Here is a 72,089-nt window from a genome sequence, read left to right as displayed (position 1 = left end):
ATTTTCGCTAAAGGACTGAAGCGTTATTGTCGCAGCGCGTTGTACTCACAGAGTCAGAGAATAATTCCATCATGACGGGCTCATTGAAATGCTCACCATCCCCATTTCGCATGAAAAAAGAGTGACCCAGACCGGTCCAGGAGCTGACCGGAGCAGAATGCGGTGAGTGGGAAGATAAGAAGCCGGCTGACAGCGAAAGCAAGGAATAGTGGCAACCCTACCAATCCAGCCTTGAAAGTGTCATTTGATTAAAGATACGCATGTGACAAGGCAGGCCTTGTACTGGCTGTCTAGCTGCTCGCAAGAACAATGAGACAACAACACACTCCAGTCTGTTCTCCTCAACAGCGCTAGACGGATTCCAGTTGAGCCCAAGCGTGTCACATCTTTTGATTCGCTCGCTGATGAGCTGCCTCAATTACTTATATTTAATACCCATCCATTTCCCTGACACAGGTAATTAAGCTTTGTAATCATTTGCTCTTTACTAACTACGCCAATCACACTGTAGATTAATTAGACTGTTTATAATTGTGGCTTTTGTTGAAAATGTCATTTACATCAAGGGCTTTTACATCTCATCTGCAGCATCTCCACCTGCTATCACAAAGGCATCGCTCTTGAATAGCTGAAGAAATTAGATTCATCTACAAACAGATAAGATGTGTGGATTTACCGTTTTGAGATATTACAATGCAAATTCGTGTACACTGGTTCTTGAATAATTGTCTTGTGTTAATTGGAAGCGTTCAGTCACACCTTTTGAGGAACCTTGAGATGCTATCGTTTATTGACTTTTTCTGGGATGGATTTAGACAAAATTAACTATCCCCAGTAGATATCGTGATTGCGCTAGTATTACTGGGCAGCCTGAACCCATTAGAATATGCGCTTATGGTGTATTCACGCACATTGTTTTGTATGTTTGGATGTAGGCTGAAATGTACAATATGAATGTATCAGCAACATCTAAAATATAAACGTTTTAACACTATATACAAAGGATTCATAATGTATATTTTGTAACTATACATATTTTTGAAGCCCACTCACTACCCTAATGCTAACCAACAATTTACAGAACAAAAGTACAGAACAGCACCAGAAATATCTAAAAAAGGATTTTAGGGTCTTTTTTTAATATGATATTTTTTGCAGTACTTTTGATAATGTACGTTTGAGTGTCTATTCAAACATACTTAAATATGCATGTGCGCTAGAACCATGCTTTACATTACGAATACCAACAAACTTATGAAGTGACACTGCACTGAGGCCAACACCATACCGCATACGACAAACTATTTAGCTTTAAAATGATATTTGATTGCTCATGAATGTGTTTACATCATACTTCTCAGGGAAGGTGCTTCTTTGTCATCAGGGTACTGAAGTCAACTGAGACTGACAAACTGTAAAGCTTTCTCATTTAGTGTCAGGTAGACTATCATTTCTGTTGACGTGACGTTACGTGTTCTGACAGTGCTCTATAATCAGCAGAACCATGATCAATGCCGTGTGCTCAGATGTTTTCTGGAAAGAGTCACGTGACATCAACAGTTGTGCTTCTTGTGTTTGCCATGTCACTACAGGATGTACTTAGGCCTTAATGACCTAGATTTTCAACTTCAGTAAATGGAATAGCCTGCGAGAAAGTGTACCGAGGAGGAAAATGAAGGGGGTGAGTCCTATCTGTCAATCTTTCATGGGTGAAGGGAAAATATATTTATACATACACAGTATCCGGTCATTACTGTAAGTGAACTATGCTGCACTTTAATGTTCTCAGGCAGAAACATTAGTACACATTGTTGCTACAACTGTGCCTGGTGCAATAGGGCTTAAAATGTATTTCTTACCGCATTTTCTCATTCTATCCATATATATGTATTTGCTGAAGAGAAGGGATTAAGAGATTACATGGAGTAAAAACATTGCTGCATCATGGTGTGAATATGATATGGTATTTATATGAACTGTTGACATTAATCTAAAAGAGGTGACAGTGTTAAAAACCTTATTTAAATGCATGATGCCAATGTGTTTATGAAAGAAGAAAGGTAAGCTTTTCTTTCTCTTGTTGTATCATACGGCGCATTGATATTGTATTGCGTATCCTACGTTGTTTTGTTCTGGAGTTACGTGGAGCAGTAATAAACGTATGTTAATTTAGAAAGGTTTTTAATTTATTTCTCCACAAGTTGTTAAAGAATAACAATTCAAACCATTCTGTTGTGGCTTGTAATAAATTTGCATACCGCATTAATGGCAATTATGTTCCTGAGAATACATAAAACAAGCTAAGTAAACTAAAAAAAGATGAGAAGAAACAACAGTTACAATGTTTCTACATAAAACATGCTTTCTTTGCAGCATAATGTGATGGAAATCATTTTATTTATTTTGTTGTAACGGGCGCTAAGTGCTTTCCTTAAAATCTCCTTCAAGTCACAAATTTTAACCCCTAAAAGGCACTAAACTTTTATAATCAAAATGACTTTTGGATTTGTTTCGTAGTCGAAGCTAATACACGCACAGAACACAATGCATATTTGTGTTAAATTCCTTAAATCCACAACTCATCTATCGATTCAAATACTGATTCTGGAAAAATAGAGAGCAGGGGTGAATTATGAGATGATTTAATATAGAATGGTAATGCACTATATGTATTGGTCTCTACAGCTGCTGGACACTTAATTGTAATTATTACCATTAGCCTTTGACTTGACTGCATTATTAACAGCTAATAGCCTGGTTAAGTTATGCTAAACCTTGTTTCAGCTAATGATGTGAAGTTCCGTACCCTCAAAACTGCATTTTTGAGATTTTCATCAATACAAAGATTTTAGTGATGGTGTTTGCTGATTAATTTACACACAGCTTGTCTTAAAGCAAATTATACCTGACTTGACATTTTTTTTTCTATTTAAATTTGTGTTACATTTACATTTTACATTTAAGTCATTTAGCAGACGCTTTTATCCAAAGCACGTACAAATGAGAGTAGGCATGTCTTCATGTGATATCAACAGGCAAGTGTGGTCCTGAAGCTTTTGTTCAGTAAAGTATGAGTAATGACTGAGAGCTGTGCTTTTAACAGAGTAATTCCTTGCTGATGTGAAACACTGACGCAGGTAAATGAAAATTTGTATGGCAACATCTCATATTAGACTAGAATAGAGCATGCAGTCTTTTAATTTAAAAGGCAAGATGAATTTACAAAACATTGTCATCTTACTGGAATATCACAAACTATGGGTTTCTTCAGTCATATATAAACAAACAATATAGTATTTTAAAATACAATTGCTCAGTTTTAAGTCAGTGTGGAAAATGCATCAGCTGAATAAGAAAAAAGGTATGAAGGTGGGCCATAAAATACTGCAGAATACAATAAGCCAAAGGTTCCTCCTAAACATTTTGTCTTCATATAGCCTCTGACATTTAGAAAGTTGATTTTATCTACCACCCCCTCCACTTCTTTGGCTGTACACTGCGGATTGTAGAGTAGCATCTTTCTTTGCATAGCTGCTTTGGGAGCTCTTTTTGAAAGCACTATACAAAAGAAGCTTAAATTGAACTGAATTATTGATTCCTCCACATGACCCTTTCTTCCAGGGCCAGATAAAAACTAGCAGCAGCTAAGGAGTTGATGTTAAGAGGCAAACTTCTAAAACATGAAATAACTTAAATCAAATTTCATTATTCATTAAATCGACAAAGCCTGGTCAAAATGGACAGTGCAGACTTAGAAATATTGGATTTGCAAATGTTAGGACCATTTTTTTGAAGTGGGGGGCAGTTTTTCTTCCTCACTATCAAATGCCAAATACTTTAATATAGAATGACCTAGATACAGATGGTGTGAAGCCTTGCTGTGTCCTCTATGGGAAGGGTTCACACAGATTCCAACTTACTTGATTTAGAGACCAACTATCTCGACCATATTATCTGTACTCTTTCATAATTGCACCTCATTGAAGAGCTTCCCAGGCTGGGGCCAAATAAAGCAGGCCATTAGGTCAGGGTATTGTACATATGCTGAGAATTGAAAAATGAAACAAAGCTTTCATAAGGCCCTATATCTGTGCTGTCCTTTCCTCTGTACTCAAAATCCATAAATAAAATGTTTGTGATGTACAGAAAGATCAACTGGACACGCAGAAACTAAGAGAGGAGTTTGTCCAGCATAAACAGAAGGTGAACAGCTGGTGAAAGTACATCTCTGAAGATTAGAGGCAGAGGTGATTGTAGGTTTCCAGGGAGGACCCTTATATTCAGACCGTCTTGAGCATCAGACAAGCTTGATTGTCACATCTATTAAAGTCTTTCCAATTACCAAAGGATCAGATTTTTAACGGATCATGCGAACTTCTGCTGGAAGGAAGGGAAGACTCAACATAAGATGTAGTTTCTGGGTGACTTGTTGAGAGAAAAAAATCTATTTATCCTAGGATTTAGCAGTGGCTCTAATGTAAGCTTCATCCTCTGTCATTGACAAAGACATGAGACTGCTGCTCGATCCAGAAAGTAAGCAATACATACTTTAAAAATATATAGGTATATATTATGTAGCCCTATAATATATACACACAACAAGAACCCTTAAATTAATAAAGTTACAGTAAATATATTTATGTTAAAATTTGTGTTGGCAACCTCGATGAAATTTGGGGACATTTTTTTTTATGAATAAACCAATAAAATGAATAATGAGAGACAGGAGATAATGAGGCCTTCCACCCGCAGACCACTGGCGCAAAGACGGAATTCCCAACGTAAGAATTCCTCACCATCATCTACAGTGCATAACACATCATCATGATCTAGAGAAACCAAAGAAAGTGGACAAGGCCAAAGAGCTTGCTTGATGCCCTCAGATGACACTTGCATCACTCATCGGCATGATTCTGTCATTCACATTACTAAATGGCCCAGGAGTACCCCAGAAACCACTGCGAAAGTCACCACAATCTCTCAAGTGCCATCTACTAAAGTTCAACATGCAAGTAGCTACATGAACATGTTCAGGAAGGCCTGTTGTGGTCCTGTAATGCTTCAGCTATAAACAATGCTTTAAATGGAAATGTTCTGAAGCACAAACAGTCCCAAACTGACATTCTTGTTGAAATCACGGATACGTGTCCTCCTACAAATAGAGGAGACCTTTCAGCGTATTATCAGTATTCAGTTCAAAAGCCACAGCATCTCTGATATGGGGTGCATATGCATATAGTATGATAGCCTGTATTTTGAAGTCACTATAATGAGCATACATTTTATAGCAAGAGAAATTTCATAGTTATCTAGAAGGAGGGACCTGTATTTCTACAGAACAATGCAAAACTACACTTTACATACATTACAACAGCATGGCTTCATAGTAGAAGAGTCTGGGTGATTAATTGGCCTTCCCAACTCATAGTAGAAAAAACAATACTATGGAAGTCAGTGGTTACCCAAAACAGCCTGGTTGGCAAACTTCTTCTAAAACACTTCTCAGTTCAGCCTAAAAATGAATTCATATACATTTTAACACTATGGGTGAGAAAACAATTAAATTTAATTTTGGTACAAAATTATCAGCAATGTAACAACTCAAACACAGAAAACTTCAGAAAACTCATGTAACTTTCCTGCCTTCAGATGAGACAATTGTTAACTGAGGTCCTGACTCTGTGGTCACTAAAAATCCCAAGAGTCATGGCCATATTTTCTCCACTGGTCCTTATTAATGATGGCTCAAATAATCTGTCCTGTGGCCGCTGCCACATCATCAGAGAAACTACCCACTATATACATATATATACACATATATATATATTATTATATATATATACACACATATATATATATATATATATATATATATATATATGCATATGTGTGTATATATATATTCCTTTCTTTCTGCACACACCACAACTTTAATATTATACAAAAATAAGATCATTAATTTGATACTTCTGGTGCAAGTGGTCGATTTATCCTACCTATCACTTTTCTCATCACCTTGGCTCAAAGGATATATACATCAGACATGTTTGCTTAGAAGACACTTGAAAAGAAATAAAAGCTCCTATAAATTATAACATAACATTCTAAAAAATACCAACAGAACTAAAATAAATAAAACCCACAAACTATGTAAAAATCTAAAAACTAGTTTTACAGTGAAAAGTTTGCTTTAGGAAAACTAGTGGCACCTTTTAAACCTTTGTTCAGCCATCTAATAAAAGTTATAGAGTCTGCCCAGAGGCTTGCTTTTTAACTCCTCTTTTTGTTATTATACAGATGAACTCATAATATTCCATTTTATTATCAAGAGTTACAATGAGGGTCATAAGAAGAGATGTCTCTGTAGTTACTTATGTAACCTCACCCATGATGAGGGAACAAAGACTCAAGACTGTACAAAACAACAAACACAAAGAAAATCATTAGGAGGATTTTACGGCAGAGCCACTGTGCATTCATTTATTCAGGTTTTGTATGCTGAAGAGCGTAGAATGTGGTTGAAAAGGTTCTGCATAAGGACATAATGTCTCTGTTCCTCATACCAGGACTGGCGGTTACATACATAACCAAGACTTTCCTGTCTGCTGGGGCTACTACTGCTATATCATGAGGAAATTAGAGGTCTAAGGACAGCATCAAAAACTGAATGCCACTACACTCTGTGATGATCTCTGAATTTGCTAATAAGCCAAGGCGCAGTAAGACTCATTGACCTTGATGCCCAAGGATCAAAGCGAGTAATATCTATGTTGAGATGGCCATGCTGCTGTTCAGTCAACAAAAATGTATTAACCTTTGAACTATGCACCTTCTCCGACTCCAAATTGCAACATCAGAGTTATTCTATAACTGTGAACTAGACACACATGGTATCAAAAGTATCACAATGAATAAAACATTTATACCACATTTTACTTGATTACAACTTCCTTGTGCTAGAAGTAGCCACAAACTTAGATCAGCTTCAGATTAGGTTGTCTTTAAAATTCTTGAAATGAGACTGTGAGTTGAGGAGGACCTGACACTGCCCCACATGAATTATTCTAGACGTTACTCTTCTGTGTAAATACATGGAGACCATTTCCAGCCATTTATACCACAAAATATGATGAATCTATGTATGCCAGATCTTTCAAAAGAGGAAAATAAACACCTATAGAAAACCCCAGGCCACTTGCCTCCCATAAACTTAAATATTAATAACTTTACTTATAAATTGCATAAAATAATTCTTTTTTTTCCCTGTGGCTTGGTACACTACAGAATTTTAGTCTAGAGTGTAAGACATTCACGCTATATTTGCATTGATATATTTTTTTTTTTTTTTTACATATACAACATATTACGACAGTGCAATGGCATTAAAAGAAATGAACATTAATATTTTCATAACAGCTGGCCAACTAACAACTAGTGTTACATGGGTCCCTACACAGCTTACACAGCCGTGGGATGGAACTAGTGCCAGCAGGAAGGGAAGACGCTGGTCAACCAAGAGGTGACTCATACATATGAAGGATTGGCCGTAGGAATCACACCATATGCTCACCTAGCCAAGCACAGGCACCGACCAAAACTGGACATGCTTATACCAGCACTGAGCCTAGCGCCTGGACTGCTCCACCAGGAACTCTACTAGAAGAATACCAGATTCTCGGCGCGAGTGGGACGAATTGCACTGGAAGCAGGTCATCAAGCCATTTCCATCTCACCACCCAACACATATGGGTAAAAATGCTGCCTCAGTATAGACTCAGAGAAATCATTCATAAACAAATTATTTATCTAACAATGCTAAAGAAAGGTGCACTCATATGCAATTAACCAAGGCCTTAGTGTCTTGATTAACTATTGAAATTATAGGAAGATACTGTAAAGAACTGAAGAGGTCTGACATGGGAGGCTCTTTATAGTTTAAAATTATATAATCAGCTTTGTACTGTCCTTGGCAGAAAATAAAGAAATAATTATTTGATTAGATTGGAAATTCTTCAACTAGGCACTCTATACTACTTTTACTGCTGTGATACACGGCTCACTCGCCCCAAGGCTTTAGTGTTTTCTGTGGACAATGCAGCAGCTGACAGACTTATACTACAGTGCTTTTTCTTTACTTGAGGAAAAGAGGCTTAATACAGGCTTAGAAAAAATAGACTTTAAAATTGTTCTCAAAGTAACATAAACAGCAAACCAAATGATTCAGAGCAGGGTCTAGGAACAGATAAGCAGCATCAGATATGGTGCATGCAATTTTAAAACGCAAATGATACAATATCTGTTGTCCGACAGAAATGTTTAATCCTGTGTCAGAATACCTCGAGGCTTTCATTCAGCTTCTGCTCTCCTTTCACGTGTTTTTCATTCATGCACATTTGTGCAAGCAGTTCCTTGATTAATCATTCAAACAGTATTTCACTTGCTCATTTTATTAGGCATGACGAAATCTAGGATCTAACGGCACAATAAACTCATCAGTTTTACATACATTTTCTGCTTTTAAGAATATGCAATAAATGATTATGAATGAAGGTTCATTAGTTTTGGAAATTAAATCCTCCAATGCAACAAATATCAAATCACAAAGGAAATATCTATTTTTGTAATGCTTTTTCTTTTTCTTTTAAAAATAAAAGTGTAAGCATTCCATTTCCTGTTTCGTTCAGATATGTTTGTTTATCTACGTTTATGTTACAATTTTAAATGTAAATTTGAAAATCTTTTTAATAGATCCGCATTCATGCATAATATTACTTTTTTCAAAGCTGCATAATATATTAACTATTGAAGCTAAATGAAATTCACAATAAACCAATATAATATGGATATGTAGATACAACGAATACATTAATACAACCTTAACGGTCCTTTCTACATTATTTAACTTTATTTATTTATTAATATATGTCCTGAATAAAAGATACAGGTAGATATTACTTGCAAAGATGCAACACCAAAAAAAGTATTTTCTCATAAAAATGACTTCTAAAAAAAGGACATGTCATATGGTAATCACCCATGGTGGATAATTTGCATCTAACTTGCATCACACTCTGAATGATCAAAAAGGTTTAGAGGTCTGTCATGAAGAGAGGGGATGACAGTCAGATTTTTTAAAGATCTGCCCATTGAGGAAAACCTCTTGATCAAGAAACACTATTCAATTGATCCTGTTATATCTACAGCTGAGAGCTAGTCAAAAAAAACCTATGCTTTTACACAATAGCCAACCGTATTGGTATCTCCATCTTCGAGAACACAAATGCCTGTTATCACAAAGAGCCTTCATGTCAGAACTAGGAGCTTTATTCATTCTATATGATTCAACATCTAATTCAATATTGATTTAAGCACTTTATTGTTTGACAATGTCAAGTATTGTCATTGGGGTGATATACCCTGCAGCCTTTCCTCTAACTGCAATCGCTATGTATGCTTTTATTTAGTGAATTATCATATAAATAACAAGAATAACACCAATAACTAACACCAATAATGAAATTGAGGGGGAAAAAAAGATAAAACTTCACAAAGACGAGTGCAATCTTTGAGTTCATTTGCATGTTTGAACAAATAAAGGTCATTTAATATCATAGCTGTATGACTGAATACAACCAGGTGTGAGTATAAGTAATCCATAGCCATTCCATTGAAACAAGAAACGTGTAGACTTCTAAAGCACAGATCGGCGTTGACGTTATTTCTGACACTCATTCTTGTGTCTGAAATGACCTTTTGTAACGCTTTTTAAATCACATGGAACTATGATTAAAAAGAGAAAAAAAAGTATAGTCGACAACAAATAATGATCCTTGAAAATCAATTCGATTATTAAAAAAAAATTGCAGTATAACAGCAGTACAAGAATATAACCACAAACCACGAGCAGGAGAAACAGATACAAAAGGGCACCCGAGACAAAATGTGCTAAATTCACAGGTTCTCCTGACGTGCATGTAACACAGCGCTGAGTGTGTGTCTATAAAAAGGGCAGAGTGTAGATGGAAGAAATGAAACGCATCACCAACGAAGACAAACACGCACTTCCCTGACCTCTGCTAAGCATTGGCACACTCCCTGTATGAGTACGCTGCTTCTTTAAATAGGTTCATGATTCGGGCCTGGTCAGACGCAAAATTTGAGCTGTGCTATCATTCGATAACATTAACAGCGAATAACATCACTCACCCATTTATTATTGTGTGTCGTCGTTGCTTTTCACATCACATGGCCATGCTCCTCTGGCTCTCATTCAGATGCAACTCATCTTACACCTCAGCTGTTAAAATGCATTTACTGGAAAAATTAAAACTGTAGGAATTGCATTAGCCCACGGCACATTGTTTTAATGTGTGTTTTATTTCCAGAACGATTGTAAAGAAGATAATAAAGATATCAACATGAGTGCAATTTTTTTCTCTTGCAATCAGCATTTTATGTCAGTGTCTGATAAATAATTAAGTCAATCCAAGATTCAATCGCAATGACTCACTTATTAACACTGATTTTAATTTCACATTTAAAGCATCTTTTCATTTTGTAAATAATTTCAAATATCAATATTCAACATTTCATGTTTAAAATATGCCTAATGGGCTGAATTAACACTGCTACTTCATATGCAGCTTCTAAAAAATATTTTATTTGTTTAGTAACAGCCTAAATGTAGTAATAAGGATCATTGAATAAATCTTAATTTGACTTTAAATATTTTAGAAAATGATGTCTTTATTATGTATGTTGTGGTATCTTTTCAAAATATAAAGAATATCAGAAACTTTAGAGTCAGCTGATCATGGTTTATTTGTTTTTGTTCATGAATGGCCGGTAACCAAATTGGCTGGTGAGTGAAAAAGTTCACTTCCAACTCTGCAATACAGATTTTATGGCCTCTTCTTTATTTACGGGGTGAAAAGCTTATTTGATAATGTGGTTGAAGTCACTGTAATAGTGTAGTTATATAGCCTTTATAATCAAAAGGCCTACTACATGCAATCATTGTAAAACTAAAAATGTAGGTTGAAATTTATTTGTTAATTTTATGTCTGTTTGAAGTTAACTCAAATGAAAACAGGTGTGAAAATACAATATTCTATACAAAATTATGAGTTCAAACAACACTAGATGGACCCTCAGTACTGTTGACCTGGGGTTGAAAAAGATAAAAGCAAAAAGAAAGAGAGGGAAAAAAACATTAAAGTCACCATTCTAATCAAAACCTAAAAGCTAAATCCATGTCTATTTCTGGAATTCAGTTTGCGAAACAGAGATATATTCCCGTGATGCCTTTAAAAGCAGAAAACGGATTTGCTTTTAAAACCAATTAGAACCGGTTGCTTTTTTGTTACAATGGAGCTCTGTCTTTACATACTAATTCAAACTACAAAACAGCATTTATATTATTCATAATAATAGACACTAGAAAGTTGAATTTACTTCCATCTCTTCCTGAAAATCATAGAACCTCTAATTAATCAAGATAAATAAGATTGAGTCAAACAATAGAGGTTGCCACACGAAATGACATCAACAATATTTCAGCCATATTTCAGTCTTGTACTTCAGGAAGCAATTACTAGTGATAAAATGAAAGGATGTCTAACTGCTTATTGTTTTGATAATTCAGATTTTTTACATTTCCTGACCTTTGCTCTTCACATATGATTTTAGAAAGGTCATTATACAGGCTTACAAAGGATTGATTTAAATGAGGAGTTCAATTAAATTATCAAGAAATTAATAAAGAAAAACCAACGTAAGAATTCACCTTCCTAGTGCCTTTTAATCAACTGACCAAGACGGAACACTGTAATATATCATGTTTTATTAAAAGATCCACAAACACAGTTTCTGTCTAGACAAGGAGATTTAAGTATTGAATTATTTTAGATACCAAGTTATTAATTCAGTTAAACAGTCATACATTTGCTAATTATAAGTTCATATGGGATAATGATATGATGTTGTATTTTTCAACATTTTGAATTAATGGTTACATTTCATGTTGTACTTTAATGCTTTTTGTTTTATTAGTTTTGTGCTTATTCAGATTTATATTTAGCTTAAAATGTAGGTTTCATATAAGGCCATGACACAAATCAATCATTGAGATTAAGCCTCCAGCTTTCTCCAGTGACAAAGTCATCTTGTGAACTAAGAGAAACATACAGATCAAGCACTGCTTACAAGCGAAAACAACCAGATTCGAGTCGCAGACCTGGGAAAACTTGATTTTCGTTGGTCTGATATAAAAATAATTCATTCTTTGCCACTTCAGGTGCCACACTACTTTAAATGAAATCGGGCCACAATCTTAATGGAGATATTAGCGCTAATGCCAAAGGATATTGGTTAAACAATTGTTGAACAATCCTGTTTGGGAGTCGTTGAACAAATAAGGTAAAAATAAATGCTTATTATAAAGGAAAATAGTGTTTTTTCGAATTTTGGCATTTAATGTCCACCTGTTGTTGGGGACTCCACTGGGATTTATTCGATTTTATTTTTATTCATGCGTATAAAATCTCTCTCTCACACAAAAGAGGTCGAATGAGAACGAGAGACTAATCACCAAAGGGTAAGATTAGACACCTGTGGAAAAAGCTATTGACATTAATCCCACTCCAATATTTTGACATCTTGATCTCCGAAGATTTAAATTCCACAACATTTTCCATTTAATCATACAAAAGCTTTTGTGAGGGCTAATGAATGTCACAAAGCTAATGCAAGAGTCTGTGATGAAGACGGGTTCCAGCATAACCAGAAAGAAAACTTTCAAAACAATCCTTTATTTTAAACAAGCTATGACCTCTTTGACTTAATTTATGAACAGAATACAAAAACGCTTATCTGAATCTAAAGAACGTATCGATATTTTTTGACGCACTGGCTCCAGCAACCTCTCAGTTAATGATTTCTGACTCCAAAAAGGACACTTCAGCAGAAAACAGAAGAAAATCCCTCACTTGAGCAGGTGTGCACCTGGGCCAGTCACCTAATCACGTGGCCTGACTGGGCCTGAAAATGAGCGCGCTGCTTTCTTTTGAATAATTTGAGAGGAAACTGTGGGGACTTTGCTCTTAGAAACTTTGGGTACAAGAGGGGATATGACAGCCAGTGCGTTTCTCATGAAAGTGAGATTGGGAACACAGAGCTCTACCTGTACTCTGCATGAGATGCTAAAGGTGACAGCCCCATGCCTGACACTGCTGCTGAACTGTGGTGACATCCGTATCATCCTCTACTTTGATCTGATTCTGAAAAGAAACTACTCACATCTTTATTCTTTCTTCCAGGTTCAGCCATTTGACGTCAGTCAGAGGCTGCTTCTACAACAAATTTGAATGTCTTGAATAATGATTTTTTTTTTTTAATAATGCACTAACAAGATGAAATGCCCGACAGTTGTACGCCATGTCTTGTCGGTTGAAAGGTACAGACTCAATCACTTGTCAGGATCTATTATCAGCTAAAGACTGAGGTGGAAAGTCATGTTAGGGTCTGTAAAAAAATAAAATAAGAAAAATGCAAATTATGCAAAGGATATGCACAACGCGAATGATTCAGTGTCACAATAATGCACATTAGATTATGTTCACACAAAACTAATACAATGTGGTGTTTAGCTCATTAAACTCTCTTATATCTCTATGTCTCATATTTATGACATTTTCTGTATTTTAGTGTCAACATCTAAAAATATACAAGAGAGACTATACGAGTCACAGTTTTAGGTCTGGATGGCCTGTAGAGAGCACATTCAGGGCTTTACACAATGATCACCCTCTCCTTTGTCTTCAAAAATGTCTGAAACTAAATTTAGTTGGAATATGATAATATTTTTGTAAATGACCATTTAAATCCGTTTCCATTTTAAATTGGGTGTCATAAATCTTCATCTCAGGAAATGTTATGGGGTTTCAAAACTGCTTGCAACTTTCTATTACGAACAAAAATTATATTTCAGGATTTTATGAAATATGATGTATTATTAGGAAAATATTTTCCATTATTACACTTTTCATGATATGTTGCCTCAAAACACATTTAATATCTAAATTAGATTAAGTCTATAAATACATTGTATATAATGAGAGAGAACCTGCTTAAGACCATTTTACACACATTTTACAAAAGAAAAAGGGAATATTGAATAATTATGTTATAATATAGTTTATAGAATCATCTCTACACAAAATGTTTGGTTAAAAAAAAATCTTGAAAAACTAAAAATGTATTATTATTTTAAAAACAATTGCTTTTTCCTATACATGTTCAGATAGGACAACTGGAGACATAGTATAATCCTATGGATGAAACATAATTTATTTATTTATTTTATTTGCATATTCATTTTATATGCTAAACAATAAAAGAAATGTAAAAGAATTTTTTTCCTGGCTCAGCAGGGGCAGTTTTAAACTACAGTAACTAGTGCAATTTTAAAATTCAAAATCTATACTTTTTATTTTTTCACCATGTCATGTACCACTGCATCTATAGAAGTTAAGCTGAAAAATTCAACTGCAATGTTTCATCATGTTTCATTTATTTGCTGAATAATTTGTACTGTGGTGTCATTGTAGTACAGCGTACTAATTATGAGGGGGTTATTAAAGGAAGAAATTTCAAAGCAACACATATTGATAAATAAGTGATAATGCATAAATTAACTACCTATTTACAAGGTAGCCTATACATTTATTTAACATCTTTGAGGTTTGATTAACATTAATGACACAGACAGGTATTTATCGGGCTACATCCCTTTAACATCCAAATGAATGTAATATTTGAATATTCGCAGTTGTTCGCTCATTTTTCTTGTCTAAAAGAACTGTGATGCCTGTGCACGGCTATGAGATCGCATGGTCTAGGATTCCTCTGAAATACGGGACTGTACTGGGAAAACGGGATTGCTGTTCCTCCTAGATTTAGACCTATGTGTTTGTTTTGGTTTTTTCCTTTGATTTGAAATTTTCCAAACGCTCTCCTAGCCTATTATAGGATGCGTGAAATAAAAGGGGCAAATATATGATACGTGATCATCTCTGCCAACCCTAATCCTACAAATTATGTGGCATATAAAGATCGCGCCAAAGTTGAGGTTTTGGTATCTATACCACAAAGTTTTCTTTTGCATTGGTGTGTTTTAAAGATTGCTACTGTGAGCATGTAGGAAATACTGCTGCAGCAAATACAACATATTAAATAACCCCCACAAAGCAGACTGGAGCAGAAAGGTGGAGCATTCAAAGCATGCTGCAAACAATAGTGCAGAAAAATTAATAGCCTACTGACACGGTGACGTATATGATGTCATTAGTCAGATTGAGTACACACACACACACACACACACACACACACACTACTACACATTACACACACACACACACAGTGACTGGAACATTTTCAGCTGCAGAACTGCTGTTTCTCTGTTACTGGGACCTAATGCAACAAAGACACCCTGGCTGGCGCCACCTACTAGTCACCCCTGTTTGGATTTCAGCCGATCAATTTATAACAAGTCGACTACGTGATTATTCATGAACCCAGCAGCTCATTAATCCTTAGTACTTATGTTATTAGCAGTAGAACTATAGTGGTTTTGTTATCTATATTTTTGCCCAATTCAGTCAATATGACAAATATGCATTCATACTTGGTATTCTGATTACTAAACTTCTATCGCATAATAATGCTAAAATTATAATATCATTATATTCCACCTCTTGACTGACTGCTGCTATATGTCAGTAGATAAATACCATTTTATAATAATAATTTATTAAAGTTAGTGCCTATTTCAGTAATTGAACATTTACAACAAAAGCATTTTCCCTGGTAATTATTACTTGTTACTAACCTGCTACTACTTAGAGAAGTAACTAGTAATTTGCAACATGTAATCATGTAACATCTAATGCTGTATGATAATATCTTATATAAATGTGTGTGTGTGTGTGTGTGTTTTTTAAAGAAATATGTTGTGTTGAAAAGATTTTTAGAACCTTTTCTATGATTCTCTTTGATAAATAAAAATATTAAGCAGCATAATGTACCAATCACAAAGCACCATGTTAAAATTTACAGTATCTACAATGTCTATTTTAATCGAATTAATGAAAAAGCATTTACAATCTTACTGATCCCGCATTTTTGAATGACAATGTACACACACACACACACACATGCACATTTGAAAGGTGGATTCTGTCTTTACTTCCACGCACCGTTTTAGTTGGTTGGAAGGCAAGATGGATTTACTGTGTAACAGAGACTCATTATCTTTCTTTGTTCTAACACAGAAACAGGTGTTCATGTTTCAACTACTTAAAGCACATGTGGGGCCAGGAGGCTATGAAACAAAGTCACAGCAGGAAGGAGCTGCTGCTTATACCCACTGAGTGGCAAAAGCAATATGCGTACCTGTTTATCTTATCGCTACGAATGTAAATGTGAAAGCGCTTGTGTGCTTAATCAGCAGTTAGTCAAGAATTATTTTTACAGACTGCGGAAAGTTACAGAAAACCGAAGCGTAATGGATCACACAAAATAACCGAACGCCTGATATCTACAAAAAACTGACCACAGGAGCTTCACAAAGCCAAAATTCATTAAAAGAACTGAAAAACTGAAATTGTCAGATCAGACTCAAATGCTAACAAGCAAAAAGACTATGTCAGGAGGAATATGATATCTGAAACAATCGACAACAGATAACATTTCAGAAGTCGCTTATTCTAAGGCTAGAAGTTGTATTAGTCATATGATGACAAAACACTATTAAAAGAAATACTGCCTTCATATAAAATTAAAAGTGATGCTTATCAGATTTAGCTTTTATTTCATCTATACTGTTGTTCAGCAGATAGTGTTTTCTCGCTTTTATTTATTTCTGAAATTCTTTATTCTTTAATTCTTAAGTTACTTTTCCTCAGATATTCAACATGTCACAACGCTGAAACAGCCCTTCACATGGACTTTAAAATTGCAAGAGCATATGCATTAGTCTCTGGCGGTGTCTAACTTACAAAGAAAACTACTAATCAACCAGAAGTGCTTTCTAGCTTCACTGTCGTGGGAAATTCGACTGGTGAGTGGAGAGATAAAGCAAGCCAAAATTGAATAATCAAATTAACCTTTTCCTCGCAGAACTGAATTCATATTGACACCGCATTGAGGCTAGACGCAGTTTTCACTTACAACACAATCAGTGATTTTGCTGCACTTATGCCATCTTCTTGCCCTTTATAGCCTTTAAGTCATCCAGCAGAATTGTAAGTCACCGCAGCAATGCCTCAGGGTCATCTTCAAACATCACGGGCTCAGCATCGAAAGATTTCTTTCATCATTTACATTCAGCCTTCGACTTTCATATTCTTGCATACAAAGGGCTTTTATGGTTAGTATCATTTAGTCTGCTTTTTAATTAGGAGTGAATCAGCCCATTAAAAGAAGTTCACGTCCTCGTAAAGATTAATCATAGGCTAGCAATGATTCAAGTACATGCTGCAAGATTGTAATCAGACACTGGAGAGACAATTTTAGACTCAAACACAAATGAAAAGCAATTGCTCACAAGCTGAACACTCACTGTGACCTCTAGAAAGCAGAAGAAAGATGTGGCATGTGGCCGCTTAATACGGTCTGCTGGATAAAAACAACATATTTGTTATATAACATTTAAAAGTTGAGTCGGTAGAATGCGTTTTTTGATTAAAAATGCAGTACAATGCAATACATTTGCTAAATATTATTAATACATTTTAAATAACTGATGCAAAGCTGAATTTTCAGCAGTCATTACTCTAGTCTTCAGTCGAATGATGCTTCTAAAATGATTGTAATATGCAAATTTAATAAAAAAGAGAGAAAAGAGAAAGCTTTGTAACATATAAGCTTTGATGTAACTTGTAGAATAAAGCATTCATTTCTTTTAAAATAATTCTGTACTGACCTGAAACTTTGAACGGTAGTGTAGATGAAATATTTTAAGGCATATTTTCAGGCTTTAACATAATCCGCCCCCTAGTATATCATATAACAAAGAATATACTCATATAGTCAGTTGTCACAAAATAATATGTTTCTCTGGGAAGTCATGCCATTAGTTGGGAATCAGTGCTGCATAATAAACACACAAATTAAAACAACATTCACAGCAGCAACTAATCGGATATGCAGTATGACAGGGGAGAACTTGTGAGTGTTAAGATGCTTTTTAACCCATTTTTATTGATTTGGGGTTATCTCTCAAGGTCATGGCTAAACATAAACTGTCTGTATGAAGTGTGGGTATAGCAATATTCTCACAGTTGACCTTGCATTCCATACAGATAAACAGCAGTTTAAATGTGATTCGCTTTTATTCACGTATGCTGCACAGTCAGTTCACTCTGGTAAATTCCTCCTTTTAATGTATCCTTGGGGACAGATTTGTTAGTCATTTGTGCTCGTCAAATCGATTGCACATCCATGTCATAAACCTTTAAAGGGAAAGGATATGGCACAAAATTGCAATAGCTGTTGCTGTTGGTTTGTGGCGTATGCCTCTTTTTCCTGCTTACTTCTGATTATGTATACATATGCATATACAAAAATGAATATGCAACAGTACAGTAGGGTGACAAACAGGAAGTGAAACGGTCTAAATTGACAGTAGGCATAAAACTGCAAGCTAAAAGTACCATGATGACCTACATTTGGTAAGATTTTCTATTAATGTAGTATGATTCACACATTTATACTGTATTAAATATACTTTTTACAGATGAGAGTATACAATTTCAAACTCTGTCCTTGTGTTTATTCAGATTTTTTTTTTAATGCACATCCACTTTTAAATAAAAGTTAAAGTGCCTCTATTATGAACTTTTGAAAATTACCTTTCATGCAGTCTGTAAGTGAACGAAACATCATGCAAAGTTTAAAATCGAAAGCGCATAAAGGTTTTGTCTTGTGTTTTGACATCTTTTCTCATTTCTTCATAAAACGACATGTTTTCCTGTTATAATAATAAATATTTATTTTGTTGTTTTTGAAAAACGGGCAAACATTTTAATTACATAATTGAGTGGAAAAATCTAATGTGTGCGGCAAAGTCAAACTTAAGCATATTGCCATATTGCATATTGCCTGTCCACGTGTTGGTCTTTGTCTGAATGAAAATGAAAATTCATTCTTTGCCACTAGGTGCCCCTTTTGTAGTGTTAAATGCTCACAAACACAGCTTTCAAGATATCTACCGGAGGGTCATCAAACAAATAAGGTAAAAATACACGCATATAACAATACCAAAGTTTTTTTTTTTTCTCTTTGGACCTTTTAAGCACATCAATGTTGCTTGGGACTCCCTAAAAACCCAAAATATGAACCTTTCATAACCCTTAGGGTCACTAAGTTTGACTGAATATTTAGTCAACTAGTCAAACGCTTTCTTATTTGCATCGATTTTCACACAATTTTATGAATTTTATTATTTTCATTAATAAGTTAGCTACCATACAAGAGCATTTCTTGTCCACCGCAAACTCACTCTCCAACTCTACACAAAAAGAATCTACTTCAAATTTATAGACTTTGATTTGATATTATTTTCGTGACTCCATTTCTCCTGAGAAAAATGGAACTACGAATTTCTGTTCAATACACTTCTTATTTTTAACCCTCCCTTCAATAAAAGAGAGGAGAACTGCACTGTCAGCACACAGGAAAGGCAGTGGACGAGGAAAAGATCAATTTTAAGTTTTTTAAGATAAATACTTTTTGATAATTCATTTATAAAGAAATAATATATAAAAATAACGGCATCTACCATTTTCTTTGTTAAGACTAACAGCCAAACCTGACTTCATGCGTTTCCTTATTGTATGTGTCTTTAAAAGACCATAAAACACCTTTTGAATGCGATGCGATTCAAACACATAAGAAAGCTGCTGGAGAGCCCTTCTGCTATCTGTCTACATCAGCAGACTGATCGGAGGGCAGAGGGTCACGAAAGCTTTACTAACACCATGACAGATCAAATGATAGAAGCAAATGCTTTTTCCTTTTATAGGATGAACTTCACATAATTATAATACTTTGCGTAATTACTCAGTCACAGAGTTTACACAGATGAAAAGCAATTGCCCTAAAAGGAGCATAATTGCCACACAATTGTCCTCTATTTGTAAATCATTTTCAGAACGGAGTTCTGTGAAGGGTTAACACAGTACAAGGTGTTAATCTAAACGACAAGCTGGAGATAAAATAAGTATCTGAATGTCCCAGTTGGCATTATTATCAGGAATTGGAAGGGGTTTCAAAAAAAGGAAAAAACCCTGAATGAAGTAGTATTGTGAGAGAAGCCACAGAAAAACACAGATTTTAGCATTTTCAAAGAAATAGACTAGAAGCAGAGTAAAGGTGCATTGGTCAGCCATTTAAAGATAAGGAGTACTGCTTTTAAAAGGAAGCACAAAAGAAGCCGTCACTCAAAAAGATACACGTCAAAGGATGCCTGTACTACGGCAAGAAGCTTAACAGACATCCATTTGGCAAAGATCTTTCACGATGCTTTTTATTGAATAGCGCCTGATGCTGGTACTTGTGTATATCCAAAAGACATAACCAGTGTAATTTCTGCAAGAGGCTCTTTAAAGATTGAAAACTTTTTGCAGATACCTTATTTTTGTTGAGAGCTGCTGGGGCTAGTAAACTGAATATGATGACAACAATTAAAAAAGAACAATTGATAATAATTGTTTCTGTTTTTAACTGATGTATTACAAAACTTCATATCTCATTTGCAATCCTATAAACAAAGTAAAACCAGTACATTTAGGAAACACCAAAGCCTGTAAAGCCAGATTCTCTTCTGATTGTGTGCTGAATTATTTACTGAAAACAGACCCTAGAGACTCTAAAGAGAAGCTAAAAAGAGATGCATGTTGAATGATCTTTCTGTCCTTGGTGGAGAAAAAAAAGTATAAGTTATAACATGTTCAAGAAAGCAGCACAAACTCAAACCTGGGCCTCCCTGGGGGCGATTTAGAATAATTTATCATATGATATTCAATGTTTCTGTACCATCATTATAAAGCTGAATGTCTTATTAACTGCAGATGTTGATATGATACCAATATTCCTGTTTGTATTTACGAGATATCTCTTTACATGCACACATATTCTGTGCTGAACTCTCAACACTGGATGTCATCTTAGATATCTTTAGAACCCCTTATAGCAAATGCTTTTATCCAAAAAAATACTTACACAACAGAAGTAGCAGTTGCTCCCCAAGCAACCGGAGGTTTCATGTCGTGTTGCTCAAGGGCCAAAAAAGGCAAGAATAGAGATCCAAAAAAGTTGGAGCTAAAACCTGTAATGGTGAACCTGGACTTGAAATCAGTGAAGATCCATAAACTATCAAACATGCAGTAGACATACTGCGTGCAATAGATGGCTTCTGAATTCAGATTTACTGGGGTGCTATGTAATACAAATGGTTGTTTGTTAACTTTGTTAACCCCTTCGCATTGACAACACTTGCTCACCGCGGAGGATCCATCGGTGAAATGAGCAATGCAATATGTCTTGATGAAGCAATATATTTTACATTACAAACCTAATTCACATCTTGTAATAGTTTGAGATTGGGATTTTTGTTCATTGTCGATGAGATATTGGGTTTTAATTCATCGTGAATGCATTAAGTTTCTCAATATGTAGAATTTACGTTGTGAATAAATGCTAAAAACGACAGCTGTGAAAAACTTGCATTCTAGCTTATGTTTATTAAATTATTCAGTTTAAAACTTACCCCTGATTCAAGCTTATGTTCTTTTCTTCTGATTTGTCAATTTTAGAAAAGCCAGCCTCTCAGAGTGTTTTCTTGTTTATTGCTTATGAAATTGTTGTTTGGGGTGTATTGTTCAGTGAGCAATGGAGAGTGTTTGCTTCTCAACCTAGGAACTGTAATGTACAGTAAATGTTCCTTTCCTATTGTGCATTTGGACCATTCACTTCTCGCTCACCTCCCTGGTTTGCTTTCTTTTTCAAGACCGTAATGCACAGCACTGCTTGAAACAGCTTTCATCTCAGAAGATGAACAAAAGATTAGTTTATAGTGAAAGGATGCCATGGTTCAGACTATATTTCTTTTTGACCATTTCTGATACCAAAACTGGACTTTACAAATGCAAGTGTAGACATGCAACTGTATTGCAAGTTTTACACTTCCTATACAACATGATTATTTTTATTTGTTCTAAGATAATATGCAAGTAGCTCTACATTGTATGATGATTTCCTAATAGCCATTCAGGGTGTTTGTTACATTAACATGTTTTGACAGTAATAGGGACACAATAGGGTTAATATTAAACCCGTGGTCTCGAGGGAACAAGACATTGATACAATGATTTGTAATATAATGATAATCACAGCGCCATAGGAGGGTGACATAGGAGGGAATAACATCCTGCACCACCATCTAGCATAAACTTTTCAGGCTGGAGGCCCCAGTCTCAGTGCCCCCACAGGAGATGCCCACCACCAACTAGCCACCAAGGTTGGGTGTGGTAGGCCGCACTGTCCGCCATGTAAATCCTAATTGTGGAGTGGTTCACTCTGCAGGAACTCCAGAACTCTACCAACTGAGCAGTTAACTGGGTCGTTTGTAGGCGTGAAAAGTCTTTACTTCAGGAGCATACAATTTTTTTTACAAAGCTCTGGACTGGAGAATGGTCTCAACAACTTTGGATGAGAGACCGCCAGCTATGAGTTGTGCCACCAGCTGCCACACCCACAGTTTCCATAACTCTGGGCAAGAGTGCACCATGATGCCCCCTGCCTGTGAGAGGAGAGCCCTCCTGATGGGAATCACAACAGAGAGCTAACTAGGAGGGAAATCAGGTTCGAGAACCATACTCAGCTCCGCCAGAATGGTGCTACAGGTAGACAGACTGCTTCCCAGCATACTCTCTCCAGAACTCCCAGGGGCAGAATGATTTGAATAATGGTGTACAGACGAAGCCTTGGCCACATCTGAACCATGGCATCCAGCCCCATTGAGCTGGATAAACTACAGAAAACCAAAGGGGACATTGGGCATTCTCTCAAGTCACAAAGGTGTCCACCTCTGCCCGATAAAAACACTCTCCAAATCGGTTCCACAACCTTGCAGTGAAGCATCCATTCTCCAGAATGGAGACGGCTCTCAGTGAAAGGAGTCTATCCTGGGTCCACACAAGGATCTGGTGCGCCAGCTTGTACAAGGCGCGAATGCAGACATCCTTGGTAGTTTACATAAGAAATCACCAATGTGCTGTTGTGCGCAACAACACATGGTGATCTCTTAGATCTTGGAGGAAGTGTTTCAGTGCTCGAAAAATGGCAGCATCTCCAGGCAGCTGATGTGCCTCGTGGAGATGGCAACCGCCTCCACAGGCTGAGTGGCCAATCATTACCGCTCCCTAACCAGTGAGGAACAGGTCTGTCGCCATGCTACACGACAACAAGGGGCTCTCAGCACTGGGCCCTGAGACAGGAACCAAGGTTTCTTCCATATGTCTAAGACATGTACGGCTCGGTGTGACACTCAGAAGACGTGGAAGCTCTTTTATATCTATTACTTGACATACCAGTCCTCAGACTGATTTGAGACACGGCCTGCTTGAGGATCTTCTGCCTTATGACTGGGTGGTTCACCTATCTAAGATCTAAAAATGTGCCTTTAGCCCTCCATCTACTTTTGGAAGTACCGGCGGTAGAACCCGGATTCTTTTAGATGAGGAGGTACCACCTCCTCAAAAGAGTGTTTACTTCCTGTTCTATAACCAGAGCCAGGCTCTGGGCCCACCAGGTGGGGCAATGAGCAGGACCAACTGAAACATATTTGGCAGTAGCTAATAATCTACTAAGGGAACCAGTCTCTCAAGACAGGCTTCTGGTATTCCCAGAGTGGCTAGATTGTTTCTCTGGAACAGCTCACCGGCAGGATACAACTGATCTCCTGAGGACACTGAGGAGAGACAGGCACCGTGTAATATGATGTACAGAGCTCTCAAAAGTCTTGGCCAAAAGCATCAGGACATTTTAACTGAAGATTGTTTAACGAGAATGATAGTCCACAGACCTGCCTCCTGCTAAAAGCCTCCAACCAAAAATTCCTCCTCGGGAAGAAAAGTTCATAGCCAAAGCATTTTTCAAGCTCCTACCAGAGGAGAGGAGTAGTGGGCAGTGCGGGCTTCCGAACTGAGAGAACATGCTGTATCAAGGAATACAGGTGGAGATGTCCCCGATCCATATTATATATTTGTAGACGGGAGAGCCAGCGACAGACACAGTGGGCGTGGCGTCAGGCTCCTCGGAGAGGCTTTTATTAACAAAAATAGTACAAAATAAAGTGTCCAAGGGGAAAAGTGTCCAAATAAAAGGGGAAACTGGTGCCCTCAAGCAGCTTCTGGGATTGTGGAAGGTCAGGTAGTGTTCCAGGGGCAGGGTCCAGGTAAGGGGGCGGAGTCCGGCGGTCGCCGCGCGCTCCCTCTCCTGTTCGGGCGCGAGGGGCGGCGGCTTCTTCCGCGGCATCTCCGCGCTTCTTTCCTCCGGTCGCCAGGAGATTTAGATTTAACGGCTCGGCATCCTGGCCCGCCAGCCGTATCCGGTGCAGTCGTCGCCTGGACTGTACGGGGTCCCACGACGCGCTTGTCTAGCGGCGGGATCGCAGCTCCTTCACGCACCCTTCCTGGACCCACGAGGACACCAGCGCATGCACGGGAAGAGACCGGCTCTCCGAGGAGAGGCGCCGCAGGGCATTTAACGGCGGCGGTGACAAGGCTAATCCCCTTCAGGTGTGCCTCGTCACACGCCGCCAGACCTGGCCAAATACCACGCCCCTCCTCTCGAACACACCCACTCCCGCCGGGAGCCTGGTGAAGGCGCGTAACAAAGACGACGGTGATGGTGACAATAAAGAGAGGAGGCAGCCGACTTCACACAATATATATATATATATATATATATATATATATATATATATATATATATATATATATATATATATATATATATATATATATATAATGCAGCTCAAGTTCCCAAAGAGGAACAATTTGTTATATAAATTTGTTTTTTTCAGCAGTTTGTTATTTTGATGGCACCTATTCACTGCAGAGGATTTCCATTGGTGACCTATTCTTTTAACCATTTAAAATTCAGTTTCATTTTTTTCAATATGTTTTCCAAAGTGCATAGTATTAGAAACCGATAACCAAGTGAACCAATAAAGCTTATCTCCATAAAATAATGTGCATTAATTCCTTTAAAATATAAGCTACAAAACAGAAAGCACATGCTATTAAATACATAAATATAAGTTTAATCAGTGATTCATGAATACCTTCAGCAAAAAAATAAAACTTGTGAAAACTATGTACAGAACACAAACACTCTGCTACAAAATGTCAAATGCAAAGCCAGCAGCTTAGTCTATACAACTCCTACAGAAGTTCAGGCAGTTATCTGGAAAAAAACCGGCTGGATACTAAAGCTTTGCTCACGTGATTCTGTGGCTTGCTTTGAATTACAATGCCCTTTCATCCAGGGAAATGTAAAGAAATGCAGTTCTCAGAATAAATGATTCCCATAGAAAAACAAACTGTGCACTTAAAAATGATTATAAAAGGAGAATTAAACAGTGACTGTATCGTCTGTACCTGCTGTATTAAAATTCCTTGAACAGTTTGCCCTGGAACTGAACCTGAAAAGCACAAGAACGAATTTGGATTCAAATCATCTCATATTATTTTAACTAATCCAGCTATTCATAAGCAATACTTCATATGTTCTTTAGTCAGTTGATAGCTTTAAAGGCAAATAAAAGCCCTTTAGTGGACAAGAGCAGTACAATTGCTTTTTGCTCCTTTTGAAAGGTTGTGTTTTGGCAAATTTACAAAATCGTTTTGCATTTCTGTGCCAAGAATGGCATTAAGAGTAACCTTGAAGCATATCATCCAGTTTTGTAAGTGACATGAATATTCAAATGAATTCAACACCGCACATTTTCTTTAAACGTATTTTCACACATTTAACATGACCTTTCGCAAGAAATAAAAGCTGAAATCACATATATATGCAATGCACTGTATGTTTTATATATGTACACACACACACACAGTATCTTGTGAAAGCTTTAGATTCCACTCACATTTACAGCATCCCTTCTCTGTCTCTTTTGCCTGAAAACATTAAATGAGGAATAGTTTAGTTGTGGATCAAGTTCTATGGTTTATATATCACAGATATTTAATCAAATATTCACTTTTTTTTTTTTTTTTTTTTTTGATTAAATGTTCCTCACATGAAGCTTACAATTCAGATCTTTGAGACCAAAAGCTCAAACATCACAATTGTTTTGTGTTGACTAGAAATCAATGGCCATCTTTTGGCACTCAGGTGCAGTAATGCACATAATAGCTCGATATACCTGCCACCTGTCATAACCGAGAGAAATACAAAGTCACACACAAATTACAGGGACGGTATTTATGAATATTACATTTACAGCAACAGGATATAAACTTGCCTATATGGCCTAATACTAATGTGTAGCAAAGCCGTTTCCATTATTGTTAGTGCAAATCCCACTTGTCCTATCCTGCTGGGATGCTGCTGTGGTTCATCAATTTATCTATTCAACAATCATAGATTTCCTAGAATATGTCTAAGATATTTTTGCATCCACAGGCATGTTTTAATTGAGTGTTTTGTATCGATTGTGCAGGTGCCAAAGGCCCTTACTGGCTACTAATTTCTGGTATTAGAGGGGACTCGTGTGTTCAGCTCTTTAAACTGTCAAATGAACATTACCCAAACAAAAAGCTAGTCTGCAATCACTCAGGCCCTGAGTTTGGAAGGTTTTTGCCTCTACTTAACTTTAACGATCTCTTTACGGTAAGCTTTCTCTGGCATGAGGCAAAATTGGTTGAATATCTGATAAAAGGTGCTGATCAAAGAAGTGTCAAAGCTATGATCTATGGTAAACATGTATCCTGGATCTTTATTTGCATAATAGCCAGTCCTGGAAAAGTATAGGGTAAATAATGCCTGCAATAGCCGTAATATTTTAGCTTACAAAAGTCAGTTTTAAATTCATATTGTGTGTCTGAACAGCGTTAAACTAGCAAGAAACAGGCATTGAGGTTATTTGCGTGATTGAAATTGATAGCACAGTTTTTTTTTTAAAGCTTTGCTGGCATATAGTCTCACACTTCATTGATATGTACTGTAGGCTCCTTGAGAGAGGGACAAAATACATTATTCATCACTGTAAACTTCAAAAAGAAAATGAATACAGTGTGAAACGCAGAGATTTCATTTTGTGAATGATGCATATCACCTTACTCTCAAGTCACTCTCATCCCAAAAGTAATGTTACTGATAGGCTATTATACACATACTGTAATATTTAAATATTTAAATACATTATTTTGCAAACAGATTTCAACTCAAGAGATAGAAGTGTTTATTTCATAGTATTTTTTTATAGCCACATAAAACAACAATGGTAATATATTCTAGCCCTGAAAGCCACTGAAGCTGGACAAAAAGAAAAACAAGAAAAGGCGGATTTTGTAAAATTATTATCTTTTGACCAAAACAAAGCTCTATGAATGGCTTTGTCTCTTTCATTTCAACACACAGCTTGAATGCATTTCTGTTTGATGCAACTTGTTCAACAGTTGTTTCTTTTAGAGGGCTTTGGGTAGCCTCAATATATAAACATGAAAGGCTTGCTTTCTAAATGATATATCTTTTGAGGTTGGAATAATGACCAGCCTCATGTGATATGAATCTGAGAGTGGGGAAAAGAAGAAAAAAAACAGACAAACAAATAAAATTTGAAAATAAAATGAAATAATATATATATACATTTTTTTAAATGATATATCTTTTGAGGTTAGAATAAATCACTGTACGTGCAATATGAAAAACTAACTAACTAAATGTTAGAATAACATGAAATATAAATGAGCTTCATTTTACCTGTTATTCCCACAAATCGAACAAATATGCAGGTAAAAAAACCAAAATGCATTTTATACATTTTGATACACATAACTAAATGTATTATTGCTGTACCCATTTGTATTGTATCAGATGAAATACAGCCCTCCTTATACAAATCAAAGCAGATAAACAAACAAATATGCATATTTCTCTTTACCAAGCATCCATAAAAGTAGAACTAAATGATAAAATAAGGTTTAAGTGCAGCAGCAAAACACCCTGCCAGTTCTAAAAGGAAGCAAAATATAACAACAACAAAAAACTAACAAACAAACAAACAAACAAAAAACCCACAATTTACATGCATCTTTAACCTTAATCATTCTGGTTGTATTAAAGCGAAAGATTTGCCTTATTGTTATTTTTTTCCCCAGGAGTTTAAAGAACTTACATTTTGCAGTGCGCTGTGTTTTAGAGTCATAAACATTACAAGCGTACTAAAACATAGCTAAAACAGCTTCTTATAAATCCGTAAGAGATTTGAGTGCATTCCAAACACATATCATCTTCATTCTTACTATCAGAGCATTATGTACTGCACCTAGCAACCCTTTTGAAAAGAACTCAAAATAACCTCCTGTCGGATGAAGGATAAAGGAGGAAAATATCATTTAGTTTTACTACCTTCCAGGCATGTTTAAAATAACTCTTGCTTGATCAATATTTCCAATAACAAAGCGAGATTCTTTGTTTTCATTTCACATTCATTCTCGCTCATAAAAAATGGTTCTAGCGTAACTTGTTTCATCAAGTGAGTAAAATATGTTTCTGTAAACAGCGAACTCCGCGCAAACACCTTGATGTCAGTCATAACTCAAAATGTGTGAAATGAAGCGTCTGTGACAAGTTTAAAATACGTCAAAACAGCTCGGCCAATAACCAAGGATTTAATGTTATGGTCTACACAGCGACAGCTGGAAATGCATTAGTTAATCTATTGTTTTCAAAAAAAAAAAAAAAAAAAAAAAAAAAAAAAAAAAAAAGGTTTCAAGAACACTGTATTCTTGGGTGAACCATCTGTGCTTTCCTCAATAACCTTCAGCTGCTCCAGGAATACCTGAGCCAATGTCGTGTAATATATACATGTATGTAAATCAGCTGCCACATCGGATTTTTTTTTTTTTTGTCCAAAACCATTTCATAGCATCAATATAGCCTGAAACAACTGAGAATGCATAATATGATAGAAATACTATGTGATATCATAAAAGTGATAAAAATGTCACTGCATATTTAATTTGGTCGGCCTTTTAACTGAACTGCCTTTGCAAATGCCATATTGTAGCCTTGAGGTGGTTGAATTTATGATTGAGGTATGTTTGGTCAGTGTGTGCAAAGAAGGTTTTTTTTTTTTTTTTGGGATGAGAAGTCACTAAATATTGTCTCAGACAGACATCGAGCCTCATTGTTGAATAAGCAGTGCCCCCTGCAGGGGGATGTGTTAAACTGATCCCACGTTTTTCAAAATATAGATTTTATTTTTTCATAAGAACAGATTTAGAGAGATTCAGCATTCAATCGACCAATTTATTGACCTCTGTAGTAAATGGGTGCCGCCAGAACAAAAAGCTCAAAGAAGAAAAAAACCACCACAGTAAGAGATCAGCACAGTTCCAGTACATGAATTCGTGTCTTGTGAAGTAAAGTGCTGCGAGAACGTTGCATCCATCATTAAGACATTTTATCTGTAAAACTTTATTTCTGGCCTACAATCCATCCATAACCTTATAGTAAGTCTTCTAGTGGAAAAAGCTCATCCCACGTTGTCCTCTCAGAACAAAATCTATTACCATACTTTTAGAGTTGTTTTGTAATGTTTTCCCTTGTAAATTATTGATTTTCCCTGGAGAATGCAATACTATGGATCGAGAAGTTTTAGCCGGAAGCGAAGTCAACGTCTTGATTAATTGGTTTCTCATAAACAAACAGCTTTTCCACTTCATAAGATGGTAAATGAGTCGTGTTGATTATTTGTGGATTACTGCTATGTTTTTATCAGCTGTACTCATTGTGACGGCATCCATTCACTGCAGAGGAAACATTAGTGAGCAGCTGATTTCAAGTGACTCTTCTACATATCAGATGGCTTGAGGGTATACTTTTTAATTTTGGGATGAACGAACTCTGGCTTCAATCATATAATTTTGGCCTCAAGGTCAACAAGCAAACATGACCACTACCTTAATAAAAAGTAACTTCTCCAATTTCAAATATTCTCTTTCAGGCTGTACATCAGAAATAATAATAATAATAATAATAATAATAATAATAATAATAATAATAAAATATCATTGTAGATGTACATGTAGATCACATCAAATGGATTAACCAAATATAATGTAGATTATTTATTTTATATTTAAATAATTTATATTTATTTAAATTTTACAGTCTATATCATCTTTGTGTAGAAATGAGAAGTGTGAATTACAGTAAAATGAATATTCACTATCTGTTTTCAAAGGCATCACACTTCCAAACCTATGAATTTCTATGCTGATAGCAAAAGCCTTTTCCATAGTGATAGATGATAATAAATGTGAACTCTATTATCTTTTTGTTTCGATACACAATAATAGGCAGATGCTATTGAATTCAAAATTATAAATTCGAATTATAAAAGCACAAATCAATGTCTGCCTTTCCAAAAGGCAGTCTAACTACTCTGTAATCACATGGGAGCAGTTCACATCGTCATGTAGCATCATGCATAAAAATAGAAAGTAGGCTATGCCTGATAATCTCAGCTGGACTGTCAAGGCCCTTCTTTACGATGCGTTTCCTGTAAAAAAAAAAAAAAACTTCTTCTTGACACGCACAGTTGCTAAAAAAGATTTTTGACGGTCCCATCCAGTCCTTGGCTTTGGATTTATTGCTGAGAGAGTTATGCCAACGTTCAACCATTTAAAAATTCCCACTATTTAAAATGCACATGCGGAAATTTTGTTTGACTTGCCTAGCAGCAAAAATCACCATATAAATACAGACCATAAAATAATTGTTCCGCAAGTCAAATGCATTATCACACTTGGCAGCCACAAAAAAATACAAATTAGTCAATACTGAATTTACATGCAGCTGATAACAGTATCATAAGAAACTGGTACTAACCTGTATAATTCTATTCCAGGTATATTTCCGTTCTCCAATCCTGAGCCAGTCATTGGCCAGTTAAATCAGGAAGTACACACTGTGACTTGTCCGTCATCCAAAACATCCGATTTAAAACTCGAGCTCCCACTTTTATAATTAACGTTACCACTTAAAAAAATATTATTAATATTATTAATATATTATTAATATAACTTAAACATTCATCTTGAAATGTAGACTGCGTTGGGAACATTAATAAATAAATGTTTACGTGAATGAGTCGTTCATTTGAGTCGGATCTTTTCAAAGAAACAGCTTCAAAGAGCCATAAACCATTTGTTTACGAACAGTTCAGAACAAGGAGGCGACACTTTTAGTTTTGGGCGACAGAATAAATATCACAAATAAAAAAGTACTGTCTGGAAATATTTTGCATCTTTAGCTGGATTCATAACTATAACAAACAAAATGGCAATAAACAGGCTTTTTAATAACGCAGTGCGCACACGTATGTTTTATTACAACATTAATAGACTTGAACGCAGGGACCGCGTGATGACGCAATGTCTTCATGACGTAAAATGGAACGTTTTTAAAAGAACTGTTCAAAAGAATCGATTCCGGAAAACGAGTCGAATGTTCTATTGCCTATCCCACTGTCTGTTTTAGCTTTTTCGACATAATGTCATACTCTCTAAATCTCTTATAATTGCGAAATAGGTCATTTGTTTTGTAAGCGCGACACAATAATGATTTACTAAAAGGGGTGCGAAGTTTGTTCTTTGGTTCCGACGCGTGTTTTGTATGTTGCCTGAACTTTCACCTCGATTCCCACAGCCCAGCAGGACCGTGTGGATTTGACAAAATAGTGACAAGTCTAACACGAGCTTTTAACTTCGAGCATGCGTTGCCTGTTGAGCTCTTGGTAATTTATTCCTGGAAGAACCGCGTTCTGTTGCAGCCACATGGAAACTTTCATCAGCTTCAGTAACCAAAGTCAAGGAAGGGACCGTATATTCAGGTCAGTGTGTATCATCAAAACTTGCAATCCGTCAAATCGATATCGGATTGAAATGCCTCCGTAAAGACGAGCTGGACTACGTCTGAACGTTTGGTTTTGTTTGTTTGTTTGCTTGCTTTAGAGCAACCCAATATGCATGTGCTCTGGCGAAATACCTGCTGAGAAATGAAGCGAAGAGAAAAGAGCTGGTGAAAAAGCTGCAGTTTCTGGAGTCCAATATGAGTTCAGGGCGGAAGCGTAAGAATGAGCGTTTGCTGTTACATAACAATCACATACAAAACAAAACTTCTCTCGTTTCTTTGTCAGTACTTACTGTTCCAGCATTACTCTTGCGGTTTATGTCAGATATTTACATTCTCTAGTGCATACGGTCCTATCAGTATAGAAACGTTTAATTATTGACAAGGTTTCCTTCTTTTTCTCTCCATTGTTTAACATCGAATGGGGATTGTAACAAAATATAAACTATATTATTGCATATCTCTGTATGCAAAGTTGAACACATATAAGTATATGCAACTTTACCTGCATACATTCGGTGTACACTCATAAAACGACATGGAACTTGATTGTTTATATCAGTGCAAAATATACTATATTAATTCGCTAAACCTGACTATAAAACATTACAAAAATTCAAATCATGATTTTGTGTATAGTTGCTTTGAAATGGTACTTGTGAAAAGTGCTATACAAATAAAACTGACTTACCTAGACTAGCGGTCTAACTAATAAGATTAAACATGACTACAGCAGGCGCAGGAGTGTATCAAATAATTATTAGTAATTAGTAATAATTATTATTAGTTTCATTTGGGATATTGCCAAGTATGTGATGATGATTACTTACTGATGACTGATTAAAGAAGGGCTACTAATGGAATAAATAAAATATGAAAATATCAAGTATTTGATTTGAGTGTTAATGTTAACTTGTTAACTTGTATGGTTTTGGGAATATGGACTTACATAAGTTTATATATATATATATATAACATAAAATATACACACACACCCACAGAAAGGATAATATCAGGAATGTATCTGCTCTTCATTTTTCAGTTTTCAGGCTTGGGAACACCATCAACTCGATCCATGCGGCCAGAGCACTCTTCACATTTCTGACCCCATTTTGCGCTTTTGCCTTACTTTTACCAATCTCAACCGTGCCTTGTATTTCATCTGTGACAACGTACTCTGGGCCAGAAGTATCGGGCTGATACAAGACATCGACAAAGAGCGCTGGAGCTTGAACTCCACTCGCTTCTATTTCCTGTCCTTGGTCACGAATCTAACCAGAGACGTCTATGTGATCATCCAGCTCATGGTGCAGAAGTCCCGGGAACGACACTTCAAGCAAAAAATGGAGCAGCACCTCAACGAAAGCCCGGGCGTGGCCTGCGCCATCGTGCCTCAGCTCGGCGCGTTCCTCTTCCTTCTCCTCGAGAGCCTCAGAAACGAACCGTCTGTGGCTCTCGATATCCGTTAAAAACGTCTGCGACCTTTTCATTCCGCTCGACAAACTGGGCATTTACCAAACAAATGCAGGGGTGGTGGGCTTCTGTGGCCTCGTTTCTTCTATTTTGGGCATATTGTCAGTTTTGAGGCCCGGCCTCAAGATCAAGCCGTGATTTGGGAATGAGGAAAAGGCTTTAGGAACATCCAAATGTCTTGCACAAGAAAACTTTTCTAACAGATGTTTTGAATTCGTTTTAGTGTGGGATTAGACTACTGTTGAACTTGCTTTTTTTAAAGGGATCGATTTAATAGTATAAAGGGAGACAGGAGAGCAGCGCATACCCATAATGCAGCAGCGCACCTGCAGGGCTGTTCTGCACAACATAATAATAAAAAATAATAGCGTCATTTAGATAAGATTTTACAGTGTGGGTTTGAACGCATGCTGTGTACACTTTCATTAAATAGAGTGCCTTGCTGTATCTGTTATATTATGTAGCCTTAGTGAAATAATACCATCTGTATATAATGCAGTATTTGTAGTTTTAATAGAGATCATGTCACTTTGGTACTGAGGATACTGAAACACGCGGGTTCATAAAAATGCATTTTGGAACTTTCCAACATAAAAATGCTCTTTTGTGATAGCAGATGCTCAACTTCCTGAGATATGTGCTTAATATTTAGTCTCTTCTACATGGAAAACCATCTGTGAAATTAGATATTCTACCTCGTTCTGACAGATCCCGTAGTTGTTTACAGATGTGCGTTTGATTTTTAGGTGCCAGACAGAGTTTTGTTGGGGTTTTTTTTTTTTTTTTTTTTTCAATTTTGGTTTCTCATGACAAAAGATAAGTTATTACATTCCGATTCGACATATTTGCTTGTCAGCTCAAACTGCTTTAAAACAAACTGTGAACTTTTAATAAAGGATTTTTTATGCACCGTTGAAAAGGTTTTGGTCTATTTCTCACTTGTCTTCAAAGATAGAATTTCAATAGTTTGTCCTCACATTGCACAGATTTAAAATGGTATTATTATTGACCGCTTGTACTGGTTTAGTTTTAAACTCACTACTACTACACCACGAACCTAGACTAGATTTAAAGGTCTCAACTATTTTTTTATTTGGACGGGTCTCTGAGGTCTGCAGATTTTTGCATAAAAAGTTATTTTCTGTCCTGTTTTGTGAGTTTTAACAGCCTACATAGATGGTTAAAACTGCGTAAGTGCCAACTACGTATAAAATCTGTAATAACTGACAAAGCGATGGAGATCACATAATGAAAAGAACTCGCACCGGACAAAGTTCATCACCCCTTTAAAGTCAAAATGTAACTAAACATAATGAATAAACTGTAGAATCGCATTAAGATCAACAACATGCATGAAGAAAATAGCTGAATTAAATTTCTATTTCACGCTGACTTGAAAGCTTTATTCATCCACATTCAGGACTGGAAATAAAAAATAGAGCTGTGCTAGTTTACTTGAAACTTTGTGTTAGGATCATCAGGGTGTGAGAGACTTCTAAACTAGTGCTGCTTTAGTATTACACTATTACACTGCATTATTTTAAGCTGACTTTTATTTTTAGATGTTCAGGTGAAGATAATGGAGGAAATTACATTGCTCCCTTTGACGAGTGACGACTAAATAATGCTCTGCTCACTTAAAAGTCTCCACTAACAAGGGAACAAGGATGATCGCTATAAATCAAGGAAAATCACTATAAACCGTTCAAGTAAACGATATCCGATCGTATTGTGGTTTTAGTTTACAGATAAAAATGAGCCGAAAAAGACATTTAACTCAAAGTAGTAAGTGCCCATAAAAAGAAAGCAATGTAACAACAGTTCGCTAACTGGAGTCAAATCAGAAGACATTTTCATTGTATTAAGTTAATGTGGTCCAGTTTATTTAAGGCATCTACATCAATACATGAAGTTGCCCCATGAAAGAATGAAACAAACTGTTAACAATATAAAGAGAAATGCTATTTTGGCAAATCTATCAGTGTTCCAGCCAGATAACAAATCAGGATCAAGGATTAGAGGAACTAACACTGTAGTGACATAAATAACAGATCAGCAGTCTCCACAAGAGAAATGTCAAAGCGCAAAAGTGACACAAAAATACTTCCATAATGTACATGAAGCTATGGGCATGAACAGGAATGACACGGACATAAGAGGGACTTTGGAAAGTCTCTGCTTTTATAACGTTTGGTGTTTGCGTCGGGTCGTTACGTAAAGCAGAAGACCAATGAGATCCTCCATCAAGTACTACATTCTGGGAAAACAGACATACCCTATACTTTCATTCACATAAAACAGGACCCGAACGAAAATCAGGATTCAGAGAAAGCCTGACGCGGTCTATGAAGGTCTCCTTCATGCTTTAAAGGGAAAGAACGCAGAGTTCATTCAAACTTCAAGAAATTAAGCCTCAATAAAAAAATACGTCAAATTTCCTGTAACATATCCAATAGATCGGGTAAAGAATTGTTTGCTTCTTTTTTTTTTCTATTAAATCAATACATTTTTATTTTTAAAAAAAGATAAAAAGAAAAATTAATGTGCTTCAAAACATGATTGTTTCTGCTGTTTAGTGTCCAAATAATAATAATAATAGCAATAATAATAATAATAATAATGTTATAAACATCATTATTTAAGGACACAGTGTGCTGTAGTGGTTTGAGCACTGGACCCTGGACACAAAAATCATGAGAAAATTATCACTTTATCGATTTTGAACTGTCAAGCTTAAGCACCTTTCCTCTCATTACACGATTGGCTAAAGGAAATCAAGATTAAATTTGCATCCCAGAGCTCACCGTGCAGCTACACACAAAAGAGGAAGGTCTCGTCTAGTTAAGAGTCTGACGGCGGACGTTCATATGACGGATTGCACCCTCGTACTCTACAGAGTTTGGTAGGTCCACCTTCCAGGTTTCCCTTATTCTATCCAGTGATTAAACGCTCTATTATAGATGTCGAGATCTTACAAGTGTACAAATATACATTCAGTAAAATATCAAAATAGAAACTGTGCTTAAGTTCTCTGATAAATCACTGACAGACCGAGCACAGTACAGATAATCATCTCTCATCGTCCAGGCTTTATGATTGTACCATAAAAGCGGCCCACGGCCCTGAAAGTCAGAGCTCGGAGCCCAGGTTAGAAGATCACGGGCAACTGTTACACATATGCTGCATTTGGGTAGGGAAGAAAAAAAAATTATATTTTGGCTTATGTTGTGTCCTAAGGCTAACCAATTCCTCACTTTTTACACAAACAAACAAACAAACAAAAAAAAAAAAAAAAAAAAAAAAGTTTACTTTAAAGGGCTTAAGTCACTAGTCGGAGGTCTTGGCCTTTGTTTGATAGTTTGGGCTTAGATCCTCAGCCTCCACACCGTTTACCCACAGTTCGTGTGGAGGAACCTCCTCGTGGAAATGCCTTGTCCTGCTTAACAGACATTTGGTCCTGGTTTATTTCCACTGAGGAGTCGTTTGGAGGAGGAGGAGGAGGAGGGAGAGGAACGGCTGGCACTAGGAGGGTGCTTGTGTGCGGTCATAGTCCAGAATCAGGCCTTTGATGTGTGACAGTTTCTGATGGAGATATTCGCAGCGCTTCTTTTCTTCCCGGTAGCCTGGAAACTTCTGCGGAGACAAAAAAAAAAAACATGTACGCATTAGAGCCGGGCATCAGTACCGATTTCTTGCTTTAGCTTTGTAACAGTCGTTTGTCTGTAACTGAAATATTATTAGCTGTCAATGGCGACATCTGCTGGACGGAAGGTTCAATACAAATCATGTGCAGTGTAGCACAGGCATAGAGAATATGAGAGCAAGAAGGTGTAGTGCAAGGGACATGATTAGATATTATTAAAACGGTTTTCATGAGCTGAAATAAAGCTAAAGAAAACGTAAATATTAAATGGAAAAACTTAAACTTATGAAAACTAATGAAAATTTGAAAAGTTGCCTTGCCCTCTAATTGAAACAATAAGAAGTAAAATTACTAAAACTCATAAATTTAAACAAATATAAAAATTTGTATATATTAATATTAAATGCAAAAGCCTACTGAAAAATGTATAAATATTATAATAGATAAAAACTGAAATAATTATGGAGTTTTAAGAATTTATAACAGTTTACGTAAACAGGGTTCATAGTTATGCAAAATGTCAAATTCAAACACTACCGACATAATACAATTATGAACACATAATACAATTCTCTTACCTTCTTATACTTCCTATACTTCTCCATTATTTGATCTTCCATTACCTAGAACAAAAAAAAAAATCATATTAATCTAAAAAACCTCTGACATTATGCATTATGTAACTGTTATATAACGTGTTCTAAAGCATTATCTTGTAAAACAAAGACACATTTCTACATGTAACCTTTAAGCCATTGCGCCAGTCTTCAGCGTCACATGACCCTTCAGAAATCATTTGATGCTCAATAAGAACAGTCCTCATTAGAATCACTCTATCTGACTCTCTGTCTATCCATCCATCCGTCAACAGGAAGACATGTTTTAGGACTATATGATAAATAAAAGTTCTAAAGCAGTTTTGGGAAGTTTTTTCTGTAACATCATAAACGTATAAATGTCACCTTTGCTCAATTTAAAGAAACATTCTTAAGTACAAGTCTCTTTAACAGTAGTTTCTATGATGTATTTTCCCATACCTTATACTTGTGTGTCCCGGGAGACAGCGTCTTTATCTTGGATCCCAGCTGAACAAACATCTCTGTGACTTTCCCTATGCGTTCATGAAGGTCCCTGTACTCGTCATATTCCGCACAAAAATCCTCTTTGTATCTCTGCCGCTGCTCAGAGCCTGTAATAGCGTTGTATTTTCTGGAGAAAAAAAAAATTCCTTGAATGAACTACACCATTTTAACAATAGCAATAATTCGAGTGGCTGGGCGGAATCCCAAGAGATACCAGTAGGTGGCGCTACATGTTAAAAATAATTGCGTGTTCTCATTCTTGGGTTGTTTGTCTGAAACCACCAGTTCCTTTAAAACGCTCAAATACATTTAACGCAAACAATCGTTCTATATTTTAACTTGAGTTCTTACGTTACGTTCTGCTCCTTAATCATCAGCGGACAATCTCCACCTTGTAATTGCAGAAGCGCAAAGCAGTACAATAAACCAAAAATCTGGTCTTACTTACAATAAATAGTCAGGCAGGTCATCGGGCGAGGCACGGGTGACAGGTGTGTTGGGTCGTCCATGGTCTGCACAAACACAGGCGAGAATGATAAAGAGCTTTTATGTAATCTCGCTACGCAAACATATCAAAGCGCCATGCTGGCCGGGTTGATGGGAGTCATTTATCCAATCTTGCGATAAGGGACGTGGAGGGCGCTCGTCGCCAACAAAGGCTGCCTGACAAGACGTCTAGCTCGAGGCGACGGTCAAAGTGGGCTCTGCACGTTTTACAGTGGGTCAGCCAGCTGTTGGTGAAGTTAATCATCCACCCCGGTGCTAGGGAAGGGCGAAGACGAGCAGTCACCGCACGCACGCGCGCAAACATGCAGGAATATTTCCTGAATTGCTCGACAAGTCCAAACCTGTTTTGCCATCACTTCACTTCAGATGAAAGCGTCTCACAGTGAGCCACTTCTGAGATGGCAGAGCTAACACGGGATGGGTTTTCTTTTACAGCACAGTAGTTATTCAGCATCAAAACATGCAAATAGGCCAACAAATAGAAAATGTAATAATTGTAACTAATTATCAATTGTAATGTATTACTCAGTAATTATACAATTAGTATTCAACATTCCACTTATATACACTTTTTTTTTTTTTTTTTTTTTTGGTCATTCTGTTGATGCTGCAAAAACTAAAATATTAGTTGAATTTAAAAGAAACGTTTTGTGTTTTGGAGTTAGGGCTGCTTGTTATTTTTATTTTTTTGTACTTTTCAATGTTGTTTAAAAGTTGAAAATATGTATGTTATTAAGAAACCCCGATAAAGAAAATCTGGAACCCGAGGGTGCCGGGTTGTTTTAAATCTAAAATATTGAGAAAATCGCCTTTAAATTTATTTCAATAAAAGTTCTGAACAATGCACGTTATTATTTTGATACGTTAATGGTAGAAATGTAACAAATATCTTCACGGAACACAATCTTTACTTAATATCCTAATGATTTTTGGCATAAACGATCATTTTGACCATACAATGTATTTTTGGCTATTGCTGGAAATATACCAGTGCGACCAAATTTGAACCCACCATTAATATTTTCCTGGTTCTGTTTGAGGTCCGGGCTGGTCTCGACCCACTCAGGTTTTAATCTCTCCCTCTCCTTTTCTTTATGCTTCTTGGACTTCTTTTTGTGCTGGCCGTTTGCGAGCTGCTGTTCAGTGCAGATTTCTGGTTCAGTTCGTGGGTGTTTGGGGCTGGACGACGGCTGCTGCGCTGGTTCCGGCTGTTCTGGTTTGGGTACGCTGTTGGACTCCGCGAGCTTGTGCCGCTGGTAAAGACCATCGGGGCTCTGCTGAGCCACGCCGCTGCTCCTTTGCAAACTTGCGTTTCCGTGAGTGGAAGAGCTACGGCTCACGGAGGAGCCGAGATGTCCGTTGGAAGGAGATTGCGAGGGCATGCTCTGGTCTAATAAACGTTGCTTTTTCGGCGTCTGACTTTCTGGATGGTCGGAAGGCACTGGGCGTTTCTGGGAGGAAAGAAAGAAGGGAGATTTCACAAACTTTGCAGATGGAAAGCGGCAATGCTGTGGACCGGCAGCTTAATTGGCTCCTGCAAACAGCAGCGACCGGCGCCTCCAGCATCTCCATAAATAAAGAGCAGACGGCGCCAAACATGATCTTCACAAGAAAAAAAAAAAAAAAAAAAAGAGGCTCTTATTCTAATCTCAGGTATATCAATCACAAACCTGTTTTAGTGCACACAAGAAACTGCAGTCCATTGCATAGATACTACAGCGTGCAACAAGCTTTAAGATGAGATGTAGGAAAAGTATCGCTTCTTTTTATAGGTGCGTATTTACCATGGAGAGATTCTTGACAGGGCTGAGCTGGGATGGAGAATCCCTGAGGTTTTGTGGAATGAATGGCTGGACTGGAGGCTTTTCAACTGGCTGCTGCTGCTGCTGCTGAGAGGCTGGAGTTTTCTGGAATATCAAGAGAGTGAGACGCCGTCAAATTGCCATCGGGAAACCTTTGCCAATTAAAATCTGAAACAAATCCGTGAACCGTCCCAAGCGGAGATCAACTTCCCAGATCCAGATAGCTGTTGCACTTGCAGGAAATGGAGGAACTAAACGGGAAGAAATGTAAAGCTAAGGGTCGAGGTCTAAGAATTGCATTAGTGTTAATCGGGTTTGACTGCGGTGTAAAACATTATACACTTGCGCAACATTCGTTCGGTCGGAGAGCCGGGATGTTAGTCTAGTTTAGCATTTCCGGGTAGCTGATAACATCTGCAGTGGGACTGGCAAAAGCCTTGCTAATGTCCAGTGACGAGAACAATGGTGCCAGAGACATTCCTACTCCGCTGGAACTTTCCTCTGGCAATCTGCTTCCTACAGCTCCTTCCTCTCATAGAGCTGCTTTTTCATCACACGGAGGATCGTTCTTCACGAGAGACTTGCTTCAGTGCCCTGACAAACCTGAAGTACTAAACTACTAAAAACAATGTAAAACTTTGATCACATCTAAAATAAAGGTTTTTGTTTACGTAAACTGTGTTTGTTTATTATGTATATGTAAATACACACATATTTAGGATATATATATATATATATATATATATATATATATATATATATATATATATATATATATATATATATATATAGACACACACAAAACAAATCAATTCAATCGATCAGATATGTTATTAACATTGTTGCAAAATATATCTCTATATGCTAGAAATGCAGTTCTTTTTAAACTTTCTATTGAAGGGGTCCTTAAAATGCATTGTGAGTTCAACAGAAATATTAGAATGGTTTTCAACATTGATTATAGTAAGAAATGTTTCTTGGTTTGTTTCTCAAATCAGCAAATTAGAATTATTTCTGAAAGATCACGTGACACTGAAGACCGGCGTAATGTTGCTTCAGTTTCTTTCTTAATGATGGCACTTTACGGACGATTCTGCAAACACGCCATGTTGTGCAAGTCCCGTTCTGGGGTTTATTGCAAGATCATCTTGATCTATCCCATTAGGATACTTTAGATTGGCAGTGCACATAAAAATCGAGAGGCAGAGGTGAAGAAACTCAAGCATGCAGTCAGTTAGGCGGAGTGCAGAAAACCTCCCAAAAACAGGGTTGCCAAGATCGTATTTGGCAGGATGGCTGCCGTTTATTCTCCTATTGTTCCGGGACTGAATGTGGCTGCACAGAAGCTTTCAGCATAATTCCACTCAACAGCACAGTGAATCGCACGGCTTCCTGCTCAGACAGGCCTATTAACCACATCATCTGGGCTAAAACGCATACTTAACAAGGCCTCCAAAACACATCATCTCAGCAGACTGCGGGGGCAAGGCCTGGATGACAATACTGTACCAAATGTCACCAGCCTGTCTTAGTCCAAAAACATTGGGAAATACTACAGTTATGAATGTTGAGAATGTCTCTAAGTATATATGTATTTATAAAATGAAATATATATATATATATATATATATATATAATATTAATGTTTTTTATATTTTCCTAGGCATCTAACTGAAAGTTGAGTTGAAGCACTAATAAAAATAAAATTAAAATAAAAAAAAAAAAAAAAAAAAAAAAAAAAAACTGAACTAAAACGTATACCATAATAAAAATAAAATAAATCATAGTAGCAATATTACTTAGGCGTTAACCACGAAGATGGGCGAACACTGAATTTAATGATATTTAAAATGACAGCTGTTTTATATATATATATATATATATATATATATATATATATATATATATATATATATATATATATATATATATATATATATATATATATATATATATTTTTTTTTTTTTTTTTTTTTATTTTTATAATTAAAATAATCGAAAGGGGTACTTGAACCTTACTAATGGGTCTATTCAAGACAAAAAAAGGTTGGAATAAAGCAGAGCAAAGTATTGTAATGTAAAGATTTTTTTAATCTGACACACTAAAAAAAAGACAATACATATTCATAAAAAGATAAAAGAGATGATGTGAGAACTGTGAATACTGCATGTACCTTGCCAACACCCTTTGAATGAGTTGCCGCTCTTCCTCGACATAGCCGGGCCAGTCTCTCCGCACATGTCTGTAGAAATCATCCTTCAGGGTAAAGCTGTGGTCTTTGGGATTGAGTTTAGCCACCTGAAAGGAAACATACAGCACAACAGAATTAGTCTCCTAATGAGAAACGGTCCTCTATTCACAAACCCACTTAAGTAAACTATACTTCCTTACTGGAGTCAGCATCTTTTTAAGAAATATTGATATTTAAGAAACTTGATTTTTTATGAGAGAGAAATAAATGTATGATAGGCCTTTTAAGGACATTCTTAGATACATGCAGAGGACAATAATTAAATTCAGACAGAAAGCATAAAGGCATCACAGCACAGGACGTTCTGTGGAGCACTTTACAAATAGGATATGAACCCCACACAACTCAAATCACGATCCATTCTCCAAATATCATTATGGCAGAAGGCTAATTGTTAGTGCTAGCACCGCAACCTCCCCTTGTTGACTGTGCAGGAACTCCTGAATGTAAACGCAACAGGAAACATTCAGCAAATAAACCTACTGACAAAATCTGCCATAACCATTTTGTCTGCCCAAATGCAATAGAGAAGCAGTTCTGGACATAAACTGTATTATCTGGACAGGCTGAGTACTGAACTGTGTTTCCTGAAGTAGGGCTGATGGGAGAGATTAAAGAAAAAAAAAAAAAAAAAACTTGCCACTGGTGCAGATCGAAACGCTGACAGTTTAAACTCAACAACGGGGCTCCAGACTACAACGGTCACACAAAAGTGACAAAAAAAATCTGCAACAATTTAAAATCTAGCCTCCATGAGCAACGGTCGGAAAAGGTTTGATACATAGTTTGGTCAGTTATGATCCTGTAGGCCTTACATCTTCAGACAGCATGCAATAACAACAGAGGGTCATGATTATGATTCGCATACAAATGACTCTTATGAACTACTTTTTGCGAGTCAAAATGCATTAAACAATCTTTACCTAGCTTATGAAGTAACGTAATAATATAAAATAATATAATACATTTAATGTCGCGCACATTAAATTATACTAAATAGCACTGATATAAAACAAAAAGACAAAACAAAACAAATCTTTTGCATTCATGTACATTATATATATTTAACTTGTTGTGCATTTGCATGCATTTGTGTTTTACCTCATCCAGCACAGCATTCAAGTCGGCCTTGTCCTTGGGGCTGGCTTTCTCCTTCTCCAGCCAGAGCAGTAGTTCTGGCTTGCTGTAGGGCTTTAAGGCCAGAACATGAATGACTCGTTCTTTCAAAGGCCTGTGGGCCACCAAGCCAGGTGTACCGTTCCTCTTGTTGCTGGGCGAATGCCTATTAGTGTTGTCAAAGCTGGTAGGCAGGCCCTGTTTCTTCTTAATCTTCACACATTTACCTGAGAAGAAAAAAAAAACATCACTAATGATTTTCATTAGACTCGCCTGGTCTGTAAAGCAAAACGACTACGAAAGCAAAAAAGGAAAAATCGCCTTGCGTTATTTCTTTACGCATTTCATAGCCTTCAAAACAAGCTCAGACTATGCTAAGTGACATAAAACGGGCTGAAAGATTATTGCCCAACTCTACTGCCTCCTCAGCACTGAAAATAAACCGAGAGCTCTGCAAATAGCACAGAACTTCTGGGGCCGCTCAAATCCCCGAGCTCTTGTTACGCAAAACAAAACCGAGCCACCCTGAGGTGAAATTAGCCACACGCATAACAGAGAAGGGGTGAGCGCTGGGGCTGTGACAAATGACTGTCACACATACAGTAGTGTAAACAGCAAGCGCCGGACCACTTTAGAAATGCAGCTTTGAGTAAACACGACAGCCTCTGCAAGCACTCGTGTGACCCATTCTCCGGATATGCACTCTGAATCTGGCATGAACAGAGCGGGACAGAGAGTGTGAAAGAGAGCTGACGGTAAATGTTGCTCTCTCCTGTAAATATCTAAAGCCTTGGAAACCAAAGCACCTCAAATAGAGCCGTTTTTTTTTTTTTTTTTTTCGGTTTTCCATCTTCCCACCAGTGCGCTAATTCACCTGGAGCCAGCAGGACACAGGAGTGCTAATAGATATCAAGCATGCCTAATCTCATTAGAAGTTTAAGCTGTACTTTGAAGGTTGCAATAGGACAAAGTGAAGCATAAGCTGTTCATACAGCGAGTGCTACGCTCCTGTGCTCATCCAGTTTTACATAACATTCATGCTTCCATTTAGATTGCTTTAGGGCTTTGTTATTGCTGCAGAAACACAGCACCGCTGCTGTCTTGCGATTTCGATTCAAACGAATTGGCTTAAATCAAATGACTCAGTCATTTTAAGCGATCTTCACCCAAAAATGAACTGTCCGTTATCATTTTTTCACCTTCTGTGGAACATAAACAAATGCCCTCACATTTTCCAAACCTGTATGACTTTTTCTGTGGAAAACAAACAAACAAAAAATAAAAATAAAAACTATATTCCGATGAATGCTGGTAGCCAAGCGGTTTTGTTGAATATTGACATTTCTCAAAATATCTTTAGTAAGAAGAGAAATTGAGAAATGACGACAGAATTGAATATTTTTGGGTGAATATCTCATTAAACAGTCACGGTAAACCTGGGCCAGTTTTGGCCAGAGGTACATAAGATTTATAGGTAAAAACTAACTTGTTAAATTATTTAATTATAATCAATTGCATTATGAATAATAAAAAAAAAAAAAGTCCAAAGCATTATAACAGTATTTGTCAAACAAGGCTATATATATATATATATATATATATATATATATATATATATATATATATATATATATATATATATATATATATATATATATATATATATATATATATATATATATATATATATATATTTTATTTATTATAATATTTTAAAGTAACATTTGTAACATTTCGCTGTTCACTGGAAACCTTCTTCCACTCAGCACTTGACTCAAAAATTACTGCAACAATTGGAGTCAGTGGGTTAATTTAAGGAAAAAAAAAAAAAAAAAAAAATAGTTTTTGTGATTTTGTGAAAAAGAAATGAATTCACGGAAGGGATCTGACTCAAAAGAATGATTCATTCAAGAATTGTTCTTGAATTAAACAAGACAATTTTCTCCTACAAAGCTATCATATAAGACTCTAAATATAGCAAAGTGATTTGTACATTATTCAGAAGTTCCTCAGAAACTCTGACTTTTTAAATGACATAACAGTCACTGAATGACGAGTTTAGAAACCCGTACGGTTTGCCTCAACAACAGAGGTCAGTTTTCCTTTCTGCAGGTTCTGCTATCGTACATGCTTTATTACACTTAAAAGAGCCATCTTCATATTTCAGCAGTTGCATTAACTACATGATATATTGCAATAACCGCAGAACTGCGAGAACAATGATCCCATTTATGAGGAATGTTTGACTATTACACAGTCCAACAGGCTGGCAAACAAGAGTGAAAAAACAACAGTACTGAATTCCTCTTGACGCCTAAACATGTTGCGCTTTGCAAAAAAAAAAAAAAAAAAAAAAAAAAAAGCTGAATTAAACGCACTCTTTCTCCAAAAGCATTTGACACTTTACTGTACTTTGGGGCAATAATACTGTATGAACTGGAGACAGATGTCATAAGACTCCAACATCAAACATTTAATCAAATCTAGCCTTACAGGCAATCTCATCAAATCAAATTCCAAAATCAAATTGTTTTACCCCACAAAGCTCAGTAATCACTTGTTTAAGCATGTCTGCTTGCTCAAATATGCCACAACAGTGCAACTTACGGTACGTGACTGTGCTTGAAGTAAATGCTTCAATGTAGAAGTTATGAATATATTTGTATATTTATAAACGCAGTGAGGGGTTGACTGAAATATTGCTGTTAATTTGGATTGTTTTTTGTTTTTTTCCTATTGGGCCGACAGAAATCGGGAACCCAGCAAGCTCTCATTCTTAATTTTATTACTGTCAAACTTCCTTATTATTTTAGTTTTTTACCTTTTATTTGTAAAAATGATCACAATAACTGGATCACGTACCCAACAATTCCACATGGTAAATGCATGCAAGTCAAGTATTTTTATTTTGTAACTGGTTAATTTCCAAATAATTTATTTAAATATTAATGAATATGATGCTGTCAAATGATTAATTGTGATTAAATGCCTCCAGAATAAAGGTTTGGGTTTTACAAGATAATATGTGGGCTGTTCATATTTATTATGGATATATAAATACAAACACATGCATGTATATTAAATATATTTATTTATAGCATTATATTATATATTCATAACAATTATATGAACATAAGAATATAGATGTAAATATATTCTGTATGTGTGTATTTATGTTTTTTTATAGAATAAATACAATTATTTCTGTAAAATATATATAGCTTTAAAATCACCGAAATTGTTTTGCATAAGTTCTTTACTATCTTTAGATTAAAAAGTATAAGTCTACACATCATTTTCTATCAGCAACGGCCACTCTGCTGACTAAGATATCAGCATCAACCATCAAAAAAATCCATATCAGTCGACCACTAACAACAACAACAACAACAACAACAACAACTGTACCCATCTTCATCACTAAATGAATGAAAGCCAAAATCATCAAACAGTAAGTACATAGTAAATTTTTGATGATGCTTTCTGCCTTCCGCTTTGCAGCGCACTAAGTTAGCGCGACCTCAAAATACCTCTGCTCTTTATAATTAAACGTCCACTGAAATACCTGCCATACATTTCAAAGCCTCTGCCAACTATGAGTGCTATGAGGGCAAAGCAGCATTTAGAAGCATCTACACGATAAGTGTACCATTACTTCACCGCAGAAATACAGTGTGCCGCCACAAGAGGTTTCTCCTCTCAACTACAGAGATGGGAAAAAGTTGGAGACCGTTTTATTTTCGTTTCAGCCAAACAAATGCATCTGCCAGGCACTAAATTGTGCAAGGACATGGCTCCATTCCTACCGCCATATGGTTAAAAATATGCATGGAGACAGGATTGCTTTTTTTTCTTTTTTTTTTTTGGGTCCGTGATGGAATAAAAAGCCAAAGCAAATACTATAAACTCACCCAAACACACCTATTATATGAAATTTGAATGGTGCAACATCAAATCATCCAGCTTTGGTCCTCCTATGAAGTCCGCCTTTTAAATTATACCCCTTAGCAAGCGCTGCGGCCCAAATGTGTTTACATTACAAGGCAAATTGAGACACATACTGACAAAAAAAAAAAAAAAAAAAAAAAGGATACTGTAGAGATTTTTCTGGAAGGGAACTGTTTGCTTTTCTCAGTGAAAGCGATTCAGAGATTTTAATTGCCCCGAATCAAAAAAGACCTTATTTTCTCTAACCACTCAAGTGCTATCTTTCAGCTTTCTTAAAACACAAGAGGCCAGCGAGACGCGTGTCCTCCTCTCTAGTCGTCGCTTGGGGAATTGCAGACTTTGCTTCAGAGAGAGACCCCATGTATAATTCAGTATTTCTGCAGATGAAAACCTAATTGATCCCCAGCCATGGTAATTAAAATCCTGGGCTAAACTTCATCCACCCAGCATGAGACTTGTTAGCGCATACTTCTGGCAGACTCAATCAGATTAATGGAACAGGTCTGTGGCTTCGTGCCTGTGTCATCTGCAGATAAATGCTTGAGAAAGCGCAATTGGGGGAGGGAAAAGCATCTTTACACGGCTCGTCTGATACACGATCGTCCCTTGATCAAAAACATCCTGGTTTATCCACCATTACTAACCGGATATGATACTACCGGGCTAACATATTACCTCCTTTTGGAAGCGTGTTATTTGATATGAGGCGTGTTTTAATGAGAAGTAATTGTATTCTGTGCATATGGAGTTGGTCCTTTGTGTGCATGAGCTGGATTCTTACTTGGACGTGTGGATCCAGGTTTGATCTCGATGGCTGAGCGACTCCAGATGTCCTTTTCCACTTGAGACATGCGCTCGCGGGTCATCTGGTAGGAATCGTCGGTGGCACACACCGTGATTTTGTCCTGAATACTGCCCTGACTTTCCAGATGCTCCCTGCCATCTCTGTAGGGAAATACACGGGGAGTTCAATTATGCTGGAAAATATACACATGTGGATTTGTTGAAATTACAGGGAATGAATTTACAGTCTTCAAAGCATTAGTTAGAATTGTTTGGAAGTACATTATTCTATACATTATACATTTTACAAAAAATGCCTATACACAAGTCTCCATATATTAAATCACAGTGATTGTTCGTATGTTTGAGGTCAGTAATATTTTTATGTATTTATGTTTGTTTGTACGCATTCTGATGCTTCACTATTAATCTACATAAATATAACAGACAATAGAAAATTATAAAAATTAAAATTATTTATTTATTAATTCATTCTATAAAACTGGACATTAATTCGGTCCAGTTTTGTTACTTTCAGTAAAAGTGGGGTTATTTTATAGGTTTGTGTTTTTTTTAATTCACCATCATTAAAATTGTGCCAAATTTAAAAAGTCTTACTAATTTACTTTATATTATATAATAAAATAATGAATAATTTCAGCCCAGAATTTACATTTCGGCACATCCATATTCACAATTTCAAATGTCTTCAAAAGCAAAGCTCTCAGAAACAACCTGCTACGTAAAGACACCTGGCTCCCCATTACTAAGCGTTACAGCTGCTCCTTTGTCCACAAAGCAGCCGGAAAGTCAGTGACTAATTTATGACTAATGGCCTTAACCGGTTTTTGTGGAATTGCTTTGCATCCTCCTTCCCACAAACCTATCTAATGCTATTCTTCAGCGGGACAAGCGGAGTATTGTGAGACTACAAGTCTCCTTTGAGCTGGAAAGCGAACAGATCAGTGCCACCCCGATCAAGAGACAGCAACTTCGCAACTGACCGTGACGCCAAATACTGTAATGGACCTTGGGTTCAAAGGTCAAAGTAAATGTTGAACCTAACGAACAACAACCTAAAGCTCAACACACAGATTTAACATTCAAGACGCATAATAACTAATACAATTTATTATTTAGCAGTTTCAGTAATAATCATCAATTAAACAATTAAACAAAAAAAAAAAAAAAAATAAAAATAATAATAAAAAAGTAGTATTATTTATGTTGCTTGATTTGGACAGATGCTTCTGGTAAGTCTGAACCGTCTAAAATAACACAATTAATTTTTTTTTAATTTAGTTATTAGTTATAATTATCGTTATTATTATTTTTTATTTTTTATTTTTCTTATTATTTTTATATTCATTTTTCATTATTATTTGAATATTTTTTTCTTTTTTGTCTTACCCAGAAACATACTGGTGAATACAGTCGAAGCTGGCCTGAGGTTTGTCTTTACTGTCACTGGATAGGTAGAAGGAGAAGACACGGAAAGCATCAGGAGAATCCAAGGAGGCAGGAATCTTGATATACTGTAAGATGAAAAGAAAGACTTGTGTCAGTAAAGTCTAATTTAACTCTAAATATACACTTATAAATACATAACTGCCCGCTATAAATGCACAAACACAAACAGTGCAATTATGAGAGGGGATGTTTGTTTATATCCTCATGCTTCTATTTTAAGCAATGGAAATACTCTTGTATTACCAGGGAGAAAAAAAAACAGATAAATTGCACCAAGAATGAACTTTCATTAAACATCACAATGAAATAATAATAAAACAACAAAGGAACTCCTTTCCATGCTTAAAACACAGACTTTTGTGTATCGAGAAGAGCTCCAGCTTGCGGCACTTACTTCAACAAAGCTTTTTGGAAAAACATCTTTCATTCAATAAACCAGTCAAAAGGAACTCCTCCCAGAGATCTCTCTTCAAAACACTTCTCAGTTTGTATGTAAAATGCTAAGCAGCATGTCCTCAAAGCAATTAAGTTATTACTTTCCTAGAACAGGCACTTGCTGTACCAAAACCCATTTCCTGAACATTTTATACACGCCTATTTAAAAAAAATCGTATTTGCTAATTATATGAGTTTGATGAGGTTTGTAGGATCTCTTTTTTTCTATAATAATTCCAGTCTAATAATACTATTCCAATCTGATATAATGTTAATTCCAGTCCCTACACTATTTTTTCCCCGCTGTGAAGGGTATATGACAAAACAGAAATATATTATTGCTGACACATGGCAAAACATGTAACTAAAAATAAAGGGTTGCGTTTTTTGCCAGTGAAAATGTTGGCACAGCAAATATAAATATATACTCCAAAAGCTTCTTATTGCATTACAATAATATACGCACATAATTAAAGTGCTTAAAAAACTGACAACTTAATGTGAGACAGTTGTTCATATGTTCTTGTTTTGTAATATTTGTGATCCCTGTGGGAGCTTTTTTGGAGGCATGAATAAGCAAGTGAGCCAAAGAAACCTTTCCCTTTTTCAACACAGTACGTGCAAACTTTCTGCTCCGCAATAACGTGCAGAATTCCTTTAAAAAAAAAAAAAAAAAAAAAAAGCAAAAAGCAATGGACAATTAAGCAATGAAATGCAAAAGACCACCTACTGAAGCTGTTTTCGATTAAACGATGTGGTATTATTAATTACAATGGGGGGGTATTTTCTTTTTTATCTGTCAAAAGAAAGGTAAGACCACTTCATCGCTATAAAACCTTTCAGCTAGATGAACAGCAAAACTGCGCTCTGATTCATGCCAGATCGACTGCAGCTCCGAGTTTGTGTTCTGAGGCAACGCGAGGGTCACAACCGAGTCGGTTACGTAATTCTCGCAGTCATCTGAGGGCGATCAAAACAAATTCAGCTCTGAACGGGTAATATCGACAGCCTGACCTTACTACCTGTTCAAAGTCCTGTGAAAATGAATCAATAAGATAGCTGGACAGCTCTGCGTGCACGAAGCCAAAAAAGCAGTTCTTTAAGCCCGCCAAACACATGGTGAGGGAGCGCTGTACGTACAGCCAACCCTGCAGCACTCTCAACTCTCCTTCGTACAGCGGCTCCTATAAAATATAACTCAAGACTTCACGCGAGCCATTTCTCATACTAAAAGACAAGCTATATGCTTCAAGGGAGGCCTAGAAACCTACTTTCACTAATACAAAAAGGCAATCCAAAATACAAACTCATTAAGCAACAGGTATTGCAGTGTCATTAAAAACAGCTTCTCCTTTCAAACAGCCTCCAGCTGAAAATGATGGATGTTTCAGTTGAGGCAGTGCCCCAGATTTGAGGAAAATGGATAGGTAGAGTCCGCATAATTTAAATACTTTATTTTTGTTCGGGAGACGGCGGTCTGTCATTTGTTGCTTGAGCGTGTCCAAAAGCGAGGTGGAAAATGGCAATGGCTGTGGACACAGAAAAATCACTTTAACAAACTGTTTAAAACCGTTTTCGGGTGTGTGGTTTTCCATCAGTAAAATGACAGGGAATAACATGGCACCTTTAATTCCCTCCGTCAAGTAGAGCCATGGGGTATTTTCAAATATGCAGGGTTATGCTGTGTGAGCATGTTTGGTTAAAGACTGGTTTAAAGAACACATCTATGTCCCAGGGCATGAAAGCTCTCAAATGCCTAGTGCAACCTTTGTCCACAGAAAATGAAAGATTTTCCTAGCAGTGACTAAACAACTACTTGAATCTAAAGGTTCCTTTTTTAACTGGGACAAGTTAAAACCAAACCAAACCAAAAAAACATGAAGCAAGATAAAACAATAACAAAACAGATAGAAATATCAAAAACACATCAAGAACAAAACGGATTTAAAAAAATGCATTTAAAATGGCATTTGCACAAGGACCTAATTATACATGAAAATATACAGTCGCTTTTATATTTTAGAAAGAGGGAGGTTATATTTAGGGGTCCCTTGCATCAAAAGAAGTTTGCTTATGAATATACAGGTTAATCATCTGAACTTTCCTGAAACTCCAAACTTCAATGTTTTAGAAAACACAAACAGTGACCTCTTCATTTTTGGAAGCACGCTGGACTCATTTCAGCTGTGTTTAATGAAGTGCATAAATACCCTAGCAAGCAATTTACCATCCTACAGATCTAAAAACAGCACGTACAGGGACGGCAGAAAAGGGTTTTGGCTGTCAAAAATGCCCGGTCACGCAGTACAACCGTAAGCACTGTCGGCCACATGGAGCCAATAAAAAGCTCCCAGTCTCATAAACACACATTCGGTTTCACAACCCCCACAGAACGAACCCTGCCCCCACCATTATCTGTTAGTTTTCCGTGCGACAAAACAAGCACTCACGAGCAGTCACAACATAACTAGCAAACAGTGGCCCTCTGCGACGATGGACGCTCATGGGGGTTGAATTGGGGAAAACGCTGGTATTGACCCAGATATGTCCGCGGCTTCAAAAACCGCGGCAGTACGACATGATCAAACTAATGCAACTTTTCCTGTGACAAACCAAAAAAAAAAAAGCATCGTGGTCAGCCAACAGCTAGTTCTGGGACTACAGCTGCTGCTGGAAGCCTCTGCCAAAAGTGCTAGTCTTCTCCCAAATTCAACAAGTCAATTCGAGGAGGTCCCAGATGTAGGTCACGACATAGCTGCTAAGGAATGAATAATCATTTGCGTTTCAAATGGCCACACCGATGAACAAAAGCCAGTCACCTCTGAGGCATCACCAGAGCCATGGATTTACAGTCTTTACTCCCCCCCCCTCCCGCAAATTCCCCTTTTCCCCAAAGCATCACATCCCCCATCCCTTTCCCTCTGGGAGACAAGCGTTGCCCCCATCCCCTGGTCCCCAACCCCTCCACGTGGTACATTCACTTGTCGACCCCTGGCTCAACCACCATGCACACTTCATATTCTAATTCTAATCAATGTCATGCAGGTCAGTCCATTTTGGGGGCTGCCCTCTTATTCCATTCCCGGCTTCCTCCTCGATCTTCATAACCATATGTCAGTTACCCCTTTGGTTCCCAGCTTCTGTCTCCAGGGAGAGCGTGGTTTTCATGGCGGCAGCATCACACTTAGGCCACTTAGATCTGAGTAAGAGAGATTTAAGGGCTATGAGCAATAGGGGTGGGAATCAACAGAGGCAATTATTACTGCGATTTGAATTTTTGGGACAACATATATTGCAATATATAAATGATAACAAATCCTCTTCAAGGTGTGCAAATTTGGACACTAAATAATGCTACGAGCTTATTTTGTTGCACAATTAAAGATTGATTGTAGGTTTTTTCATAAAGCGCTACATACATCGCACACAAGCAGATCGGTTTCTTCGCTTGAGAGGCATTCAGCTTTTCCTCCTACTAATTGTAAATAGCGATCCACCATGACTTGAGCACAACTTGCAGAAAGAATGGGAGAACTTTATTGCATGTTACGCCCAAAAAACACCCATTACTTTATTAAGAGAATAGAGAAAACCCATTTCGACTATGCGCCCCGACTGTTTTCCCGTTGTTAAAATAGCAAAAGGAGGTTTGTACATGGCTTGAGTGCACCGATATATGTGAAAACGGGTTTTCTTTACACAGAGAGAAAGAGCACCGACTCATTTTCGCTACTTGCAAAATTGCAGTTTGATAAAGATTTCAGAAGTTGATCTTGGTTTTCCTCCATTAGATGTAAATTTGTGTGCATTATTTACCCACAAACTCAAGCTGAAATTCAATCTCTGATAAAAGATCGATACTTAAAGCGTCTCTGTACAATATCAATATGCAAAATAATGCGATACTACGCTACAGCGATTTTCCCCCCAACCCTATAAAAAAGATGAACACGAAAAGAGGACATTTACTTATAGGAAAATGTGAACTTGGTGGTGTTCACATCTCAGTCCAAGATTTAAAACCGTTAAATACAAAGGCTTGCAAAGTTCATAATCTATGTTGTAAAGTTGACTGTTAATTAATTTGCCTTTTTCTCCTTTGTGTTTTTATTCCTTTAGCGAAAGCCAACGCCCAATTTTGCAGGTGAGACTTTATCAGCTTTTAGATCAGTACATTAGGTAGTACACCACTAAAGTTAAAATGCAAATACGGACTGCTTCGAGGGGTTGCTACTGAAGCGTTATCTCTCTCCCTGAGCTGTGTGCGTTTATGATGATTGCGATTAAATCCCTTTGTGTCATTCACCTTTGCGTTTTCTCACAGTGGGTCTCATTCACTAACCATACATAAGTATTTGAACATAACATATTTAGGGCAAATGTTAATTAACTTAAATATTTAATTTTAAAGTAAACTGTTTCTGTTCTAATATATTTTATAATGCAGTTTACGACCCCACACTTTTAGTTTGGTTGGTAAACAACCAAAGTCTACTCGAATACAAAGCAATTATGTAATTATTAGTGAATGAGACCCAGTGTTCTTACAATAAGTAAGCAGTTCAGTAAAGTAACTACGCCAAGCAACAGTACTGTTGTTCAAACATTCCCCATTGTAAATCATATGAATACATACACAGGTGGGTTTCATTCACGTCACAACCTCCAAATGGCATCAGATTGACAGGATTCCTAAATAAGCCACAAGGGAGCAGAAAGCGCATCCTCTGCAGCCCCATCTTCTGCCACATCTGCCGCACAGTGCCATGTGTGTTTGGAGATGTCAAATACTTTCAGTCTGCTGTAAGGTGTGAACTGGGCTGGAACAGAACGACTTAGCGGGGGCCACTGCCAATGGGGACGAGACAAAGGCCGTGCTTTGTAGCAACCATGGAAAAAACAACCCTGCTTCTTTCTAAGAGCATTGTAATGTTTTTATGAGGTGGTGAGATGCACTGCTCACCAGATTTAAAAGTACTCGAAACATTCTGCTCATGAGATTTTATGACTTAAAATGCTTGTGTTTTGCTCCTACGAAGCGCACATCTGTTTGGAAAGAAGAGAAGCTGGCGTGTTGTTTCAGGTGGTGTTTTCTTTTCCCTTTCTTAAGCCGTGTTGGGTCAGTGTACGTAAGAGACGAAACAGAACATCTCGTCCTCACGCTTGGCATTATTTTTTTCAAGCCAATGCTTGAAACTGACAACCACCTAGTAAACAATAACCTCAGCCAGCTGACTTATTGTTTAACCATCTCTACGTGTCAGAAAAGATGGAAAGTTTCTAGCAGTCCAAAATCGTGCAGCTTTTATCTCTGCCACGGCAATTATGGTTCGAGCTATGACTCTTTGACTTTGACCAGTCACGTAACGAGCACCTTCCACTTCAGGGTTTAGTTTTCTTTGGCCTGGTTAAATTAGTTCCGCTGGTTCCATCTACTCTACAGTCAGCCTTCATCGCGATCGTCGCCATTGTTTTCTTTTACGCAGCGCGCTCATCTACGGCTCCTATGAGGCGCTCATCTTTTGTTCCCACCGCATGCGATGGCACGGAGTTCGGTCTATATTATTCATAAGCAGCAGGAACGTGTGGCCTTTTGGAAGGGGATGGGGGAAGGGTGGGGTTTGGGGCATCCCTGCCCAGGACCGACAAACGGGAGTACATGACCCCCTGATCCGAAACGGACAGAGTCACTCATCCGAAAAAAAACAAAAAGAGAGGGGGAGAGGGTAGAAATGAAAAACAGAAAGAGAGTGACAGGAGAGGAGAGAAATGGAGTTTGAGATTACAGTGCTAATGCTAACTACATAAAGGGCAACTGTGAATTATGAACTGAGCAAATGTTTTATACCAACCCACTATCACAATTAGTGTACACTAGAAGAATGAAACTCAAGTAACTGTTGCTATAGTTGCTATAATCCTTATTTAAGAATTTCAAAAAATGTCTGGGCTGAATTAGTAACCCAATCAACTGAATATACAAAATCTGGATTTTTTTGTAAAATCTCTTTTGAATCAAACTAACAATTTCACACAGCACAGTGTAAACAAAAGGGTTAAACGAGAGAAAAAACACCACTGTTCAAATTTAGGGTCATTCTTATTCTTATACAGTCCTATTAAGCTGTATTTTTAGCAGCTGTTTTTAATAACAGCAATTCCTTACTGTCACTTTTGACAAAGAAATGAAAATTAAGGTCACTGATTATTCACCCTTGTGTACTTCCATTGCCATAAGATCTTCATTCATCTTCAGAACACAAATTATTATTATTTTTTTTTTTTTATGAAACCAGAGAGCTTTCTGCCTTAACTGACATGTTTAAGGCCTGGAATTGTATTGGCTGTTACTTCCTGCCGCTCTCTCAGTAGTCAAGATAGTATATACACCCTTCACATGAGTGACCAGATTTCCAACCAGTAAACTTTAGCATGTCACAAGTGAAGATGTGCTACGAGTTGACAGGCTTTTTGTTGCAGACTAGTCCTATATTTAAAACATTAAAAGGTTGATGAGTCTTGTGTGGGCTTGACTCCAGAGGTGAAATAATAATAATAGTGCTAACAAGTGTCATTTAAGAGAAAACACAGAACGCATGTCGCCTTATGGGAAACCCTGTCATGTTTCTCAAAACCTCTGAGCTTCTCAATCACACCATTTGCCATAAGATCGACGATTGTGCGATGAGGCACGGATTGTAAATGCAGTGCATGAGCTCGCCTCTGTCTTTCACATTAAATCACTCCGTGGTGGTACCGGCCTGAAGTCCGTTACATTTAAATGGGAAGGAATCAGAGGGGGGTGGATGTGGATGTCTGTTGATGATTGGGGGTTGGTTTAAGGATAAAGGGGGTTGGCGATGAGAAGTTGTGGAGCTGAAAGAGGGGTGGTGGAGGGGGTTGTAGTGGCTGCTTCATCCCCTAAGGAACTGCCTCTGATGCCAAGCAAAATCTGTCTCTCTCTCTCCTCTCTAACACCTGAGGGCTAATCTGTCAAGCTCAGTAAGCACTAGGCGACCTGACTCCATAACCATCCCTGTGTGTGTGTGTGTGTGTGTGTGTGTGTGTGTGTGTGGGTAATGGGGGAGGAGAGTACCCCGCATGCTGCTTTTTATATGCACCCCATTCACACAGCAGCCAGAAGCCATCCTCCACTCGCCTATCAGTTACTATAGTGACGAGTCTGCGCAAATTAAGTAGAGGCAGGTCTATGGGGGCGTCCACAGCCTCACTGGCCTCTGAGATTACAATAGTGGAACAGTTCTCTACGTTTTGATTGGTTGATGCCGCACATTTCAAAAATTCATACACAACGCCAGCTTTGAAAGGCTGAAGGCAGTCTTCTCACTCAGCATGTGTAGTATTCGTATTTTTATACACTTGCTAGAGAATTCAGGGAAAAAAAAATTCAGGGAGATCAGAAACTTTCAAAGAGCATTTCGCAATTAAGGATAGTATCAAGCCTGGACAGAGTTTACAAATTTGCACTTACAAGTCATTTCTGCAAATAATGTTTACAAAAGCAGGTTCTTTTTTTCCTGCCTCGGTGTAAAAAAAAAAAAAAAGAAAAAAGTTCTCTTTATATGAGCGTGTGGACTATGCATATATAAATTAAAAACACAATATTATTATATAAATATTTATATATAAAGATATATAAAATATTGTAATATAAAAATATAAATGTCATCTGAGATGAAGGTCCCTGTTATTTTGTTCTTTTTAATATTCCGTCGTCCTATACGAAAGCACACAAAATCTAACCTGATCTGAACTTTAGTCAGTGTGTAAACATGTTTTTTTTTAACGTGTGAAAACTTTGAATGAAATATCAGACTGTGTACAATGACCTTAAAGCAACATTTACAATGCGTTAAAATAAGTTCATGCATTAATGAACATTGCATTAATTAACATGATAATAACCAGATATAGAGTTGCAGTTAAGAAGGAAAAAAAAGGCAATTGCATTTTATTTATTTATTTATTTATTTTTTTTACTTTTTTTAAACTTGTCACACAAAAGGTCTTCATTAAAAAGCTTCAGGATAAAAACTGGTCAAAACAACTTTCTAGAAATACAGAATGTTTTCAAGCCAGTGTTTATTTACAAGACTGTTGCTCACTTCCCCAGGCAGTCACACTCTAGTCGGCCGGATGGCCATGACAGACAAGCTACACGAACAAAAACAAACCTGAAAGAAGTTTCCGTTTCTAAATACATCCACGTGACGGCTAGACGTGGCCATGAATGCTCTTCAAATAAGATTTAAACAACCCATGTGACGAAAAACTACTATAAACTATTGGAAGCAGTGCGTCCTGCTGGGCTGAGCCAGAGCCCCCTGCTGAAGGCACAGAATCAATGGATCTACTCATGTGACTGAAAAACGCCATAACCCATATCCCCGTCAACAACAACAGGATGCAAAAAAGCTTAAAGAAAAAAAAAACACTTAAAATCAAGAGAGACAATTATGTGAGATTTTAAACATCAAATAAAGAGTGTGTTAAGGATTCAAAGAAAGATGCTACACAAACAAAGTTTGAGAGGTGCGGCAATACACACAGAGCTTTCAGAAGTCGGTCCAGGCACGTTAGAAGTGTGAGTGTGCCCTGTGTGTGTGTGCATGAAAGGCCTGAAGTGTCTGTGATCTTCCCTTGCGATTCTTGGCTTCGTTCAGCCATTTAAAAGCTGCGAGATGTACAGTACAACATTTTTGGAAGAGTTTCATACACACGCCACGCGCTTTCCACATTAATGGCATTTTGTCTTCACAGGAAGATACTTTTGAAACCAAAAATACTTTACTTGGGGATCTTGGTATGCACAAAAATAAACCAAAATTGAGCACTCGCCGAGAAGAACGCTAAAATCGGGGACCATGTTTGCATTAAACTACTGTTTTTGCATTATGAAACAATTTTTTGTCCATTTCTGTATTTGTATATTTCCGGCATGCAGCGGAGGTCATTGCGCTAGTCTCTCGTTAAACCTGAACACGTCACAAAAGCATACAAGATGTGTAACATTTATGATTTGTTCCTCATATTTTTGTTTGGACAGCATAAAGAGATTAATCTTCAAAGCACAAATGAAGTCGATTTTAATGAAACCTAACAAAAGCATAACCATACTAGTTTGTTGAGCGAGTACAAACCTGACTGATTCTTGTAGATCAAACGTGCCTGTGTGACGTGAAAACAACTCTAATTGGTTCTCTCTTACCGTGCAATATAAAGAGATTGTGCCATCATATAAAATGATTGTTTTTCCTCAAAAGACGTTCGGATTCATTCAGATTATGTGCTTGAACTTTTAAAAAAAAGTGTCAACGTTTTGTTGAAATGGGGACACAGAAATCCCTGAGGTTCAAAATATCTTCATTTGTGTTCCAAATATCTTCAAAGTCTTACAGCTTTGGAATGCTGAGTTTTGTAAGAAAAAAAAAAAAAAAAAACTGACAAGACTGACAAGATACCAGGTTGCAGCATAAGCTCATCAGAAATACGTGCCTCTACCTACAAAAAAAAAAAAAAAAAAAAAAAAACGTACTTGCAGTTTCCAGTACAAATGACCACTAGAGGCAGTAAAGCGGTCAACTTTTATTTATTTTAACTCAAAGTATAATTTGCAGGTCAGCAGTAATTATATTATGAATTCAAACCAATTTTAACATTGGTTAACACCCAAATACTTCTGAACGTTTGTCACATAGCTTAGTTTTCTAGTAAGTTTTCTTAGTAACTCGCGCAATACAGCGCTGCACTCGTGATGCTGTGTGAATGTTGAACAGATCCCATCCATAACATTTCCAATCTGTAAATGGAAGTTAAAATAGCGCACCTGCATCAACAGATGTGTTTTTTACACTTTTGCACTATCGGGTAGGATCTGGTGTAGGGGGATAACCTTTAGCGACTCCACAGATATTTGAATTATATAGGCAGCAATACATGCCTATATCAATATAACAAACATGTGTCAGGGTCACGTATTGAACCCACGTTTTAGTGCCACTTCACTGGGTGCATCACTTTGAAACTGCCACGAAATATCTAGTAAGGTATGTAATTACGGTGATGCAGAAATGAATTTCGAATGAGCTTGGGTTGCAAGATATATATTGCAGCACGTAACCAGCCAACCTGCGACCGATTCCTTTCATGCACTTGCCAAAGCAACTTTTTACATTTGGCACGGAGCGAGTTTTGGATTAAGAGGGGAAAAAAAGGAAAAGAAAAAAGACATTAAAAAAGGTCCTCCCTGCTTTTGCAAGGACCTCGTCAAAGATGGCCTGGCAAGAGCGTGCAGAAAACGGCAAACAGCTCTGCCAGTCAAAACACTGGGCCCCAGACAAGACAGGCACTCGGGTCCCTGTGCACGTTGGCGAGCACGTCACATCTGGATGAAAGAATCGGCGTGTGCCCTTTCATTCACACGTGGGACAGCTCCCCCCACACAGCCTCTGCTGCAAGAGACTCTCGGCGTTCTACTCTCATTCCTCTTATTGTCATTCTAATTAGCTTTCATGAAGAAAAAAAGCCAAGCTTGCGCGCGCGCACACACACACAGAGAAGCCCTGACTTGGATAAGCACAGAAACTGTACACAGAAAGCATATATAAAATTCACTGGTCCCAAGCTAAATTTTAGTACGGCGCTGATCTCTCGTCCTTGGATACAGTGAGTACGCTACACCATTGAGGACCCTGTGAATACATACTAATGTCTTCTAATACACACTCTCTGAGACACCATCACGCTCTCACATACACACACTCCGAGGTGAGAGATGGAAAACTGGTGAATCCCGGTGAGAGAAAAGAGAGAGATCAGGTTGAGACGATCACAGTGATGACGAGAGGGACAGACGGGTGGGGGAAGCTAAACCTTCACGCACACTTACCATGAGAACATCTCCGAGAGAAATGTTTTACCCCCCCCCCACCTCTCAACACAAATTAATGCCACAGAACACACACACACACACACACGCTCGGAAAGCCTTTAAGGAAGGCATAAATACATGCTGCTATTGGACCGTCTCCTTATGTCTGTCCTAAACAGGTGTTTTTCAGTATAAAAAAAAACACAAACAAAGATTTGCGTTTTTGAAAAATACATAATTTCAAAGGATTATAAAAACTGATGAAATTTGTGATTTCTGAATCTAAATGAATTTTGGTTTAACTGATAAAACGGGATTATCACAAACATCAACAAGGACTAATTGAAGCGCTCACATGGCAGCTTTATATTTATCTTGTTTTGACACGGTCAGTTCTGGCTTTTAATGCATCAAATTGAATATGGTGGCATCCTTAATATGGTCTATTTGATATGCAAGAAAAATGGCTTTATTCGATGGTTACAGCGTACAGATTAGTGACAGCATAATTTTATACATGCACTGTTATCAACAGAGAAACCATAAGTGAGGGAGCATATTAAATAGAGAACGTATTATTTTGCACAACCATGTAGAAGTTTCCTCTTGAAAATGGCACAAAAGTTTTCCAAAAATACATCACACCAACATGAATACAAAAAAAAAACACATTTAAGAACTTGGCAAATGTGTTTTTAACTAGATGTTTCGAAAGCTTTCTCCTTTTCATCACAGGCATCCATCATTTTCAGACAAACTAATTTGTCACTGACCCATAAAAAGAATTATGAAAATTGTGCAATGCAACGATGCGGTGCACGTTTCTGCATAATAATATGCTCCCTCACTTATGCCCATGTTTTAGTTTCTTGATTAATATAAGATCATAAAAATGTATGTATAATACAAGCACATGAAAAAAAACCAGCTTGCCAAAACTGCAGGACACTGTCGTTATTCCTTCGTATTTTACTATGTGAGAACCATTTCGTTTATTAAGACAGACGTCTATATTTGTAGCCTCTGGATAACTAATTTTGTGCAGCAAAAATCCAATTACCAAAAGAAAATGAGACTGCATGATGTGAAATCCCAGTCTTTGAGAATCTGAACCCCAACATCCCTAGTGACGCCATCAAAGGCATTCACATTCCATAAATCCTCCAGGATTGGGGATCACTCCCTTCAATATGAAAGGAATTTTACTACTCTAAACATCTTTCCTTGTACTATTTCTCGCCAGTTGCATCATCCTCCTCCACAGATGGAGAGAATCGAGCAAATTAAAGCTCCCCATCTGTAAAAACCCAATGATGGCTAAATTATTTGTTAACTGCCACATGAGCGTGCATTATCAAGGCGCTGTCAGTTGGACAGTGTACCCAAAATGGAAAATTCTGTCATCATTTTACTCATCCTTGTTTCGTTCCAAATCTGCGCACATTTCTTTCTTCTGAGGGGCAACAAAAGAAGATATTTTGAAGAACACTGGTAACCGAACAATTTCATAGAAATCAATGAGACCCGAAAAAACATTTGGTTACCAACATTTTTGAAAACGGATCTGAATTCTTTTAAACTCCACAGCGGAAAGAAAGTGATACTGGGGTCGGAGCGACACGAGAATTAAATGATGACAACTTTTCATTTGATCTCTAAAACGGCAGCTGACTTTTCCACGTTGCACCTCAAAGATCTGGAGACAAGCCAGGACAAGGTTTATGGGAATTCCCTGGTATGGGGGAGCCCTCCTGCAGGTGGAAGAAAATTACCTGGATAAGTAGGACCAGAAATGGGAACTTGTATCTCCCAAGTGCTGTTCAAAGATATCCATCCGTTGTAAAACTATGATACCCCATTTTATATCAATCCTGACTGAAGTGAAAGCATCCCGAGGTTACGGCTAATAGAATGACTGATAACGTGGTTTCAGTAGCGTGGACTTAACATCACTCCCTACCCCCAGCTGTAATAGCTTAATTTGTCACCCTGACACACATACAAACACACATGTGCGCGCGCGCACACACACACACACTCGGCTCAAACACCTCATTAATGCCCAGCAGCCCATTATCTGAGGAGGAGGGGATGAACGCTTAAATTCAGTGCAGACAATTTGAATACGTAATGGGCTAAAGATATAATCACTAAATCTAATTCGACAATTAGAACGGATTCCAGTTTTACACACTTGACACAACTGCGCTACTCCAAACCGAAAAGGGAAAGAAACTTCATTAGATCAGATAATGCTTGACTACATGTGACAGCATTTTGCATACTATAATTGTGGAATTTGTGGGGGTCGAACGATGCTTTAGGAGACACGGCGGCCATGGTTATCCCCCTCCTTGTCGCAGGTCTTTCATGTCTGCACTGAGACAACAGGCATAGAGACACAAGAGGCTCCCTTGGGTTAACCAACACCCCCACCTCTTCCCAGAGCTCTTGACAAAGCCTTTCCAGTCGCCAGTCTGACCCAGTAACCTGGCGAGCAGCTCGGGGGTGTTGAGTAGCCTCTCCCGGGCTTCCGACCGCAAGCACAGTCTACCGTTTGTATCCGGAGCGAGTGCCTTTCCTGTCCCGCTTCTGGAGATGTTTTAGACGGGGCTGATTGTGGCAAGCAGGCGCTGATGGGGAGGTGTGCTACGGCTGAATGTGCTAATCCGGTTAGACACAGGCATCTTTCTTTACAGCCGTTTCGCTGGAATGCACCCCCTACCAAAAATCCACCTAGGTCGTACAGTGTGACCGCACGCCACTGCCAATTTAACTAGCTGCAAACAACAATACTCTCATAAAAAAAAAGCCAAACCGCTGGCCTGCGAATGTTACAAAACCCAGGAATCGCATCCAAACGATGACACTTTTCTTAATTTACGACTCACAATTGAGCTTATGAACATGAGCGCTGCTATAATTATATAAATGCTCCCAATCTAGTCGGGCAAGGCCCTAAGGGTGGCGTCACTGCAAGCTACAGTTCCTTCTCCATTTCAGGCGATGGTTTAGGAGCTCATGAAATATTGAGGGAGTATGCAGGCGGCTGAGGGGTGCCGTGAGTTTTTTTTGCTGCACGACTCCACAATCAGGTCTAATTAAAGCATTGCAATTTTTAGGCGTCAGGAGGGGTGAGGAAAAACACATTCATCTTACCCCCTGGTTCCCCTTGAAGCAAATTGCCGGCTGATTTGGTAAGGACCCCTGGGGACAGAAGAAAAAAGGTAGAAGAGGTTGGTTAGCATCTACATTTATTATATAAAGGATTAGAAACCAAAGATGACATCTTGGAAACTAATTATCTCTAGCTGATTTTGTAGGCTGGAACCCTCACAATGCAATTAGGTTTTTGACCCGAAACATTTTCTTTACTGCGAGAACCAAACGATGCTCGAAATGAAATGACTAGTTATTCATACAAGACGTGATCTTTTGCAGTAGTTACGTTACAATATACATTTATAATAATATTACACTTCAGCAGATCAATGAGAAGTTACTAATCAGATACTACATGGCTTAAGTTATGACTGTTTTATAAGTTCATGTTCCATCAAGTTCATGCAAATGAAAGACGTATACATATTTTGAATGCATTATGAGGTTTAACAAAAACCATGCAAATGTTTTGTACCAGCCTTACATTCAAGTAAAGCAAAACTAAAAAAAAATGACATTTTCAAGAAATGTTTTTGTCAGTAGTGCCCGCATCAACACAATTATCTTTCTTTGTATGGCTTGTACCACAAAGAAAGTAAGATATACAGGTTTGAAATGATGTGAGGGTTTTGTTTACCCACAATGCCAGCATTTCCACAAATTGTGTTTAGGTACTAACTTTAATGAAATATCATGCCTACCTATTAGCTTCCCTTCACAGTAATTACAGTCTCCTCTTACTCCTCTTACCCCTGTTGACAGAGGCACAGTTCTCTCCTGTATTAATTCATGCAGACTACGAGTGAGGGGGGTTGTTTCTAAGAGAATGAAAGGCTGGCTGTCACTGGCCTCTCGGCAGTGTCATGGTTCTGCTTGTGCGAGCCTAAAGATCAAGGCCGGGCTTTGCTAATCTGCACTGGAATGCGTCCGATTAATAAATCTCGACTTGAAAGACCTTACATGAGTCAATCAAATGTTATTGTGTAAGGCACGGATGAGTGTGAGGATGTTGAGTGTGTGAAGACTTGTAGAAGTGGGGGGTGGGACTGGGGCAAATATCATGGGAAAAGCTTTTAAGCCACTAAATGCTGAATTGAGTTCTTAGCACTAATTAGGACCAAAGGTAAGTTTTCTGAAGGTGCATCAGATGAAATCAAGCGAGCCTGGACATCATTTACCCTGTGGTGTTTGTCCACCACATAAAGTGCGTACGAATAGGCTTTTTATATAACTATCCCCCGCTCAGCTTTTAACACCAAGCTCGGTCCAACGTCCAGGAGCACTAAAGGCAGATATACAAAACAGCCATTCGCATCACTAATGTAAATTGCTGAGAAATAAAGATGGGGGAAAAAAAAACAGAGGCTTCCCCCAGCATAGCTCGAAACCATTAAGCAAGGTCAAAAGATAGCACTTATTATCTTCAAGGTACAGCTGGAGCTTTAGTCAACAAGCATGTTTATCTATTATGGATGTTACAGGGAGAGGCTGTCATGTCACTCTACACATACAGTGCAGCTCAAGTTGCTTATTAAAAAAATACAGGCTTATTGGTTCTGCGTTTGCTGTCATGCGGTCGGATTAGTGGCTAAACATTACTGAAGGGGGTGGTGGTGGTGCTGCAGTAGCTAACTTGAACTTTGTTTTTGTTTTGTTTATTTTTTATTCTGGTGCAGTGAAAGCTTCTAAGAACATAACGAGCATAGTTCAGAGGAGGACACCGAAGTATCTAATGACCTGACTTGACCGTGGTATTAATATGATGAATGATCTTTGTTATTGTTCTTTTCTTTCTTCTGACCTCACTTGTAATTAATAAACATGCTAACACGCAAAACAAAACACAGGTTTCATCATGTGTCAAACTGACCATAAACTGCCAATAACTGATTACTTCCCAACTATAACATTAAATTAATTTACATTTTATGCAATAATGTGTGTAAGTAGACTTGGGACTGAACATTGCAGAGTGTAACACAAATGAAAACACGGGAATTCATAGTAGAATTCATTTTGTATTTGAACGCATTTTTACCACAAGTGCACCATAATTTTAGACAATGACAGCTGTTTTAAAAACGCTCTGGCATATCAAATGGGGCAGTTATAAAAACTGACCAAAACCTTGAACAACATATGGACTACTTTTCACTCTTTCTACGAGGTCACATATGATTGACAATAGAACATTCATTATCGAGCTCCTGTTGCAAGCGCGAGGAAGTCTTCTCGTAATCTGATTGGGTCAAACGGCATTCTACGCCGCCCGACTGACCAATGAGCGATGACAACGGCACGGCGTCCAAGCGTTTAAAGGACCAACAACAATAAGGTAAAGCACGCCAACAAAAATACACCTTTATCGTCCAATCATCTACAAGAAGCGCTTGGGTTGAGATGAAGCTAACTGGCCGAGTGCCCCGTCCAGCTGGCGTAGCCTACACGTTTTTGATATTACTGGAATCTGTGCTGTCGAGCCGACGGTGACAATGAGAAGTGTATCGATTACTTAACTGCGTTTAACTTACAAAAAGACGGCTTACAAGGAATTACCTTTACGCGAGGCAAACGTAACATTTAAAGGGACAGCTCACCTAAAATAATTTCTGTTATCTCATGCGCATGCTGTTTCAAACCCGATTGGCTTTCTTTCTTTCTTTCACACAACACAAAAGGAAATGTTATTGACTGACAGCCTCAAGTCCCCGTTAACTTACACTGCATGTTTGTTTGGTTTTTTCATACAACGAAAGTGAATGGGGACTGAGGCTGTCATTCTATAGAACATCTTCCTTTTGTGTTCTGCGGAATAAACAACGCATTAGAGGTATTTAAAAACATAAATAACGATTTAAAAAATACCATTTGGATTTAACCATGTCGCGCAATTGACACAGGCCTATTTAAGTTAATCAATTGAAGAACTAATTATAAACTTAACCTTAAACACCACCTATAGAGACAATACGAGGTTGCATGCGCTTTTGTTTTTACGGATAGTTCACTAACCCGAAACGTTACTCTCGAATGAGTCAAATAAAACGTATGCTAGGAAAACGAAAGAGACGGGAATCTGAATGGCTATTTAAATTGCTAAATGCTACTCAAGGTTTATAGTTCATAAGATCGAGCTTGAGCCTTGAGCCCCTCTCAGACCGTAAGATCCCCGTGAGTGTTTCGAGTAAAAGAAACAATTCCCATCCTCGGTTTAAAATGATCATAGTTATAATAAGTAATGCAGTGTTTAGCATTGGGACAGTGTCATGTTACATTTCGTATCATTTGTCAGAAGGAATAAAGCGGCGACTTTGAATCTAAAGTGAAAAACGGGAGATTTCGTAAAGCCAATTCAAACTTGCTTAACGGAAAAAAATAACACGACTGGTATTTTCTTTTATTTCGCAGCGGCCTAAAAAAAACAAGCAAAACTAAATAAAACGAACTTTAACGAAACGGTAACAACTGGATGTGTCCGATTTCCTCCTCTCACTATCTGTCCCTGGTAAGACAGCATATGGCACTTAAAGCGACGGACTCCCCTTGAATAAATCACCACTTTACAAACAAGCAACGGGAGGAAATGTTTTGAAGTTCTGAGTTCTGAACTTTTCTATCTGCCCCACTGAGGTCAGTGGAGCAAATAATTACGAAATAAAACTAAATGCCTTACCTTGAGATTCTTATAAGCTTCCAGCGTCCGGATGGCCGTGTCTGTTAGCTTGACGTGAAAGATGGTTTTATTGGGAATGCTTTTATTAATCTTTCCACAGGAGAGTCCATACCGATGCTCCTGTCTCAACGCTGCCATGTCTGGAACTGAGGTGAACTGGCGACATTCTAGTCCAAGCGTCACTCTCCGCTGGGCGGGGTTACGAGAGCGCGTCGCGGGGACGTCATAGACGCGCTCGCGCGCGCGTACACGCGCACGTACGTGCAAACAATAATCATATGTATTTCAGAATTAGACATAGTAGTCCAACTCAGCTGACAGGGAATGTAAAAAAAGGTGAACATTTCTAGTTTTACTGGACAGCATGTACTTAGAATATTAAACGCGACTTTTTTGATAACCTTTAAACAACTTATGTTACAGAAAAACAAACAAATCTGTTTAGAATATTGCACAAGACACATCCCATTAGCTCTCAAGTCTCAAGTATGTGGTAGTAAATAAAGTAAAGATGAAATATTAATCCCTCTACATATATTTTTATAGAGCAGTATTTAGTATCTTGCATCTTTTTATGACACAATTCACCATGTTTCATTATTACAAATGAAATAATTACTCATGTACATTAAGTCCATGCACAACCTAATAATAAAATGTTTGAACAGTGGATGAAAATGTCTAGACATTTTTTTTCACCACTCAACCCTAGTTATTAACTGAACCACACTAACTTCCTAAATTCCTGTGAATGTACACAGTCTTATAAATATCTTACAATCTTGTAAATAAAATACAGTATATGAATATTACAGAATTAAATTATACCTGAGCACTGAAGTCATCCAAAAAAAATGTAAATTTTATGTATGAACAAAACTGAATATTAAATCGCCTCTTCCAACTGCAAATCTAAGAAAATATTCTCTTGAAACCAGTCAGTTGAAAAACAACAGTTATCAGTCAAAGATAAAACAAACAAATATGGGTATGTCTGAGAGAAATTCATTGCAGCGGCAAAAACAAATCTTGGGAATTACATGGTATTAAACAAATGTTCTGTGAACAAAATGATGAGGGAAAAGCTCAGACTGTCATTTTAAACTAGATTAAAATGTGCATACAGAAAAATGATTCACTTAATCTAGCCAGGCAATCATCTGCACCTTTTAAGCTTACAAACAGAAGAGGTGAAATGGACAGTGAGGGGAAAAATACAGAATTTAGGTTAATTGGAAAGACATAATCCCCAACAGACAAGGTGCTTGGGCCTTTGGATTAAGGAGCTCTCTCGTAGTCTCTAATGGAAACTCAACTTGCCATATGGCTGTCTGAGATACAGGGACATCTGAAGCCGGCTGGACAAACAATATATATTACCTCGGATTGTGGTTTATGAAAAAATGCAACTGACTCTGAATGCTGTGGCGTATTATTTCATGATTGCCATGTTATGTGAAAATTAAACATGAAGACGCATACAAGCACTTGGCAAACAGATCCATACAACAGCAATTGTCACCAGTATTTGGAATGGATCTAAGTAGAGATTAAAGTACATGAGATTCACTGGTGTCGGGTTGCAATTTAAATAAGATAAGCAACTTGCAAGGGAAAAATGGTCAACACATTGTAAATCCAGGATAATGAAAAATATTATAGATTACGATACATATGATTTTTCATTCATCGGGACTTGATTTGTGATGATTTAGTTCTCTGAAACCTCCCTTCATTTCCACCTACTTTAAAAATGAGTCGTTGGTTTTTAAGTAAAAAAAAAAAACAAAAGACTAATGTCTACAAATGCCAAATGTAAGCATTTATTAATCAATTTCATTGTCATTTTTTTCAGTACGTCATGAGCTTAGTGACTATTCACAAATAGAATATATTACAGCTGCTCAAGAGCCATTATAAGGCACAGGTTAAATAAGAAAGCAGTCCTGTGGCCTTTTTGCTAATCTTACTCATGCCATAAACAGTGCCAACAGCCTCTAGAGAAGGCAGAAAGCAAGTATAACTCTCTAGTGTGTTTCATCTGTAGAGACAAAACCAAGATCAACATTCCCAAAGCTGCATATAAAGTCACATCCATGTATTTATACTGAATATTCAGGTTTCCGTTTAATGCACTAATGACATAATGCTAAATGGGACAATTATTTTATGTTTATATTTCACTCAATAAACTACCATATTTTCACATTTAATTTGAAAGACAAGTAGGCTAAATGCTATCATTGCCAGTCAAGTGTAAGTGATTGATTGTTGTTTTTAATATGTATTTGAGCGTGTTTTGTGGATTCAATAAGTGTAAAACAATCAAGTAACAACATTTAAAGGCTTGTCTTGTCTTGAAATTGTGCATGGCTCATTGATGTTCCGTCTTCACTTGGCATGTTGCAAACCTGGAAAAACCTGTTCAGAGTGTGTTATCTACGGTCAATGCCCGTTCTCTTCATGGCAAAGGTTTTTCCTCTGCACTTTTGATCAGTAGCTAGACAAATATCTGTTTACATTTAGTTCTGCCAATATAATTAAAATGGGATTAGAATACACACCAAATTTTGGGTTGAGTAAGATGGATCACGTTACACTGAAGACTGAAAATACAACATGGACATGACAGGAATAAGTTACATACTAAAATATACTAAAATAATAGTAATAATGAAAAACAGCCATAATATATAACAATAATAGTATGCTGTATTTCAAATAAAAAAAATGTAGCCTTAGGGAGCACAATACAAATCTAAACGTTTAAACGGTACTGTATATTGCAACATTATTTAGATTTATACAGTATTTATTGAGAAATATGTCTACATTATAAACAAAAAAAACAGCCAGTCCCTGAAGTATTCTTATTGGTGGATGCATTCATGGAAACTGCATTATGGGACGACGTGATGAAGTCATTAAGAAGCTTACAGACGTTGGGGCAGATTAGATTTTGCTCTTCTAATCCAACAGATTATCACTGCACACAACTCTACTGACCAGTAGGGCTTTACATTTCAACACAGTTTTCATGCATTGATCATTTTCCGCGTTCTTTACTGCAAAACATTTCAACGAGGACCCTTTCACAAAATCTGTAGGACGTGGACTGACCGCGGATGGGATTTACGTCATGTGGCGATGCATTTCCATGATAATTCCAATAGAGTCCATGTGGATGCCGCGCTTTAGATAATACTACAAGCTGTCACTAATGGATACAGGTGCTCATCGGTTTGGCAGTTGAGCAGCAGCGACATCAATTTCTACAAACCTATTGTGCGCTGTGAAGACATTCAGCACTTTTAAGAAGAGATAAATGGTATCCTTAGCACCGTGTGGGGATATGGAACCAGAGGCTGAAGAAGCAGAGGAGACAACGTTGGAGTCAGAGATGTTTGTAAAAACAGTTCGTGACAAACAGGAGGCAAAGAGTGATGAAGCTATTTTGCAGCCTTGGCAGGTGTTTGAAGAACCAATCATGGAGCTGCAGAGAATGAATATCACAGAAAAGGAGGGTGGGAAGAAAGCAGTAGAAGACAACAAGAATGAAGACGGAAATGACACGAAAGATGAAATGGATAATAAAGTGGCTGAAGAGATGAAGTGTGCTGAAAACCTAAGCAAAATACCTACAG

At 37.4% G+C, this 72,089-nt stretch overlaps 2 protein-coding genes across 2 annotated transcripts; one reads left to right on the top strand and one right to left on the bottom strand.

The window, feature by feature from the left end:
• The first annotated feature begins 31,845 nt into the window (after positions 1–31,845).
• pex11a (peroxisomal biogenesis factor 11 alpha) lies at positions 31,846–33,819 on the top strand. Its single transcript, XM_043264026.1, is given in 5 exon segments — positions 31,846–32,188; positions 32,310–32,425; positions 33,251–33,289; positions 33,292–33,668; positions 33,670–33,819. Coding segments are annotated over 5 exon segments (738 nt in total). The 5' UTR covers positions 31,846–32,132.
• A 1,723-nt stretch (positions 33,820–35,542) lies between these two features.
• Positions 35,543–68,604, bottom strand: LOC122363059 (RNA polymerase II elongation factor ELL2). Its single transcript, XM_043264938.1, is given in 13 exon segments — positions 35,543–37,314; positions 37,903–37,947; positions 38,362–38,533; positions 38,855–38,918; positions 39,926–40,364; positions 40,698–40,744; positions 40,747–40,820; positions 42,890–43,014; positions 44,069–44,310; positions 48,813–48,976; positions 50,225–50,349; positions 64,770–64,817; positions 68,446–68,604. Coding segments are annotated over 13 exon segments (1,794 nt in total). The 5' UTR covers positions 68,584–68,604; the 3' UTR covers positions 35,543–37,203.
• Positions 68,605–72,089: the final 3,485 nt, after the last annotated feature.

Source organism: Puntigrus tetrazona, chromosome 18 (genome assembly GCF_018831695.1).
Source record: "Puntigrus tetrazona isolate hp1 chromosome 18, ASM1883169v1, whole genome shotgun sequence".
NCBI lineage: Eukaryota > Metazoa > Chordata > Actinopteri > Cypriniformes > Cyprinidae > Puntigrus > Puntigrus tetrazona.
Note: the sequence above shows the minus strand (reverse complement) of the source record. Positions and strands in the feature narration are given on the sequence as shown.